The following is a 72,089-nucleotide window of genomic DNA, read 5'->3' as shown; positions in this document are numbered from 1 at the left end:
TCTTTTATCCTTCCTTTGCTCCCTACTCTTCCTCACTTTCTCTCTTATAGTATACCTTCTCGGCTACTCTGACTAAATCTCTCAAAGTCATATCTTGTAATCCATCTAAGCATTGTAACTTTCTTTTAATATCCATGGCAGCTTGCCCATAAAGGCCATCTTGACAGATGACTTTTGATCCTCTGAGTGAGGATCGAAAGAGTATATCTCCTATATGCCTCCATAATTCTCTCTAAAAACATAGAGGGAGATTCATCAGGCCCTTGAATAATCTCTCTTAACATGGCAAAATTTGTAAGTCGCCTAGCGGCCACTAAGATACCCACAATTAGAGCCCAGTGATAAGTGGACAGATGCTCCCTACCTTCAAAGGTGTTGGGGTCCCAGTTTCGTCGATTCAAGGGAAAGCCGGGTTAAATATGTTGGGAAGTTTTATCGGTCACACATCTGGTCAGAGGATATTTTTCTCTAGCATCCAGGAGGATTCTCTTTTGTTTCTCTGTCATGAAGAGACAACCCTAGGTGTTGTTGGCAGTCATCCCAAGTAGGCTGGTGTGAAAACATCAATGACTCAACCACACCTAGGAGCCGGTTGGGGTCCTCGGTAAAAGGGGGATTTTTATTTTTCCAGTTATATTGGTCTGAAGAGGAGAAAGGTAAATACTGGTAGGCTTGCATTTTTCCCCCAAGGCCGTTGTCAATCATTGGCCCCTAGGGATGGAGGGGGAGCATCATTCGAGTTCCAGGTTTTTCAATCATTCACCGCTGGTGAGTACCTTTAGCCGGGCTAGCTTCCTCCAGAAGAGGAGGGGCTGTGTGTGCCGCGGGGAAATTATCTGGAGGGCGCTGGGCTGGCTTAGCTTTCTCCAATGGTGGAGAGGTTGAGTCAGCAGCAGGGGAATCACTTAGAGGGTGTTGGTCTTTGGGGGACGTGTGCAGGAGATAAGGAGGGGGACGAGAGTCCAGTAGAGTCAAATCTTGTGTCTCAGGGAGAACAGAGGTTGGAGGAGGAGGAGGAGCAGAGGGTTTGAGAGATCATGGGGGAAGGAGTAGGAGTGGGGGTAGGGGCAAGAAAATGCTTCACCCATGAAGGAGATTTGCAGAGGTCCTGCCAAGTTAAGATATATGGCTGTTGATCCAGATGGCTATGTGGCCCTGGCTGAAAGACAATATCGTCTGACTTTTTAAATTAGTGGGAAGTAGAAAGATCTTTCTAGGGGCCATCCGAATCCAAAGGTGGGCCATTCTGAGGCACAGAGAGTCTGCCAGGTCCAGAATTTTACTGAAAAAGAAAGATTCTGAGCCCTTAAGGGTACTTTGGTCCAGTGATCAAGGGTCAGGGACAGAGGCATTGAAGTGCTCTGTCCCATAATGAAAGATACACAAACAGTAAAAGCAACGACACACGACACAGACAAGACAAGGAAATAAAGACAGACAATGGAACTTCCAACACTGAGACCAGGACTAAGTATCTGGCCCAACCCGATGGGCTGGCGATACTGAATCTGAAACAAAATATCACTGAATTGAGGAAACTATTGCTCCTTGATTTCCCGAATACTCTGGAGCATCCCCCAGGGATGTGGCCTGTGGCTCTGTGACACGTATGTCAGCCACCGTAGGAGAGAGCTCACACTCTTCATTGACAGCCATTTTGCGAAGCCCTAACCTGAAACCTGAAACCAGAAAGAGGCACCATACATACCCCAAGAGGAGCCTGTTGGGGTCTCTCGTTCGCCGCTGCCGGATCTCAGTGGAACCTCCATATGTAAAGGTCAGGCGAGCATCGGGTGAAGAGCCCACCAAGAGACTGTCTCATGCAAAAGCAAAGGGTTTATTGGGGATTCAGCATGCTGGGGCTCAGAGCTCACTTGAATAGAGCAGAGAGCCCTGAGAACAGCTTAAGCAGAGCTTATATACTTTCCTTGGAGAGGGCAGAGAGGGAACTTTATTGTTTCGTCTGGGCGAGTGAGCAGTTTGCGTGCAACCGGGTGAATGAGTACATTCTGCAGGTTGGCAGTTGGGGACAGCACATTCTGGGAACAAGATTAGCAAACAGTTCTCAAGATTTCAATAGTGTTTTGTTAAGCATACAGAAAAACAGCAAGCGACATTTACCTATTTTACTAAATTTTCATTACCGAATATACTTTGCCAGATTTCCTAATGTCTCTATTGAAATCTGCTTTCCTACATATTTTCCCCAGTACATCATTGTGACTGACTCTTCACAAGTGCTGACATTTACATTCACTCTATACCCGAAACCCCATAGCTAAAGAACTTTTGGTGCAAATCCTATACTTACTCTCCGTTCTAAACTTACCAACTATCGTCCTAATCCTACCGACTATCCTTTTTTTATTTTTTTTCTTAAAGAAAGAGTTAGAGAGAGAGGGAGAGAGAGAGAGAATTTTTTAACATTTAGTTTTTTTAGTACTTGGCAGACACAACATCTTTGTTTGTACGTGGTGCTGAGGATCGAACTCGGGCCGCACGCATGCCAGGCGAGCGCACTACCACTTGAGCCACATCCCCAGCCCCCCGACTATCCATTTTTGACTGGAAGTTCTTTTTGACAATCAATCATTCAAAGTACAAGGTCCTATGCCTTTGTATATTGATTTATCTGAGACATGTGTGCAGAAAATAAATCAAAGCTAAATATTGCAATCAAAGACCCAATGCACTTCTGGGCTTCAAATATTACCTTTATTTCTGTTTTCGTACTTATATTTCACCTATATATTCTTGAAAATATCGAAGGTTCGCCATACCATTATTCATTCAGCAGAATGATTCCTAACCCCAATCGAAACTGTTATTAACCCTAACCATACACTCTTCCCTCAATCTAACTTTACAGAAGAGCAGGGACAGAGTTTATCTTACAATACAGGAATGTACGGTTTCTTCCAACTGCTGAGAAACTCAAAGGTCCACGCAAAAATGATCTCTGGAGAAATTGTAGGCACATATGTAGGAACTGAGAGAGCAAAAGTCATCTTCCATTGAAAACAACCTGGTCAGGATGAAGGGATGTGTCTGAATCAGCCTCTCTCTTCTTAATATGGAGAAGAAGGACCAAACCAGGCCAGTGTGGAGAGCACTTCCCGGGTGCCTATGGTTGATATACCATTCGAACTTTTGAAAGTGTCACAGGATGTAGGGGCAGCCTCCATTTCATGGGACACTTTGAAGCAACTGTTAGAACAAAGTGGTTGCCAAGGCAGTTACCTCATTCAGATCTTGAAGGAAGTGACCTCACCTAACATCCTTTGTGATGGAACACTCTGAACTTGGGATCCAGGAAGCCAGGCACCCAAATCCTGTCTCAGTCCCAGTCCCAGTCCCAGTGGTCTCAATTGTTCAGATTTACCAAGGACAGAGTCAGTCTTTCTTGGTACCTACGGAGGTGAGGATGCCCAATGCCAGGAAAGCTCTGAAGAGTGGCCTTTCCTGAGAAAGCAGTTAGTGGATCACCACTGGCTCCTGAGAACTTCACAGTGTTGACCAAGGAGACCAGAACTGAGACAGGACAGGACATTTCGGGGTAACATAGTATGGCCCACCAATCAGAGGACACTATGGATAGTCACAGACTGACTTGGGGGAAGAAGTTGTCTTTGTGGATGTGGCTGTTGGTTTGTGGTTTGGTCTCATGTTCTGAGAATAGGTAATAAAGGCGGTTTTTTGGTTTGAAGTGAATTGTTTCTAATAAGTCTTATGAAAAGGCGAGTGTTTCTAAGTATGTGTATCCCACTAAGTCCGTGGTTCTAGACATCAGAAAAGAGAATGCATCAATGGATGACTCCTGTCTAGTAGAAATCTTCCCAACATTCATCCTGCCAATTTATGAATGGACTGCGGCTTGCCTTATGAATGGGCAACACCTACTATCTTCCTAAGTTTCTATTTTGTTCCTGAATTCACTCCACTCTCCAAAATAGGCTCATGGTTATGTGTCCAATATATATACCACCTCCAAGCTCTGTGACGTGGCCATGTACTGGATAGCTAAAGGGATTGGCGAGCATCTCATAAAACTCAGATATCAGTGTGACCAGGAAAGTCTCAGTGGAGAAATCCTGCTTTGGGCCATTTGCTTACCTATTGTTCTGTTGCCCTGAATTTCAGAAAGCTTTTTGCCTCAGACTACTCCTTTGTGAAGCCTGAAGAAAAGAGTCTTCAAATGCAAATGAATGGGCATCACCTGTGGCTCTTTGCTTGATTGCTTTGGAAAGGGATGTGTCTGAATCAGCCTCATGACCCTGTGTGAGGCTGTGGCTTAGATTCTTAGCACCTGATGGATCTAAAGAAAGATACCATGTGTGCATCCAAAACCAAAATGGCCAAATGAGGAGTCATTGTGGATTAAGTCTTTTGCTTTCCTCTGTTAGGTTCCTGAAATCCATCAAGTGAGAATAGGGATCTTTTGGGTCAAATGAGTTCTTCAAACCCTGCAGAGACTAGCCCAGAGGTGCTTGGCTTTTCTCATGACTCCAAATCACATAAAGAATCTATACCTGAAAGTAAGTAGGCCCCAAATTGGAGATGCAGAGCAGTATTAAGTGCAGGCCTATTTAATCACTCTTGGTTCTCAGGAAGGGTGTCCAGGCCACCCTGACTTTAGGCAAATGAGGGGCAAGGGAACTTATTTGGATACTGTCTTTGTCTGTGCCCCTCATGGAAATTTCCAGCCAGAGGTTATGATAAGTGTCTATATGGAGAATGTTGAGGGCCATGTGGGAGTGTTTTGGTTTTAATTCTGGTCATTTGTGTGGCGGTTGGAAGAGATGACTTAGTTCACCTGGGCTTGAACTCTGGTGTTATTAGAGACTGAATTCTGGAACTGTCCTCAGAGAAGTATTGCCATGAATTGTGTTGGAATTTTAGGAGGCAACACATGAGAGTCATCCTGAAAACTGAGATCCTGGCCAAGGTGGCTTCCACAGAGCACTGGGAATCTCAGCCAGGATTTCACGTGATTTTATTCTGAAAGTCTTGGCAGCCATAATTGAGAGTCAAAACACACATAGACCTCACATTTTAGACCTCAATGGGCCTGGATTCATGTGAAATATTGGCCACTCTTTGGGAAGCCTTGCCTGTGAGAGTTCTCCAGAGATTTCTTTGAAATGAGCTTCCTCACCATTTAATGTTTCCTAAATAATTTGAAACCCACAGTGCCTCCAACTTCATCTTTGAAAAATAGCTAAATACATACCATGAATTTTTTGAAATTTCAATGACCCGGTGGCAATGGAGAAACTTTGGATGACTTGTTGCTGGTCATGAGTGTACCAGACTGTGCTTGGATTTACTTGGTTTCATGAAAACAGTGTAGAAAAGAGATCCCTGTAAGTTGGAGACTGCTGAGTAGTGGGCCTAGAGCAGTGGTGTGCAGGTATGTGATAAAACATCTGTGGTGGTAAAATGTGGATCTGCCCTTGGATTCCAAATGGCTTGAGACTGACATGGTGAAGTCAGCAGATCCTATTATATAAAAGCATCTTGTTATATGGAGAGGTTTCTGGGCAATGTTCAGAATCAGATTGCTATGGACAAGCGGGCAAACTATGTGGGGTAGAAGCCTGGTTGGTGCATTTTCCTGCAGACCTTGACCCACCACATGTGACAGAACTCCCTTCATCACTGGTACCTGTTGAACTCCTTGTATTTCCTGAAGCAAATACCAAATTCACAGTGCAGCAGCAAGAAACACCTCGAAAAGTGGAAGATGATCAAATGGCTTCACAGTTCACATGGGAAGACACTTAGACCCCAGTGGCCACAGTTTACCTACAAAGAGAGAATTCAGCACTGCTTCCTCATGTTCATTGGAAAATAAAAAAACATATCTTCCAGGTCACAGAGATCAGACCCAGCTTTGTTGGTCTCACTAGAAAGGATGCTAAAATTCCTGACAACAACATATATTTCAAGTGCCCAACCTCAGAGGCAGTTTCTCAAGAGTCTTTAGGCCCAATGAGCTCCATGTTTGTGGAGTGTTTACCCTGTCCCTCACTTTTGGAAACTCCTCTACCACATCCAAGATTGTGAACTCCTGAATATTTTCCATTTCCGATATGTATTCACAGATTTCCTAACTCTTCTTCTCTAATTGTGTTTATTTGGGGCAAAGGTAATGTAAAGGCAATGTTCTGGATGAGAGTGGGAATATTTTTGTGTAGCACATATTTGCATACACATTGGATTCATTTTCCTATTTTCCATTCGAATTACTGAATTCCTGACACTAACCCATACCCTAATAGACTCTGACTACTAATCCTAAAATGATGGACAAAAATAACCAAACAGAATGGAAATGAAAGCAGTTCAGAGAAGGCATGGTGTATAGTTGGACTTTCGTTTTGAATGATAAAGGGTAGGTGTTATAAATCTAGTCAATTTTTAATTGAAATTGATCTCCATGTGTTTTTAAAGTTAACAAATATGTGAATTCCTGTCTCCCTTTCTCTGCAGCCTGTTCAGCACATGTATTTTTATATGCAAATATAGAAACATAACTGGTATCACACGTATACCCTTGTGAGTTTGGCTGTCTTGGGAGATACAAATTGTGGGAAGAGATCACTCCTCCTAAACGCTGTTGGAACTGAAACTTCAACATATGGGTGAACTTCCTAGTTGAACAATATTATACACAAATCCATGTTCAGTAAAATGATTATTTTTGGATCTGTGGATGATATATGATTCATAGTGAATTTCGATTGGCATGCATATTGATACATTTTCGTTTCTGTGTGTGTGTGTGTGTGTGTATATATATATATATATATATACATAAATGCACACACACATATCTATATCTATATCTATATCTATATATATATATATATAAACTCTCAAGATTTTTCAAAATATGAAATATATGTTTCTTATTATACACTCCCTAAATTCATTCGTGTTCATATATGTAAATTAATAGTCAACATTTCACAAGATTATTCTCATAAAAATTCATCCACTTGAAATACGTATTCGTTTCCTAGTACTGAAAACTAACTTCAGTGAATAGTGCATACAAATCATAATATTTCTACAGTAACTGACCCAGTTTAGCATCAATGCAAGTAGATTCCTATGGGATATGATGTGTATTTTGACGTTCATTTTCATTCAAAACTGGTGCATTACTATTTTTTCAGTTTTTGCACATCATTGGATATATATTTCATCCACAAGTTAGGAAATTTATAGGCTTTTTTTATACTTACAATCAAATCCTGCTTCAGAACATATGAATTCCTCTATATTTCTTGACTCATCTTTTCATGAGATTTCTTTCCAAACACATTATTTTCCATTTCCATAATCACTTTTGAAGCTAAACTCACACACCCTTCATGATAAAACATAACCCTAATATTACCATTAGATGTATAACTCGTTGAAATGAATGATTGTATATCAATATAAGATTTTTATATATTTTCAGATATCAATTCAATCCATGATTTAAAGTGGAAACAGTATATTATTTATTCACAGTATTGTCAATTCATTCATTTCTTCTACATTCATAGACACAGGGTACAACTCTGTGTACTAATTTATACCTCTTCAAAATATTGCTCCCAGAAATGTAAGAAGAAATACTCATGTCACCTGATCTACATATACATTTTATCACAGTAATATTCTGATCACAAAATGCAAAGGTCACACTTCTGATTGTAGCAAATCCTAGATGGAAAGTGATCCTGGATTACTAAAAACATCCATGTCCAGTTTTCCTAATGCTCTCAAATGTCAATCATATTGGTGACTACATATTTGTTTCTTCCTAAGATTATATATTGAAACTCAACCTTGTTGATAATGTCTAATCCTATCATTCACTTTATACTTTGCCTGATTTCATAATGTGTGTATTGATATCTGATTTCCTACATAATTTTCCCAGTTCATCATTGTGACTGACTCTCCACATGTGCTGAAATTTACATTCACTCTCTAACCGAAAACCTAGGGCTATTGAACTTTTGGTCCAAATCCTATACTCACTCTTCTTCCGAAACAGACCGACTATCTTCCTAATCCTAACAACTATCCCTTTTTGACTGGATGAACTCTTCTACATTCAATCATCCAGGGTACAAGATGATATGCCATTGTATATTGATTTATCAGAGACATCTGTGCGAACGAAATTCAATGCTAAGTATTCCAATCAAGGGCCCAATGCCCTTCTGGGCTTAAAATCTTACCTAGATTTCTGTTTTCATACTTATATTTCAAATCTATATTCTTATAAATATCCCAGGTTCCCAATACCATTATTCATCCAGCAGAATGATTCCTAACTCAAATAGAACATGTTATTAACCCTAACCATACATTGTTCCCTCAATCTAACTTTATAGAAGAACAGGGACAGAGTTGGTCTTAATATAGAGGAATATAGGGGATCTTCCACCAGCTGAGAACCTCAAAGGTCCATGCAGAAATTATCCCTGGGGAAGATGAAGGCAGCTATAAAGGACCTGAGAGGGCAAAAGTCATCATGTAAGGCAAACAACCTGGTTAGGATGAAGGGATGTTTATGAATCAGCCTCTCTCTTCTTAATGTAGAGAAGATGGACCAAACCAGGTCTGTGTGAGAGCTGTTCCCGGGTGCCTATGGTTGATATATCGTTCTAAGTTGTGAAAGTGTCACAGAAAGTAGGGGCAGCCTCCATCTCATGGGACCCTTTGAAGGAACTGTTAGGACAAAGTGGTTGCCAAACCAGTGACCTCATTCAGTTCCGAACGGAAGTGACCTATCTCACTTCCTTGGTCTTGGAACACTCTGAACTTGGAATCCCAGAAGCCAGGCACACAGAACCAGTCCCAGACCCAGTCCCACTGGGCTCACTTGTTTGGTTTTACCAAGGACAGAATCATTCTTTCTTGGTACCTACTGATTTGAGAATGGCCAAATGCCAGGAGAGCTTTGGAGAGTGGCCTTTCCTGAGAAAGAAGGTAGTGGCTCAAAGCTGGCTCCTGACAACTTCAAAGAGTTTGCCAAGGAGTCCAGATCTGAGACAGTACAGGGCATTTTGGGGGAACATAGTATGGTACAACAATCAGAGGAAATTCCGGAGAGTCAAAGACCTACTTGGGGGAAGAAAGTCCTATGTTGTTGTGGGTGTGAGTTTGTTGTTTTTTCTCATGTTCTGAGAATTGGTAGGAAAGGCAGTTTGTTTGATTTGAAGTGGACTGTTTCTAGTAAGTCGTTTGACAAGGCAAGTGTTTCTATGTCTATGTATCCACTGTGTTTGTAGTTGTAGACATTAGAAAACATAATGCATCAATGAATGTGTCCTGTCTAGTATAATGCTTCCCAGAATTCATACTGCCCAATTTATGATTGGACTGCAGCTTTCCTTATGGATGGGTAGCAATTACTATCTTCCTAATTTCCTGTTTTATTCCTGAATTCTGGCCACTCTCCGGAATAGGCTCATGGTTTTCTGTTCAAGATACTGTGACATGGCCATGTACTGGAGAGCTGAAGGAAATGGGAGCATCTCAGGAAACTCAGATATCAGTGTGACCAGTAAAGTCTATGTGGAGAAACCCTGCTTTGGGAATTTTGCTTACCTATGGTTCTGGTGCTGTGAATATCTAGAAGGTCTTTGCCTTAGGCCACCCCTTTGTGAATCCTGAAGAAAAGAGTTTTCAAATGGAAATGAATAGGCATCACCTGTGGCTCTTTGTTTTATTGCTTTGTAAAGAGATGTGTCTGAATCAGCCCCTTGGCCCAGTGTGATTATTTGGAGAAGTAGATCAGTATTAATGGCAGGCCTATTTGATCATTCCTGGTTAACAGGAAGGGTTTCCAGGCCACCTTGACTTTAGGCAAATTAGAGGCAAGGGAGATTATTTTGGACACTGTCTTGGTATGCACCCCTCATGGAAACCTCAACCCAGAGGTTATGATGAGTGTCTATATAAAAGAAGATGAGGGCCATGTGGGAGTGTTTTGGTATTAATTGTGGTCAGTTGTGTGGCAGTAGGAAGAGATTCCTTGATCAACCTGGGCTTGAACTATGGTGTGATTCCCCTTAGAGACTGAGTTTTGGAACTGAACTCAGAGAAGTATTACCATGAATTCTGTTGGGATTTTAGAAGGCCACGCAGGAGAGTTGCCCTTGGAGACTGAGATTTAGGCCCAGGATGGCTTTCCACAGAGCACTGGGAATCTCAGCTAGGATATCACATGATTTCATTCTGAAAGACTTGGCAGCCATACTTGAGAGTCAAATAACACATGGAACTCACATTGTAGACCTCAATGGGCCAGGCTTCATTTGACCTTTTGGCCACTCTTTGGGAAGACTTGCCTGTGAGAGTTCTCCTGAGCTTTCATTGAAATGAGCTTCCTCACCATTTAATGGTTCCTGAATGAATTGAAATCCACAGTGACACCAACTTCATCCTTGAAAAATGGCTAGATAAATACCATGGAATAATTCCCAAGAGCAGGTGGCACTGGAGAATCATTGGATGTTCTGTTGCTGATCATGAGTGTACCAGACAGTGCCTTGATTTACTGGGTTTCATGAAAATGGTGTAGAACAAAGATGCCAGTACGTTGGAACCTGCTTAGTAGTGGGCCTAGAGCAGTGGTTTGCAGGTGTATGATAAAACATCTGTGATGGGGCCACATGGATCTGCCATTGGCTTCCAAATGCCTTTTGACTGACATGGTGCAGCCAGCAGACCCTTATATGTAAAGGCATCTTGTTACATTGAGAGGTTTTAGGGCAATGTTCAGAATTGGGTTGCTACAGACAAGGGGGCAAGCTTTGTTGAATAGAAGCCTGGTTGGGGCGTTCTCCTGCACACCCTGACCCACCACACGTGAGAGTACTCCCTCCAGCACTGTGTCCCTGTTGAACTCATGGTATTTACTGAAGCCAATACCAAACTCCCAGTGCAGCAGTAAGAATCACCAGGAAAAGTGGAGAATGACCAAATGGCTTCTCAGTCCACACGAGGAGACACTTAGCTCCCAGTGGCCACAGTTTACCTACAATGAGGGAATTTAGAACTGCTGCCTCATGTTCACTAGAAAAGAAGAAACCATGTCCTTCAGGTCACATATATGCAGATCCAGCTTTGATTGTCTCACTACAAAGGAAGCTGAAGCTCTTGACAACAACATATATTACAAGGGCCCAACCTCAAAGGCAGTTTCTCAAAGAGTCATTAGGCCAGCAGAACTCCATATTTGTGGAGTATTTACCCTATCCCATACTTTTGGAAATTTCTCTACCGCCTCCAAGGCTGTGAACTCCTGAGCATTTTCATTTCCACATATGTATTCACAGATTTTCTAACTCTTCTCCACTAATTGTGTCTTAATTGGGGCGAAGGTTATGTCAAGGCATTGTTCTGGATGAGAGTGGGATGATTTTTGTGTAGCACATATTTGCATACACATTAGATTCATTTTCATATTTTCCATTTGAAATACTGAATCCCTGACATTAACCCATAACCTACTAGACTCTGACTACTAATCCTAATATGATGGAGAACAAGAAACCTAACAGAATAGAAATACAGGCCTTTCATAGGAGGCATGGTGTATACTTAGACTTCCGTTCTGCTTTATCAAGGGTATGTGTTATAAATCTAGTCAACTTTTCATTGTAATAGTTCTCAATGAGTTTTTAAAGTTAACACATATGTAAATTTCTGTCTCACATTCTCTGTAGCCTATTCATCACATGTATTTTTTATGCATATTTAGAATCCTACCTGGTATCACAAGTACATTTTTGTAAGCTCACTGATTTTGAAAGATACATATTTTGATAAGATATCAATCCCCCTAAATCATGATGGAACTGAAAATTAAACCTATTGGTGAATTTCCTAGATGAACAACATTATATATAAATCGATGTTCAGTAAAATGAATATTTTTGGATATGTGGATGATATGTATTACACGGTGAATTTCGATTAGCATATAGATTGCTACATTATAATGTCTGTGTGTGTCTGTCTATATATATATATATATATATATATATATATATATATATATATATATATACTGTCCAGATTTTTCAAAATGTGAAATATATGTTTCTTATTATACACTCCCTAAATTCACTCATGTTTCTATATGTGGTTTATAATCAACTTTTCACAAGATAATTCTCAGAAATATTCATCTGCCTGAAATACATAATTATTTCCTAGTACTGAAAACTAACTTCAGTGAATGGAGCTTACAAATCCTAATATTTTTACAGTAACTGAATCGTTAAACATCAATGCAAGTAGAATCCTACGGGATATGATGTGTATTTTGAAGTTCATTTTTATTCAATATTGGTACATTATTATTTTTTCAGTTTATGGACATCATAGGATATATGATTTCATCCACAAGTTCAAAAATTTATAGGCATTTGTTTCACTTTTAATCACGTCCTGCTTCAGAACACATGTATTCCTCTAAGTTTCTTGACTGGTCTTTTCATGAGATTTCATACCAAACACATTAATTTTGATTTCCATAATCACTTTGGAAGCAAAACTCACATACCATTCATATTAATTATCACTCTGATATTACCATTAGATGTATAACTGGTTTGAATGAATGATTGTATGTCAATATAAGATTTCTTATATCTTTTCAGATATCAATTCTATCCATTATTTAAAGTGGAACCAGTTATATTATTTATTCCCACTATGGTCTATTCATGCATTATCTCTATATTCATAGACACAGTGTACACCTCTTTGTACCCCCAATACTAATTTATACGTCTTCAAAATATTGCTCCCTGAAATGGTGGAAGTGGACTCATGTCACCTGATCTTCATATACATTTAATCACAGAAATATTCTAGACACAAAATGCAAAGGTCACACTTATGATTGTATAAAAGCCCAAATGGAAAGAAAACATGGATTACTAAAATCATCCATGTCCAGGTTCCCTAATGCTCTCAAATGTCAATCCTATTGGTGACTACACATGTGTTTCTTCTTAAAATTATATATTCAAACTCAACCCAATGGAAAATGTCTAATCCTATCCCTCACTTTATAATTTGCCTGATTTCATAATGTCTCTATTGCTATCTGCTTTCCTACATATATTCCCCAGTTCATCATTGTGACTGACTCTTCACATGTGCTGACATTTACTTTCACACTCTAATAAATAACCTATTGCTAAAGAACTTTTGTTCCAAATCCTATACTCACTCTTCTTCCTAAACATACTAACTATCTTCTTAATCCTACCGAGTATCCCTTTTTGACTGGATGTTCTCTTCTACATTCAATCATTCAAGTAACAAGGTCTTATGCTATTGTGTATTGATTTATCTGAGACATCGGTGCAGAATGTAATTCAACGCTAAGTATCACAATCAAGGGAACAATGCCCTTCTGGGCTTTAAATCTTACTTAGATTTCTTTTTTCATACATATATTTCATCTCTATATTCTTAAAATAATCACAAGTTTCCAATACCATTATTCATGCAGCAGAATAATTCCTAACCCAAATGGAACATGTTATTAACACTAACCATACACTGTTTGTGTTAATAACATGTTTACAGAAGAGCAGGGACAGTGTTGATCTTACAATACAGGAATGTAGTGGATCTTCCATCTGCTGAGAACCTCAAAGCGCCATGCAGAAATGATCCCTGGAGAAGATGTAGGCAGGTATGAAAGACCTGAGAGAGCAAAAGTCATCTTCCATCGCAAACAACCTGGTCAGGATGAAGGGATGTTTCTGAATCAGCCTCTCTCATCTTAATGTAGAGAATATGGACCAAACCAAGACTGTGTGGAGAGCTGTTCCTGGTTCCCTATGGTTGATATACCATTCTAATTTGTGAAAGTGTCACAGGAAGTTGGGGCAGCCTCCATCTCATGGGACCGTTGAAAGAAACTCTTAGGACAAAGTGGTTGCCGAGGCAGTGATCTCATTCAGTTCCTGAAAAAAGTGACCTCAACTCACTTCCTTATTGATGGAACTCTCTGAACATGGGATCCAGGACGCCAGGCACCCAGATCCAGTCCCAGTCCCAGTCCCAGTGGTCTCACTTGTTTGGATTTACCAAGGACAGAATCAGTCTTTCTTGGTTCCTCCTAAGGTGAGGAGGCCAAATGCCTGGAAAGCTCGGAAGATGGGCTTTTCCTGGAAAAGCAGGTAGCGGCTCAATCCTGGTTCCTGACGACTTCACAGAGTTGGCCAAGGAGACCAGATCTGAGACAGAACAGGACATTTTGGGGGAACATAGTATGGCCCACCAGTCGGAGGATACTCCGGATAGTCTCATACCTATTTGGGGGAAGAAGGTGTCATTGTCAGTGTGGGTGTGGGTTTGTGGTTTTGTCTCATGTTCTGAGAATAGGAAGGAAAGTCAGTTTGTTTGGTTTGGAGTGAACTGTTTTTAGTAAGTCGTTTGACAAGGCAAGTGTTTCTGGGTCTGTGTATCACACTGTGTCTGTGGTTGTAGACATTAGAAAAGAGAATGCATCAATGGATATGTCCTGTCTAGTAGAAAGCTTCCCAGCATTCATCCTGCCCATTTTATGAATGGACTGTGCATTGCCTTATTAATGGGCAATACCTGCTACCTTCCTAATTTGCTGTTTTCTTCCAGAATTCTGGACACTCTCCAGAATAGGCTCATGGTTTTGTGTCTAAGTTATGTACAACCTCCAAGCTCTGTGACAAGGCAATGTTCTGGATAGCTGAAGGAAATGACGAGCATCTGAGAAAACTCAGATATCAGTTGACCAGGAAAGTCTCAGTGGAGAAACCCTGCTTTGGGCCATTTGCTTACCTATTTTTCTGTTGCCCTGAGAGTCAGGAAGTCTTTGTCTCACGCCACCCCTTTGTGAATCCTGAACAAAATAGTTTTCAAATGGAAATAAATAGGCTTCACCTTTGGCTCTTTCGTTAATTGATTTGGAAAGAGTTGTGTCTGAATCAGCCTCTTGGCCCAGTGTGATTCTTTGACTTAGATTCTCAGCACCTGATGGATCTAAAGAAAGATCCCATGTGTGCATCCAAATCAAAAATGTCAAAAAGAGCTGTCATTGTGGATGAAGTCTCTTGCCTTCCTCTGTAAGGTTCCTGAATTCCATCAAGTGAGAATAGGGATCATTTGGGTCAGATGAGTTCATCAAAGCCCTTCAGAGGCTATCCCGTAGGTGCTTAGGTTTTCTCATCACTCCAATTCACATAAAGTATCTTTAACCGACACTCAATAGGCCTCAAATGGGAAAAGTGGTGCAGTATTACGGGCAGGCCTTTTTGATCACTCCTGGTACAAAGGAAGGGTGTCCAGGCCACCCCGAATTTAGGCAAATGAGGAGCAATGGAGCTTATTTTGGACACTGTCTTGGGCTGCGTCCCTCATGGACACCTCCAGCCAGACGTTATGATGAGTATCAATATGGAAGAAGATGAGGGCCATGTGGGAGAATATCGGTTTTATTGTGGTCATTTGTGTGGCAGTTGGAAGAGATGACTGGGTCCACCTGGGCTTGAACTCTGGTGTGATTCCCCTTAGAGACTGAGTTCTGGAACTCACCTCAGAGAAGTATTGCCATGAATTGTGTTTGGATTTGAGGAAGCCACGCATGAGAGTCATCTTTGGAAACTGAGATCAAGGCCCAGGGTAGCTTTTCAGAGGGCACTCTGATCTCAACCAGGATATCACATGATTTTATTCTGAAAGACTTGGAAGCCATTGTTGAGAGTCAAAACAGACAATGACATCACATTTTAGACCTCAATGGCGCTGGCTTCATGTGACCTTTTGGCCACTCTTTGGGAAGCCTTGCCTGTGAGAATTCTCCAGAACTTTCATTGAAATGAGCTTCCTCAACATTTAATGGTTCCTGAATGAATTGAAACCCACAGTGCATCCAACTTCATCCTTGAAAAATGGCTAGATAAATACCATGAAAATTTTCAATTTCCCATGACCAGGTGGCACTGGAGAACCATTGGATATTCTGTTGCTGATCATGAGTGTACCAGACAGTGCCTTGATTGATTGGGTTTCATGAAAATAAGTTGGAGCCTGCTGAGTAGTTGTCCTAGAGTAGTGTTTGGCAGGTGTGTGAAAAACATCTGTGGTGGGGCCATGTGGATCTGCCATTGGCTTCCAAATGGCTTGTGACTGACATGGTGCAGTCAGCAGACCCTCCTATGCAAAGGCATCTTGTTATATGGTGAGGTTTCAGGGCAATGTTTACAATCAGGTTGCTATGTTTAAGGGGGCAAGCTATGTGGGATAGAAGCCTGTTTGGTGCATTCTCCTGCATACCCTGACCCACCACGCCTGACAGAACTCGCTCCAGCACTGTGTCCCAGTTGAACTCCTTGGATTCCATGAAGCAATTACTAAACTCCCAATGCAACAGCAATAAACACATATAGAATCTTACCTGGTACCACACCTACATTCTTGTGAGGTGAACGACTTGGCAGATACAAATTTTGAGAGAAGATCACTCCTCCTAAACACCGTTGGAACTGAAAATATAACCAATGGATGAGCTTCCTAGTTTTACAACATTATACATAAATTCATGTTCAGTAAAATGAATATTTTAGATCTGTGAATGATATATATTTCATGATGAATTTCGAATAGCATATATATTGCGAGTTTTTAATGTGTTTGTGTGTATGTATATATATGTGTATATATATATACATACACACATTCTCCAGATTTTTCAAAATATGAAATATTTGTATCTTAATATACACTCCCGTAATTCATTCATATTCATGTATGTGGATTTATGATGATCTTTTCTAAATATTATTCTCAGAAATATTCATCCACCTGAAATACTTTTTTGTTTTTTGTACTGAAAACTAACTTCAGTGAATGTTGCATACAAATCCTAATATATCTAGAGTAACTGACCCAGTTTAACCTCAATGCAAGAAGATTCATATGGAACATGATGTGTATTTTGATGTTCATTTTAATTCAACACTGGTACATTACTATTTCTTCAGTTTATGCACATCATAGGATATATATTTCATCAAAAAGATCACAAAATTATAGGCATTTTTTCACTTTCAATCACTTCCTACTTTAGAACACATGTATTCTTCCATATTTCTTAACTGGTCTTCTCAAGATTCTTTTTTCCAAACACATTATTTTCGATTTTCATAATCACATTGAAGCAAAACTCACACACCCTTCATGATAAACCATAACCCTAATATTAACATTGATGTATAACTTGTTGGAATGAATTATTGTATATCAATATAAGATTTTTCATATTTTCAGATATCAATTCAATCCACCATTTAAAGTGGAACCAGTTATATTACTTATTCACAGTTGGTCTATTCATGCATTATCTCTATATTCATAGACACAGGGTACACCTGTTTGTACCCCAAATACTAATTTATAAGTCTTCAAAATATTGCTCCCAAAAATGGTGGAAGAAATTCTTATGTCACCCGATCTATGTATACATTTTATCACAGTAATATTCTGGACACAAAATTCAAAGGTCAAACTTATATTTGTACCAAAGCCTAAATGGAAAGTGAACATGGATTACTAAAATCATCATTTTCCAATTTGCCTAATGCTTTCAAATATCAATCCTATTGATGACTACATATTCGTTTCTTCCTAAGATTATATATTCAAACTCAACCCTGTTGAAAATGTCTAATCCTATCACTGACTTTATACTTTGCCTGATTTTGTAATGTCTGTATTGATATCTGCTTTCCAACATATTTTCTCCAATTCATCATTGTATCTGACTCTTCACTTGTGTTGACATTTACATTCACTCTGTAACCGAAACCCTATTGCTAAAGAACTTTTGTTCCAAATTTTATACTAACTCTTCTTCCTAAACCTACTGACTATCTTCCTAATTTTACCGACTATCACTTTTGAATGGATGTTCTCATCTACATTCAATCATCTAAGTAAATGTAGGGCGAGTGTCAGAGGATGAGACCACCAAGAGACTATCTCATGCAACAGAAAGGGTTTATTTGGGGTCCAGCATGCTGGGGCTCAGAGCTCACTTGAATAGAGCAGAGAGCCCTGAGAACATCTTAAGCAGAGCTTATATAATTTTCTTGGGGAGGGCAGGGAGGGAAGTTTATTGATGGGTCAGGGCGAGTAAGCGGTTTGTGTGTAAACGCGTGAGGGAGTACATTCTGCAGTTTGGCAGTTGGGGACAGCACATTCTGGGAACAAGATTAGGAAACATTTCTCAACATTTCAACAGTGTTTTGTTAAGCGTACAGAAAAACAGGAAGTGACAAGTACATATTTTATTAACATTTCATTCCCCACTTCTTCTTCTGGCTACTTTTAATCATAAAAGTGATTGTTGGGGGGTGTCACATTTTATGTATGCTAGTGGGGTATTAACATAAGTTTAACTTGTCCAATTTGAGCTTGGAGAAAAGAAATTACATGGTTGAGAAACAGGGTTTTATAGTAAGCAATAAAATGAGGATTATTATTGGACCGGCCAGGGTTGATTAAAATGTAGTTAACCAGGGGGACTGTGTAAACCAAGACTCAAACCACCAATTTTGGGTCTCTATCTCTCTTTGATGCTCTTCAAGGCATCTTTTTAATTTACTCATAGAGTTTGTTACAACTCCAGTATGTTAGACATAAAAAAAAAAAAAAAAAATTTTTTTCCTCAATGCAGCACAAAGGCTCCCTTCTCTCATGAAATGGAGGTCCAACCCTCGACTTTTCTGTAAAACAACTTCTGCCACAGTCTTTGGCTGGGCACAAATCACGAGTCTCCACACAGCTTGTAGATTCAAACAGCAATTCTTTATTCCCGAACTCACACCGGCCGTCTACAAACACGCTCTGGGGGAATCCACGTTCTCTGCCCAAATCCACTCTCTCCCAAATCCACTCCGCATGGGCTTCTGTCTCCCAAAATATACTGTCTGACCCTAAGCACTCAAGAGGAACTCAGCAGCAGGATACGCCCTATTCTAAAGGGGGAACACCCTAATCTCCTATTATGCTAAACTGCCCTATTCTAAAGGGGGAACACCCTAATCTCCTATTATGCTAAACCGCCCTATTCTAAAGGGGGAACACCCTAAACACGGATCCTGCCCTGGTCCTTGAGCAATGTCACCTTTCAGAAGTCGTTCCACTAGACAGCATGGGAGTAAGCTGGCAAGGAATTTGTCATACCTACTTGGCTGATGGCTCCCAGCAAACTTCAAAGAGAGAGGTAAAAGATTCCTGCAAAGCTGTGATGGAATTTTCTAATATCTTTAAGTTTTGATCTATTGCTGCTTCTAATTGGGTCATTTGTTGTGTCCCATGGACCAGGGCAGTGGTTCCTGTGCGAACCCGGGCAGCAACTCCTATTCATAATAGAATGGCTAAGGTGAGAGATATATGTTCCCACCTGAACCGGGTTGTATGCCCCTCTATTTGATCTTCAAATGAACCTGCATCATAACAGAGCATCTGGGAAACATCTGTACCATTACACAATTAATCACTTCTGTTGATCATTTCATAAAAACATAAACAACGTTTAAGTATATAGAATTATATTGTTGTAGGGACGGAAAAGGAAAGGCACCTAAGATAGCACCAAAGACAAGGAAACAGTCATATTTGGTTGCAACCAGATTCAGAGGGCATTGCTTCTGTTGTAATCAATTAATCCCCTGAAACCCAAGTTTAGGTAGTTTCAGAATTTTGTACCCAACATGTAAGGGAAGGGGCTCTGAAGTTCACAGTCTGTAGAAGTTCACAAAGAGCAGTTTTTGTTTCTGATTTTTCCTCAGTTCTGGGCAAGTTAAATTTTCAAGGACACCTGGGTGGGGGAGAGCTTGTTTTCCCCCTTTTTTCCCTCTGCCAGCTGTTTCCACGGAGCCCAGTTTGCAACTTATCCATCTTACAAATGTAGCCATCTCTATGAAGCCCCAGCTCAAGGCCAGAGGCCTTGATCACATATGTTGTGAAAAACTAGTAAGGGTGTGTCTAGCTCAGGAGTGCTGATTTTTTTCAGCCAGTTGCCAGGTAGACCAGGGCAACACAAAAAGAGGAAGTTTATCTACACTGAACTCTTTTATAGGGACTCTTTTGCTGAAAGTCCTAAAGTTAGCCATGGTGAAAACTTCTGGATAAGGTCAGTTAAGACTTTCCTGTGGGCCTGGTACAGAGGAGGAAGACGGGGAATGCAGGGCTGAGCGCAGCTCTTTGGATCTGAGAATGAGGAAGGAGAGATGTAAAAGAATAATGAAAAAGGGTTTTGAGATCTTCCTAGCACCAAAAACATGAGTAGTAGAACGGTTAGAACAGAGGGGGAGATGGGAGTGAGTATCCCAAAAAGCCTGTAAGGGACTTTAAATTCTTAGTAACCTGTTTTCAGTGATGACAAAGCAACTTTAAAGGCCATTTTCATTACATCTTGGATAGGGGTCTGAGGGCTCTTCTCAGCTGGTTTGAGCTTTGGGTTAGCTGGTAAGAGGACCTGGTGGGACCTAGTGTGGGCACTGACAGGAGAAGAGAGGAGTGAGTGAGTGGAGGGTTACCTCAGTACCTGCTACCTCAGCAAGGGGGCAATGGTCTGAGAAACGGTGGAGGTTTGGGTTTTTAATATAGTAATTGGAGGGGAGAAATCAAGTTGATGATGTGGGAGTGACAACAGAGAGTCTAGAGCAGAAGGCTGAGGGTGAGCATGTATTGGAGAAGCATAGTTCACGATGTGAGCAAAGGAGAGAAAAGGCCTCCACATAGAGGAATCTCCTTTCACCCTTTTGAGCACTTGCAGAAGTTAAAAAGGTCACACAGAATTTGAAGATCTAGAGACCCCTCAGGGGGCCATCAGTTTTGGTTGTCTAATTGGTAATATGGCCAATGCTGTGTACAGAATTTGATGAGGAGTTTGGGTTCCATGTGGCAGTCCCTGTATGCTCACATCCCCATGACTTACAGAAGATGTCGGCGTTTCCAGCACACAGCCTTGACTGTTTGTGGCTTTGATAGTACACTGGGCAAACATAGTAATCTAGGCTAGCCAACCAGCATCTGGCTCGCGTGTCTCTACATCAATAATGTTTGTTTCCATTATCTATGGTATGGAAGGAATTTAATGGAATTTTAGTGGGATCCTCTTCATTAGGGATATCCCGATAGGGAAGACCTATACGCAGCTGACAAATGTCTGGCTGGAGAGATGGCCACCAGGTCCCTAAGCGGGCTGTATGCAAGATAGACCATACTTCCTTTCCAGTAGGATTTGTGATCAGACATCGCTGCTGAACAGGCTTATGAGGGTTAGGACTACTGGTGGTCAAGGGGAGAGTCTATAGCCTTATCCACACAGCGAATCCACAATTTGAAAGGGTTTCCAATCTTTTCCAGTTTCCAGCCAGAGTCTGGACAGGGCACAGGCTTGAGATGAGAGGTAGGGATCCAGGAAGTGATTTTGATTACCTTTACCCTGTAGGTGTTATAAGTAGCACCTGGTATGGTCCTTTTCAGCGGAGTTCCAGGGATGACACCAGATGTCGTCTTACATAGATGAAGTCTCTATTTGATATCGCTGTAGAGTCCCCTCATCCCCAGGTTGGTAGGCAGTGGCCATCTGTTTTCACAGGTATCTCTGAGTTCTTTCAAGAGCTTTAAGTCTGTTAAGCAAGGGGGTGTGGAAGGAATCGTTAGGTCTTAGAGTTGGGGTAGGACCCTTACTGGAGGAGGGACACCATAGAGAATTTCACAGGGTGTGAGGTTACACAAAGAAATAGATTGAGTATTTCTTGCATGAAACAGTACATAAAGCAGGAGCATAGTCCAATCTTTTATGCCGGTCTCTAAGCTTAATTTCGTTATGGTCTCTTTAATGGTTCTATTCATTCTTTCTACCTGTCCTGAACTCGGGGGTCTGTAAACACAATGTAATTTCCAATTAATCCCCAGGGTCCTTGCTAACCTCTGAGTTACCTGGGCCACGAACGCCGGTCCATTATCAGACCCTATTACTTTAGGCAGGCCATACCTTGGAAAAATATCTTCCAGGATCTTCTTGACCACCATTTGCGCTGTTTCATTTTTTTTTCTTTTCTTTTTTTTGGGGGGGAAAGCTTCAATCCATCCTGAAAATGTATCTACAAAGACTAGGAGATATTTAAGTCCATTCCTTGCTGGCTTAATTTCAGTAAAGTCCACTTCCCAGAATTGTCCTTGTCTGGTTCCTCGTAGGTGCTTTCCTGCAGGAAGCTTGGAAGGGTAAGAATTAACCAATTGATGGACCCAACAGGCTTTTGTTATCCATTCAGTTGTTTCCTTTCACTGTGAGTCGGTTAGTGGAAAACTCTGTTTTTGATCCTTCAAAAATGAATGCAGTTTCTTTGAACCAAGGTGAGTGATTTGATGTACATTTTCTACTGACATAGTTAGAGCCGTGATTATAGGAGTTTTTACTGAAGGATTTAGAAATTCCACTTGTGGGCCTTCAGGGTTAAAAGTTATTTTGGCCCAGAGCTTTGTGAGCAGATCTCTGCCAATCAATGGGGCCGTGCATTCTGGGATTACTAGGAAGGAGTGATGGATTTTTCCTTTCCCCTGGTCCATGGTCCTCTTAGTTGTCCAAGCCTGATATTTACTGCCATTAGCCCCTTGAATTAGAGACCTTTTATTTGATAGAGGTTCCAATGGGGCCTTAAAGGCAGAATATATTGCCCCTGTATCCACTTCAATGTATACTGGGGTCCCCTCCACTTCAAAAGTTAACCTGAGCTCGAGGAGAGGATCTGAGCCCCGACTTTCTTAGTAATCCTACAGAGTCAGAATGTCCAGCTGGCCTGGCTGTCTCTTTCTAGGGCACTCTTTAGCCCAGTGTCCTTTTTTTTTAGAGTAGGCACATTGAATTGAGGCCAGGGGTGGCCTCTAGTGTGGTCCCCGGTGTCCCTTCCTGTCTCCATGTTTCTTAATTTCTGGTCTATTTGTTGTTGTGACCAGGACCTTAGTCAATGCCTTAGTCTGTCTTTTGTTTCTTTTATCCTCCCTTTGCTCCATACTCTTCCTCAGTTTCTCTCTTAGTATACCTTCTTGGCTTCTCTGACTAAACCTCTCAAAGTCATATCTTGTAATCCATCTAAGCATTGTAACTGTCTTTTAATATCCAGAACAGCTTGCCCAATAAAGGCCACCATGACAGATGCTTTTTGATTCTCTGCCTGAGGATCGAAAGGAGTAAATCTCTTATATGCCTCCATAATTCCCTGTAGGAACATGGAGGGACATTCATCAGTCCCTTGAATAATCTCTCTTACCTTGGCCAAAATAGTTGATCGCCTAGCGGCCACTAAGATAACCACTATTAGAGCCCGGCAATAAGAGGAAGGATGCTCATTACCTTCACAGGTTTTGGGGTCCCAGTTGGGTCTGTGCAAGGGAAAGGCGGCTTTGCATATGTTGGGAAGTTTTGTCGGTCACCCATCTGGTCCGAGAATATTTTTCTCTAGAATCCAGGAAGATTCTCTTTTGTTCCTCTGTCATGAAGAGAGTCCCTAGGAGTTGTTGGCAGTCATCCCAAGTAGGCTGGTGTGAAAACATCAATGATTCAACCACACCTGAGACCCAGGTGGGGTCCTCGGTAAAAGGGGGATTGTTATTTTTCCAGTTATTTAGGTCTGAAGAGGAGAAAGGTAAAAACTGGTAGGCTTGCATTTTTCCCCCATGGTTGTTATCAAACATTGTTCCTTAGAAATGGAGAGGGAGCATCACGGGAGTTCCAGGGATTTCAATCATTCAACGCCGGCAAATTCCTTTAGCTGGGCCAGCATCCTCCAGGGGAGGAGGGGGTGTGTTTGCTGCAGGGGAGTTATTTGGAGTGCGCTGGGCTCGCTTAGCTTCCTCCAATGGCGGACAGGCTGAGTCAGCAGCAGGGGAATTACTTAGAGGGTGTTGGGGGTTGGGGGACGAGGGCAGGGAATAAGTAGTAGGACGAGAGTCCAGTAGAGTCAAATCTTGTGACTCAGGGAGAACAGAGGTTGAAGGAGGAGGAGGAGCAGAAGGTTTGAGAGAGCATGAGGGAAGGAGTAGGAGTGGGGGCAGGGGCAAGGAAAAGCTTCACACATGGAGGAGGAGAATTGCAGATGTCCTGAAAAGTTAAGATATATGTCTCTTGATCCTGATGTCTATGTGGCACTGGCTGAAAGTCAATATCTCTGACTTTTTAAATTAGTGGGAAGTAGAAAGATCCTTCTAGGGGCTATCTGAATCCAAAGGTGGGCCATTCTGAGGCACAGAGAGTCTGCCAGGTCCAGCGTTTTACTGAAAAAGAAAGATTCTGAGCCCTTAAGCAGACTTTGGTGCAATGATCAAGGGTCAGGGAAAGAGGCATTGAAGTGCTCTATCCCATTATGAAAGACAAACAATCAGTAAAAGCAACGACACATGACACAGACAAGACAATACAATAAAGACAGGCAATGGAACTTCCAACACTGAGACCAGGACTGAGTAGCCGGCAAAACCTGATGGGCTGGATATGCCGAATCTGAAACAAAATATCACTGAGTCGAGGAGACTATTGTTCCTCGATTTCCCGAGTTCTCTGGGGAGTCCCCCAGTGACGTGGCCTGTGGCTCTATGACATGTCTGTCAGCCATCGTCGGAGAGAGCTCACACTCTTCATCAACAGCCATTTTGCCAAGCCCTAACCTGAAACCTGAAACCAGAAAGAGGCGCCTTACATACCCCTAGAGGAGCCCGTTGGGATCTCTCATCTGCCGCTGCTGGATCTCGGTGGAACCTCCATATGTAAAGGTCGGGCGAGCGTCCGTGGAAGAAACCACCAAGAGACTGTCTCATGCAAAAGCAAAGGGTTTATTATGGGTCCAGCATGCTGGGGCTCAGAGTTCACTTGAATAGAGCAGAGAGCCCTGAGAACAGCTTAAGCAGAGCTTATATACTTTCCTTTGAGAGGGCAGGGCAGGATGATTATTGATGGGTCCGGGCGAGTGAGCTGTTTGTGGGCAACTGGGTGAGGAAGTATGTCGCGGCCCCTTGCCCGCAAGGAAGACGCAACTCAGGAATCTTCTCTCAGCAGTTTATTCAGGCCTTGATTAAAGTATCTTTTAGTGACCTTCCTTTCTCTCCCTCCCGAGGGCCCAAGCACAGCCTAATAAAGCCCCCCACGTACCAATCTTAAGCCGCCGCGTGGATCTTTCTTATAGGGTGGCAAGGGATAGCGTGCCAACTCTCCACAAAAGAATTTGTTTATCACAGGCCACAGTGGAAGCCGGCGCCATCTTCTAATGGCGGCCACAATCTACAACAATGGCTTACTACAGTTCCCCCTTCTATTTTATAAAACAATGCAGGCGAAAGTAGAGGTCCTATCCCACTGTGCAGAAGTGGCTGCAATGTATGGTTCAGTCCTAAGGAGGCGCCTTCCCCAGACCTGACCCCATATCAGCCGACGCCTTTTTTTGTAGGTCGGGGGTGTGGACGTCAAACCCGCATGCAATAGGACATGCTTTCCTTGAGGTCCGTTGAGGGATCACTCAAGTGCAGTGCTTTGCCTCGCATCCTGCATCGTGATGAAGGTGGACGAAGGGGGACAGCTGAGGCTGTTCTGTGGCTGTACACAACGACAAATAAGTTGACAGCACCCTGAAAGAAAGGCACGGACTTTAAGGCGATAGAGAAGAATTAGTGTGGAAACCCACCTGCGTGCAATGGCAGCAAGACCGGCAGAGTGCAAGGGCTTTCCAACACCAAGAGAATAATGAGGAAAGACATGCCGATCCCAGTGCAATGTTATAATAACTTGGGGTGCAACGACCATGTCAAAGATTTACTGTTTAAGCTGCGCAAGCCAGACTTGAGGTGAATTGACATTTTCTAAAGCAGCAAGAGCTTGGATGATCATAGCCTTATCGTGAGCATTGCGGGCCTTGAGGCGACAGAGAAACCACAAACAGAGAAACATACCGAAGCAACACATTGCACCAAAAATGCCTACCCCCACCCACTCTTTAAAAAAGGAAAAGGCAGAAGTTATCCAATCGGTGAATTGACCCAAAGTCACGGGATCAACACGAGTGCTATTCAAGACAGCTATCTGGGTTAGTTGAGACTGGATCATGTCTTCCGCTTCCATGGTCCAATTTCCAGCCAAATATACGCCAATGATGCGGGAAGCATTCCTGGAATCATTAAATCTGACAGAGGTTATGCATAAATGTGCACGTTGGTCAACACAACCCAAAAGCACTAAGTCAGCCAATTCTTCTACCTGAGCTTAGAGTAAATCTATTCTTTGGTTGGCAGCTAAAATCCCTGACAAAATATGTTGATTAATTGTATTTTGGGATTCAAATATAGTGGAAGTTTGTTGGACACCTTGATTAATGGTGGCAGCAGTTTGTACTTGATTGGCCATAGCCATTCCGGCCGTAACCGCTGCAGCAGCAGATACCGCCACGGCTGTCACTATAGCCGCTGTGATCCCAAAATCTCTGCGGACTCTAAGTAGCTCAACAATAGGGAATTTATCAGGATCCACAGTGACCGGGATTGGGACAAAAGTTGGAATTTTCATAATCACTGCTACAGTCCAGGAACCATTCCAACACTCAGATAAGAGACAGGTAGTATGAGAACAATCCACCATCCCCGATGAGGTGGCCTCAGCCAAAAGGAATAAGAAGGGGGATTGGTCACAGACCATTACAGGAGGCAATGTGGCATTATACAACAGAGAGTTGAATGAAACAGATGTAAGTCTATTACCTTGTTCACTTTCCCTAACAGTACCAGAAATATTAGCCAGCCAACTTTTGGCTCCTACCAATTGAGCCAGTGCAGAAATATCGGCTGAAGCCCCCTTTTCATTAGAAATCAGCCATTGAAACCAGGACCAACCTACTCCTGTAGAGGAGCTGGCACTATTGTTAAAGTTATAAACATACCTATTAAGAGAGGGGGAAAGGGAGAAACTTTTAGCAACTTGATGTTTCTCCCAAGAATGATCCTGACAAGGCGTAAATGTTGGGGGGAAATCAAGATTAGGGGAACAGTAAGGAGAGGCCTTAAAATGAGTGGCATTATAAATACTACTAGAAGAAGGAGGCACTGGGATTAGTACCTCGGAGATAATAGCCAAGGTAGTTATGTTAAGAGCAGAGCTGCTGTTTGCGGGGGTCTCTGAGCCTGATTGCTTCCCCGAAGCTACCTTGCTCAATACAGCACTGATAATGCTTCCTGAGGCCTGATTGGACCGCAATGGGTCCTCCCAGTTAGTCAAATTTTTGGTCTTAAGGCTAATGCAATTAGCGTTTCTAAGGCTGAAACAAAAAACTCCTGTGAGATTAACTTGAGATTGATTAAAAATTCTCTCCATGTCCCCTCTAGGAGAGGCACAGGGAGCAGACATCTCACATGAGGTTGAAAAAAGAGTGGGGAGGACACTAGAATTACCATGAACCGGCATCGGCATTGGCCATGCCTGTGCCACTGCCCACCACTGCATTGGTGTCGCCTGTGCCATCGGCACCAGCACCAGAGCCAGAGCACTTAGCAGAATGAAGATCCTCATCACAGGATTGTTGTGGTATCTCTTGTTGCTGGTCAGCTGATGTTGAGACTCTTCTTGTCAAGCGTTCAGGGAACCACAATGGTTCCATACGATCCTGGGGAAAAACACATACAGATCCTCGTGCCCATGTCAGCACGGGGTCGGGGCCGTTCCATTGGCCCGTGAGAACATCCTTCCACTTAACATAGCCGGTCACAGAGGGCTGAGGGGACACATGTCTATCGGCCGCAGAGCGACCATGAATATCCAAATTCAAAAAATTAATGGTAAAGAGAGCTAAGGACAGGCGTTCTTTATTAGTGTGTTCAGCTCCTATTCCCCCTTTTTGTTTTTGTAAAGTTTCCTTTAAGGTGCGATGAGCACGCTCAACAATGCCTTGTCCTTGAGGATTATAAGGTAAACCATGAGTAAGTTGCACTCCCATAGTAGAACAAAAAGCTGTAAATTGTCTGCCAGTATAAGCAGGTCCATTATCAGTCTGAAGGGATGCAGGTGCACCCCATGCTGCCCATGCCTCTAAACAGTGAGTAATGACATTACGTGCCTTTTCTCCCGATAAAGCAGAAGCATGGATAATTCCAGAGCATGTATCAACGGAAACATGCACATATTTAAGGTTACCAAAGTCAGGTATATGTGTCACATCCATTTGCCAAACAATCAATGGCTTTAATCCCCGTGGGTTTACTCCATAATTAGGGGGATGAAGAAATGTGACACAATGGGGACATTGCAATACTATATGCCGAGCATCCGCTCTTGAAATGGAAAAACGCCTGCGCAGCATTAATGCATTAACATGGAAGTTTTGGTGAAACAACTTAGCCCCCTCTAAGGAGGAAGCCAAGCATATCAATTGACCTCTAGTGGCTAAGTCCGCACAGGCATTCCCCTGGGATAACGGACCAGGAAGAGAGGTGTGAGCCCTGATGTGCATTGGATAAAAAGAAGCAGTGTGGTTAGAGATAAGCTGTTGAAGCTGAGTAAAGTAAACAGACACATTGTGAGCATCACTAATAGTTCCCACGGCCTCCAGGACTTTTAGTGCTTGTACCACATAGCTGGAGTCCGAAATAAGATTAAAAGGAAAAGAACACTGTTTAAAAACTTCAATAACAATTTGTAGTTCTACCCATTGTGGATTTCCAGGAGCAAATTGATGCTGGATAGGGGGAGAGTCATTAATTACGTAGGCTCCCATTCCAGACTTGGAACCGTCAGTAAAAATGTTAACAGCCCCCTCTATGTTTGGGCATGGAAAGCTCTCCTCGAAACACCCTCACCGTACGGTGGCGGGTCTGGAGGATCATTTTTCTTGAGCTCCTGTTTATTTTTGTTCCCTTCTCCCATAGTTAAACTCCCTAGCTGCCGAGACAGTCTCCCGAGCTCCTCCTGTTCATCCTCCTCCTCTTCTGACCCACTTTTGCATGGGAGTGTGCGCAGTGTACTGAGATCTGGATACAAGCGTTTCCTCCCCCGTTTCTCGCTCTGCACATTCCCTTCCTCCTGAAATATTTCACTCCGTGCCAGAGACAATCACCTCCTCCCCTGTTTCTCGCTCCGCACACTGCCATCCTCCTGAAATACGTCACTGCCTGCCGGAGATAATTGTTTCCTCCCCTGTTTCTCGCTCCGCACACTCCCACCCTCCTGAAATACCTCACTGCTTGCCATTTCTGATCTTTCTTCATGTAATTGCTCTAAAACTTCTTGTCCTTTAGTAAGTGCTTCCTGACATCTGCTATCTGCGAGGCAACTACGGATCATCTTCCAAAGGGGTAGCACCCCACCCTCTAATATGCCCTGCTCAGAAGCAAAGTCAAGGTCTGTGCCTAACTTATCCCAGCTAGGTATAGTAAGGCTGCCAGAAAATGCGAACCACGGTGCAACAATATCTGTCTTCTGTAAAAATCTCTGTAAAGTACTACGTTTCACTTTTAGGCCCTTGGAACGTAACAGGTTATGTAGGGCCAGGAGAAGCGGACTTGAAGATACGGCACCCATGACACAACAAAAGACACACAAAAAACAAGAGTGAAAGTAAGAGCAAAAGTACACAGTGCAGCTGTAATAAGATTTAATGCTCTCTCTGGCTTTACAGAGGAGCTGCCGCCTTGACAGCGGGTCCCAATTACCTAGTACTAATCTCCGCTTTGATAGCGGGTCCCAATTACCTGGGACTAATCTCCGCTTTGATAGCGGGTCCCAATTAATCTGGGACTGATCTCCGCTTTACCTGCGGGTCTCAATTAATCTGGGACTGATCTCCGCTTTACCTGCGGGTCCCACTTACCTGGGACTAACTGGTGCACCACCCCTGACTGCTGAAAGTTCTGGTTCCCGGGTTTTCAGCACCACTTGTCGCGACCCCTTGCCCGCAAGGAAGACGCAACTCAGGAATCTTCTCTCAGCAGTTTATTCAGGCCTTGATTAAAGTATCCTTTAGTGACCTTCCTTTCTCTCCCTCCCGAGGGCCCAAGCACAGGCTAATAAAGCCCCCCACGTACCAATCTTAAGCCGCCGCGTGGATCTTTCTTATAGGGTGGCAAGGGATAGCGTGCCAACTCTCCACAAAAGAATTTGTTTATCACAGGCCACAGTGGAAGCCGGCGCCATCTTCTAATGGCGGCCACAATCTACAACAATGGCTTACTACAGAAGTACTTTCTGCAGTTTGGCAGTTGAGGACAGAACATTCTGGGAACAAGATTAGCAAACAGTTCTCAAGATTTCAACAGTGTTTTATTAAGCATACAGAAAACAGGAAGTGATAAGTACCTATTATATTAACCTTTCACTACCGACTACACTTTGCCAGATTTCCTAATGTCTCTATTGATATCTGCTTTCCTACATATTTTCCCCAGTTCATCATTGTGACTGACTCTTCACATGTGGTGACATTTACATTCACTCTATACCCGAAACCCTATAGCTAAAGAACTTTTGGTCCAAATCCTATGCTCACTCTCCTTTCTAAACCTACCGACTATCTTCCTAATCCTACTGATTCTCCCTTTTTGACTGGAAGTTCTCTTTGACAATCAATCATCCAAAATACACGGAACTTTGCCATTGTATATTGATGTATCTGAGACATCTGTGCAGAAAATAAATCAAAGCTCAGTATCACAATCAAGGTCCCAATGCTCTTCTGGGCTTCAAATCTTAAATAGATTTCTGTTTTCATACTTATGTTTCACCTATATATTCTTGTAAATATCACAGGTTTCCAATACCATTATTCATCCAGCAGAATGATTCCTAATGCAAATTGAACCTGTTATTAAGCCTAACCATACACTGTTCCCTCAATATAACTTTACAGAAGAGCAGGGACAGAGTAGGTCTTACAATACAGGAATGTAGGGGAACTTCCTATTGCTAAGAAACTCAAAGGTACATGCAAAAATGATCCCTGGAGAAGTTGTAGGCAGCTATGAAGGAACTGAGTGAGCAAAAGTCATCTTCTCTTGCAAACAACCTGGTCAGGATGAAGGGATATGTCTGAATCAGCCTCTCTCTTCTTAATGTAGAGAAGAAGAACCAAACCAGGCTGTGTGGAGAGCTGTTCCCAGTTGCCTATGGTTAATATACCATTCAAACTTGTGAAACTGTAACAGGAAGTAGGGGCAGCCTTCATTTCAGGGGACCCTTGGAAGCAACTGTTAGGACAAAGTGGTTGCAAATGGTGTGAGCTCATTCAGTTCCTGAAGGAAGTGACCTCAGACCTCACCTCACATCCTTGGTGATAGAACTCTCTGAATTTGGGATCAAGGAATCCAGGCACCCAAATACCATTCCAGTCTCAGTAGCAGTGGTCTCACTTCTTTGGATTTACCAAGGACAGAATCAGTCTTTGTTGGTACCTACTGATATGAGGATTGCCAAAAGCCAGGAAAGCTCTGAAGAGTGGCCTTTCCTGAGAAAGCAGGTAGTGGATCACCGCTGCCTCCTGACAACTTTACAGAGTTGGCCAAGGAAACCAGATCTGAAACAGGACAGGCAATTTCGGGGGAACATAATTTGGCCCAATAGTCAGAGGACACTCCGGATAGTCAGAGACCTACTTGGGGGAAGAAGGTGCTTTGTGGGTGTGGGTGTGTGTTTGTGCTTTTGTCTCATGTTCTCAGAATAGGTAGGAATGGCGGTTTGTTTGGTTTGGAGTGAACTGTTTCTAATAAGTGATTTGATAAAGCAAGTGTTTCTATGTCTGTGTATCCCATTGTGTCCGTGGTTGTAGACATTAGAAAAGAGAATGCCTGAATGGATGTGTCCTGTCTGGTAGAAAGCTTCCCAGCATTCATCCAGCCGAATATATGAATGCACTGCGGCTTCCCTTATCGATGGGCAACACCTGCTATTTTCCTAAGGTCTGGTTTTATTTTTGAATTCTGGCCACTCTCCAGAATAGGCTCATGGTTTTGTGTCCAAGAGAAGTACCACCTTCAAGCTCTGTGACATGGCCATGTACTGGATAGCTGAAGGGAATGGCGAGCAACTAAGAAAACTCAGATATCAGTGTGACCAGTAAAGTCTCAGTGGAAAAACCGTGCTTTGGGCCTTTTGCTTACCTTTTGTTCTATTCCCCTGTATGTCAGGAATTTCTTTGCCTCAGGCCACACCTTCGTGAAGCCGGAACAAAACACTTTTCAAATGGAAATGAATGGGCTTCACCTGTGGCTCTTTGCCTAATTGCTTTAGAAAGGGGTGTGTCTGAATCAGCCTCTTGGCCCTGTGTGAGGCTGTGGCTTAGATTCTTAGCACCTGATTGATATAAAGAAAGATCCCATGTGTGAATCCAAAACCAAAATGCCCAAAAGAGGAGTCATTGAGGATAAAGTCTCTTGCCTTCCACTGTAAGGTTCCTGAACTCCATCAAGTGAGAATAGGGATCCTTTGGGTCAAATGATTTCTTCAAAGCCCTGCACATGCTAGCCCAGTGGTGTTTGTGTTTTCTTATGACTCCAATTCACATAAAGATTCTAAACCCCACTGTCAGTAGGCCTCAAATTGGAGAAGCAGAGCAGTATTACAGCAGGCCTATTTGATCACTCCTGGGTTACAGGGAGGGTGTCCAGGCCACCCTGACATTAGGAAAATAAGGGGCAAGGAAGCCTATTTTGGACACTGTCTTGGGCTGTGTCCTTCATGGAAACTTCCAGCCAGAGGTTAAGATGAGTGTCTATATGCAATAAAATGAGGGTCATGTGGGAATGTTTTGGTTTAATTTTGGTCATTTTTGTTGGGGTTGGAAGAGATAAGTAGGTCAACCAGGACTTGAAATCTGGTGTGATTCCCCTTAGAGACTGAGTTATGGAACTGAACTCAGAGAAGTATTGGCATGAATTGTGTTGAGTTTTTAGGAGGCCACACATGAGACTCGCTCTTGGAAACTGAGACCTAGGCCCAGGATGGCTTTCCACAGAGCACTGGGAATCTCACCCAGGATATCACAAGATTTTATTCTGAAAGACTTGGCAGCCATAGTCAAAACACACATAGACCTCACACTGTAGATCTCAATGGGCCTGGCTTCATGTGACCTTTTGGCGACTCTTTGGGAAGACTTGCCTTTGAGTGTCCTCCAGAGATTTCATTGAAATGAGCTTCCTCACAATTTAATGGTTCCTAAATGAATTGAAACCCACAGTGCCTCCAACTTCCACCTTAAAAAATGGCTAGATAAATACCATAAAATTTTTGAAATTCCTATGACCAGGTGGTACTGGAGAACCTTTGTATGCCCTATTGCTGATCATGAGTGCCTTTATTGACTGAGTTTCATTAAAATGGTGTAGAACAGAGGTGCCAGTAAGTTGGATACTCCTCAATTGTAGGCGCAAGCTTTGGTGTGCAGGTTTGTGATAAAACATCCGTGGTGGGGCCATGTGGATCTGCCATTGCTTCCAAATGGCATGTGACTGACGTGGTGCAGCCAGGAAACCCTTATATGTAAAGGCATATTGGTATATGGAGAATTTTTAGGGCAATGTTCATAATCAAGTTGCTATGGACAAGGGGACAATCTATGTGGGCTAGAAGCCTGGTTGGTGCATTCTCCTGCAGACCATGACCCACTACACGTGACAGAACTCCCTTCAGCACTGTGTCCCAGTTCAACTCCTTGTATTTCGTGTAGAAAATACCAATCTCCCAGTGTAGCAGCAAGAAACACCACGAAAAGTGGAGACTGACCAAATGCCTTCACAGTCCACACGGGGAGACTCTTAGACCCCAGTGGTCACAGTTTACTTACAAAGAGAGAATTCAGTACTGTAGCCTAGTGTTCATTGGAAAATAAGAAACCACGTCCTCCAGGTCACATAGATGTAGACCCAGCTCTGATGGTCTCACTAGAAAGAAAGCTAAAGCTCCTGACAACAACATATATTTTGAGTTCCCAACCTCAGAGGCAGTTTCTCAAGAAGTCTTTAGGCCAGAAGAGCTACAAGTATGTGGAGTGTTTACCTTGTCCCTTACATTTGGAAACTCCTCTACCACATCCAAGGTTGTGAACTCCTTTGAATTTTCCATTCCAGATATATATTCACAGATTTTCTAACTCTTCTCCTCTAATTGCGTCTTATTTGGGGCGAAGGTAATGTGAAGCCATTGTTCTGGATGAGAGTGGGAAATTTATTGTGTAGCCCATATTTGCATGCACATTGGATTCATTTTCCTTTTTTCCATTCAAAATACTGAATCCCTGACACTAACCCATACCCTACTAGACTCTGACTACGAATCCTACTATGATGGAGAATAATAACACAAACAGAATAGAAATACAAGCCTTTCAGAGGAAGCATGGTGTATAGTTGTAATTGCCTTTTGCATGATAAAGGGTAGGTGTTATATATCTAGTCCATTTTTCATTGAAATAGTTCTCTATGTGTTTTTTCCTTTAATTTTTATTGTTGGTTGTTCAAAACTTTACCTATTGCTTGAAATATCATATTTCACACTTTGATTCAAGTGGGTTATGAACTCCCATTTTTACCCCGTATACAGGTTTCAGCATCACATCTGTTACACATCCACTGTTGTACGTATTGCAATAGTAGTGTCTGTTGTAGTCTGCTGTCTTTCCTATCCTCTACTATCCCCCATCCCCTCCCCTCCCATCTTCTCTCTCTACTCCATCTACTGTAATTCATTTCTCCCCCTTGGTTTTTCCCCCCCTTTCCCCTCACTTCCTCTTGTATGTAATTTTGTATAACCATGAGGGTCTCCTTCCATTTCCATGCAATTTTCCTTCTCTTTCCTTTTCTCTTCCACCTCTCACCCCCGTTTAATGTTAATTTTCTTCTCATGCTCTTCCTCCCAACTCTGTTCTTAGTTACTCTACTTATATCAAATAAAACTATTGGCATTAGTTTTTTTTAGGGATTGGCTAGCTTCACTTAGCATAATCTGTTCTAATGCCATCTATTTCCTGGCAAATTCTATGATTTTGACATTTTTTAATGCAGAGTATTACTCCATTGTGTATAAATGCCACATTTTTTTTTCCTTCGTCTATTGAAGGGCATCTAGGTTGGTTCCACACTCTTGCTATTTTGAATTGTGCTGCTATGAACATCAATGTAGCAGTGTCAATGCAGCATGCACTTTTTAGGTCTTAGGGAATACACTGAGAAGGGGAATAGCTGGGTCAAATGGTGGTTAAATTCCTAGCTTCCAAGAAATCTCCATACTTCTTTCAAATTGGCTGCACCAATTTGCAGTCCCACCAGCAATGTACAGGTGTACCCTTTTCCCCACATCGTCGCCAGCAGTTGTTGTTTGACTTCATAATGGCTGCCAATCATACTGGAGTGAGATGGTATCTTAGGGTGGGTTTGTTTTCCATTTTTCTGACTGCAAGAGATGGTGAGCATTTTTTCATGTACTTATTGATTGATTGTATATCCTCATCTGAGAAGTGTCTGTTCAGGTCCTTGGACCATTTGTTGATTGGGTTATTCGTTTTCTTATTGTTTAATTTTTTGAGTTCTTTGTATACTCTGGATATTAGGGCTCTATCTGAAGTGTGAGGAGTAAAGATTTGTTCCCAGGATGTAGACTACTTATTTACCTCTCTTATTTTTTCTTTTGATGAGAAAAAACTTTTTAGTTTGAGTAAGTCCCATTTGTTAATTCTAGTTATTAACTCGTGTGCTATGGGTGTCCTATTGAGGAATTAGGAGCCCAACCCCACAGTATGTAGATCATAGCCAACTTTTTCTTGTATCAGATGCAGTGTCTCTGATTTGATATCAAGCTCCTTGATCCATTTTGAGTTAACTTTTGTGCATGACGAGAGAAATGGATTCAGTTTCATTTTGTTGCATATGAATTTCCAGTTTTCCCAGAACCATTTTTTGAAGATGCTATCCTTCCTCCATTGCATGCTTTTAGACCCGATTGGCATTGCATTTAACATATAGAGAATTTTGGTTATATTGCCATTTTGATGATGTTAGTTCTGCCTATCCATGAACATAGTATATTTTTCCATCTTCTAAGATCTTCTTCTATTTCTCTCTTTAGGGTTCTGTAGTTTTCATTTTATAAGTCTTTCACCTCTTTTGTTAGGTTGATTCCCAAGTATTTTTTTTTTGTGTGTGTGTGTGGATATTTTGAATGGAATGGTTGTCCTCATTTCTATTTCAGAGGATTTGTTGCTGATATACAGGAATGCCTTTGATTTATGCGTATTGATTTTATATCCTGCCACTTTGGTGAATTCATTTATTAGCTCTAATAGTTTCTTTGTATACCTTTTTGGGTCTGCTAAGTATAGAATCATGTCATCTTCAAATAGTGATAATTTACGTTCTTCTTTTCCTATTTTTATGCCTTTGATTTCTTTAATCTCTCTAATTGCTCTGGCCAGTGTTTCGAGAACTATGTTGAACAGAAGTAGTGAGAGAGGGCATCCCTATCTTCTTCCAGATTTTAGAGGGAATGCCTTCAATTTTTCTCCATTCAGAATGATGCTAGCCTGAGGCTTAGCATAGATTGCTTTTACATCATTGAGGTATGTTCCTGTTATCCCTAGTTTTTCCAGAGTTTTGAACATAAAGGGATGCTGTACATTGTCGAATGCTTTTTCTGCATCTATCGAGATGATCAAATGGTTCTTATTTTTAAGTCTATTGATGTGATGAATAACATTTATTGATTTCTGTATATTGAACCAGCCTTGCATCCCAGGGATGAATTCTACTTGATCATGGTGCACAATTTTTTTAATATGTTTTTGTATCCGATTCGCCACAATTTTATTGAGGATTTTTGCATTTTTCCTGAAATAGCTTGAAAAGTATTGGTATTAGTTCCTCTTTAAAGGTTTTGTAAAACTCTGCTGTATACCCATCTGGTCCTGGGCTTTTCTTAGTTGGTAGTCTTTTGATGGTTTATTCTATTTCCTCAATTGTTATGGGTCTGTTTAGGTTGCCTATATCCTCCTGACTCAATCTGGGCAGATTATATGACTTGAGAAATTTATCGATGCCTTCACTATCTTCTATTTTATTGAAGAATAAGAATTCAAAATAATTTCGGATTATCTTCTGTATTTCTGAACTATCTGTTGTGATACTGAATTCTCCCTCTTCTTTTCTTTGTTAGCTTGGCTAAGGGTCGGTCGATTTTATTTATTTTTTCAAAGAACCATCTTTTAGTTTTGTCAATTTTTTCAATTGTTTCTTTGTTTCGATTTCATTAATTTCAGCTCTGATTTTAATTATTTCTTGGCTTCTACTTCTTTTGCTGTTGTTTTGCTCTTCTTTTTCTTGGATTCTGAGATGAAGTATGAGATCATTTATTTGTCTTTTTTTTTTTCCTTTTTTTAAGGAATGAAATCCAAGCAATGAATTTTGTTCTTAGAACTGCTTTCAATGTGTCCCATAGATTCTGATATGTAATGTCTGTGTTTTCATTTATCTCTAAGAATTTTTTAATTTCCTCCTTGGTGTCTTCTATAACCCATTGATCATTCAGTAACCTATTTTTCATTCTCCATGTGATACATGATTTTTCCTTCTTTCTTTCATTGTTGATTTTCAGTTTCATTTCCTTATGATCAGATAAGATGCCTGGTATTATATCTACTCCTTTATATTGTCTAAGAGTAGCTCTGTGACATAATATATGATTTATTTTTTGAGAAGTATCCATGTGCTGCTGAGAAAAAAGTGTAACTGCTTGATGTTGGGTGGTATATTCTATATATATATCATAAGTCTGCGTTATTAATTGTGTTATTGAGTTCTATAGTTTCATTATTCAACTTTTGTTTGGAAGATCAGTCCATTAGTGAGAGAGGTGTGTTTGAGTCTCCCATGAGTATTGTATATTGGTTTATTAGAATCTTGAACTTGAGAAGAATTTGTTTGATGAACATAGCTGCACCAATGTTTGGGGCATATATATTTATGATTGTTATGTCTTGTTGGTGTATGGTTTCCTTGAGCAGTATGTAGTGTCCCTCTTTATCCCTTTTGATTAACTTTGGCTTGAAATCTATTTTATTTGATATGAGTATGGACACTTCTGCTTGTTTCCGAATCCATATGAGTGATATGATTTTTCCCAACTTTTCACCTTCAGTCTATGTATATCTTTTCCTAACAAATGCGTCTCCAGTAGGCAGCATATTGTTGGGTCTTGTTTTATGATCCATTCTACTAGCCTGTGTCTCTTAATTGGTGAGTTTAAGCCATTAACATTTAGGGTTATTATTGAGATATGGGTTGTTCTTCCAGCCATATTTGTATATTTATGTTACTAAACATGGTTTGTTTTCCTCCTTGATTATTTTTCCCCCTTTACTCCTCTACCTCCCACTGTTGGTTTTCATTGTTATTTTCCATTTCCCCTTCCTGTGATGTTTTGCCAAGGATGTTTTTAAGAAATCGTTTTCTAGCTGCAAATTCTTTTAACTTTTGTTTATCGTGGAAAGTTTTAATTTCATCTTCTATCCTGAAGCTTAATTTCGCTGGATACACAATTCTTGCATGGAACCCATTTTCTTTCAGTGTTTGAAAAATGTTATTGCAGGATCTTCTAGCTTTCAGAATCTGTGTTGAAAGATCAGCTGTTATCCTGATTGGTTTACCACTAAATGTAATCTGCTTCCTTTATCTTGTAGCTTTTAAAATTCTCTCCTTTTTCTGTATGTTGGGCATCTTCATTATAATATGTCTAGGTGTGGATCTCTTATGATTTTGCACATTTGGCATCCTGTAAGCTTCTAGGATTTGCGATTCTGTCTCATTCTACAAGTCTGGGAAGTTTTCTCCTTTATTTCATTGAATATATTGCTCATTCCTTTTGTTTGGACCTCTATACCTTCCTGTATCCCAATGACTCTTAAGTTTGGTCTTTTTATGTTATCCCATATTTCTTGGATGTTCTGCTCATGGTTTCTTAAAAGTCTTGCTGAGCTGTCTGTGTTCTTTTCAAGTTGAAATAATTTGTCTTCATTGTCTGATGTTCTATCTTCTAAGTGTTCTACTCTGCTGGTAGTATTCTCAATTGAGTTTTTAAGTTGGTTTATTGATTCCTGCATTCCTAGGATTTCTGTTTGTTTGATTTTATAATCTTTATCTCCCTGTATAGTTGATCTTATGCTTCTTGGATTTTTGTTATGTAATTCATTATCAAGGTGATCTTTCATTGTCTGATTTTGCTCTCTAATGTCTTCCTTGAGACTCCAGATCATCTGAAGCATGTATATCCTGAGTTCTTTATCTGACATTCCATCTGCTGCAGATATTACCTCTTCTAACGTTGACTTTACCTGCATTGCTTATGGTCCTTTCTTTCCTTGTCTTTTCATACTGTTCATATTTCTTTCTGCTTGGTGAAACTGTTGTGTTATTGAATTTTTCCCCTATATATTTATATTGCTCTTGTATAGTTTCAAAGTCTCCCTCGCAGGCACGGGTGGTGGCTCTGCCCCTGCTACAATTGGGACAATGTGCGTACCACACCAGCAGGCTGCTGGGCCTGTTCTGTAAGTCGGTAGCTGGTCCGCCTACCTTGAAGGTGCGAGCAGCAGCTCTGCCCCTCTGCAGGCACTGGGCCTGTTCTGCCAGTGGGTCGCAAGTCGGGCTACTTTGCAGGCGTGGGCGGCAGCTTTGACCATCCGCGGGCCACTGGGTCTGTTTTGTCTGTCCCTTGCAGGTATGTCTACCTTGCAGGCGCCTGTGGCTGCTCCGCCCCTCCCCCAACCAGGACGATGTGTCTACCATGCTGGCGGGCCATAGGCCTGGTCTGTCGGTGGTTGCAGTTCCACCTACCTTGCAGGCGCAGAGGGCGTCTCTGCCCCTCCGCAGATTGCTGGGCCTGTCCTGCTGTGGGTCACAGGTCTGCCTACCTTGCAGGCCCGGCGGCATTGCCCCTCCCCCAACCAGGGCGATGTGTTTTCCACGGTGGCGGGCCACTGGTCCTGTTCAGCTGGTAGGTCGCATGTCCGCCTACCTTGAAGGAGCGATTGGCAGATCTGCCCCTCCCTCTCTCAATGTGTTTTTAAAGTTGACAAATATGTGAATTCCTGTCTCCCTTTCTCTGTAGCATATTCAGCACATGTATTTTTATATGCACATATAGAATCCTACCTGGTATCACACGTACATTTTTGTGAGGTTGCTGACTTGGCAGATACAAATTATGAGAAGAGATCACTCCTCCTAAACGATGTTGTAACTGAAAATTTAAGCTATGGGTGAGCTTCCTAGTTAAACAATGTTACACATAAATCCACGCTCAGTAAAATGAAGATTTTTGGATCTGTGGATGATATATATTTCATGAAGAATTTCAATTGGCATATATATTGCTACTTTTTAATGTCTGTTTTGTGTGTGTGTGTGTATACACACTCTTGTGTGTATATATATATATATATATATATATATATATATATATATATACACACACACACTCTCCATATATTTCAAAATATGAAATAGATGTGTCTTATGTACAGTCCCAAAATTCATTCATGTTCATGTATGTGGAATTATAATCAAATTTTCACAAGATTATTCTCAGAAATATTCATCCACCTGAAATACATATTTGTTTCTTAGGACTGAAAACTAAATTCAGTGAATGGTGCATTCAAATCCTAATATTTCTACATTAACTGACTCAGTTTAACATCAATGCAAGAAGATTCCTATGGGACATGATGTTTATTTTGACGTTCATTTTTACTCAACACTGGTACATTCCTATTCCTTCAGTTAATGCACATCAGAGGATATGTATTTCATCTACAATTTCACAAATTTATATGCATTTGTTTCACTTTCAGTCACTTCCTGCTTCAGAACACATGTATTTCTCCAGGTTTCTTGACTGGTCTTTTTATGAGACTTTTTTCCAAAAAAAATATTTTCAATTTCCATAATCAATTTTAAGCAAAACTCACACACTCTTCATGATAAACCATAATCCTCATATTACCATTAGATGTAAAACGGGTTGGAATGAATGGTTGTATATCAATATAAGATTTCCTGTATATTTTCACATTTCAATTCAATCCATTATTTGAAGTTGGAACCAGTTATATTATTTATTCACAGTATGGTCTATACATGCATATTCTCCATATTCAAAGACAAAGAGTACACCTGTTTGTACCCCGAATACTAATTTATACATCTTCAAAATATTGCTCCCAGAAATGGTGGAAGAAATACTCAGGTCACCTTATCTACATATACATTGTATCACAGTAATATTCTGGACACAAAAAGCAAAAGTCACACTTATGATTGTACCAAAGCGTAAATGGAAACTGAACATGGATTCCTAAAAACATCCAGGTCCAGTTTGCCTAATAGTCTCAAATATCAATCCTATTGGTGACTACGTATTTGTTTCTTCCTAAAATTATATAGTCAACCTAAATGCAGTTAATAATGTCTAATCCTATCACTCACTCTATACTTTGCCTGATTTCCTAATGTCTCTATTGATGTCTGTTTTCCTAAATATTTTCCCCAGTTCACCATGTGAGTGACTCTTCACATGTGATGATATTTACTTTCACTCTCTAAGCGAAACCCTATTGATAAAGAATTTTTGGTCCAAATCCTGTAATCACTCTTCTTCTGAAAGCTACTGACTATCTTCCTAATCTTACTGAGTTTCCCTGTTTGAGTGGAAGTTCTCTTTTCCATTCAATCTTCCAAGGTACATGGTCCTATGCCATTGATTATCGATTTATCTGAGACATATATGCGGAACATAATTCAAAGCTAAGTATCACAATCAACAGCTCAATGCCCTTCTGAGCTTCAAATCTTACCTAGATTTCTGTTTTCATACTTATATTTTATGTCTATGTTTTAATAAATATCACAGGTTCCCAATACCATTATTCATCCAGCAGAATGATTCCTAACCCAAATCAAACATGTTATTAAACCCTAAACATACACTGTTCCCACAATCTCACTTAACAAAAGACCAGGGACAGTGTTGGTCTTACAATACAGGAATGTAGGGGATATTCCATATGCTGAAAAACTCAAAGGTCCATGCAGATGTGATCCCTGGAGAAGATATAGGCAGCTATGAAGGACCTTAAAGAGCAAAACTCATCATCCATTGCAAACAACCTGGTCAGGATGAAGGGTTGTATCTTAATGAGCCTCTCTGTTCTCAATGTAGAGAAAATGGACCAAACCAGGCCTGTGTGGAGAGCTGTTCCTGGGTGCCTATGGTTGATTCACCATTCTAACTTGTGAAAGTGTCACAGGAAGTAGGGGCAGCCTCTATCTCATGGGACCCTTGGAAGCAACTGTTAGGACAAAGTGATTGCCAAGGCAGTGTCCTCATTCACTACCTGAAGTAAGTGATCTCACCTCTCTTCCTTGGTGATGGAACTCTCTGAACTTGTGTGCAGAAGCCAGTCAACCAGAGCCAGTCCCAGTCCCAGTCCCATTGAGGTCACTTGTTTGGATTTACCAAGGACAGAATCAGTGTTTCCTGGAACCTACTGATGTGAGGATGGCCAAATGCCAGGAGAGCTTTGTAGAGGGGCCTTTCCTGAGAAAAAGGTACTTTCCCATTTCTGGCTCCTGACAACGTCACAGATTTGGCCAAGGAGACCATATCTGAGACAGGACAGGCCATTTGGGGGTACATAGTATGGCCTACCAGTCAGACGACACTCAGGATAGTCACAGAATTACTTGGGGGAAGGAGGTGTCTTTGTGGGTGTGGGAGTGAGTTTGTGGTTTTTTCTCATGTTCTGAGAATAAGTAGGAAAGGCAGTTTGTTGGGTTTGGAGTGGACTGTGTCTAGTAATTCCTTTGACAATGTGAGTGTTTCTATGTCTGTGTAACTCTCTGTGTCCGTGGTTGTATTCATTAGAAAAGAGAATTCATCTATGGATGTGTCCTGTCTAGTAGAAAGAATTCCAGCATTTATCCTGCCTAATTTATGAAAGGACTGTGACTTGCCTTATCAATGGGCAACACGTACTATCTTCCTAAGTTCCTGTTTTCTTTCTGAATCTGGCCACTCTCCAGAGTAGGCTCAAGGTTTTTTGTCCAAGTTATGTACCACCTCCAACCTCTGTGACATGGCCATGTATTCTATAGCTGAAAGGAAAGGGAGCATCTCAGAAAACTCAGATATCAGTGTGACAAGGAAAGTCTCAGTGGAGAAAACCGGCTTTGGGCCTTTTGCTTCCCTATTCCTCTGTTGCCCTGAATGTCAGGAAGGTCTTTGCCTCAGGCCACCCCTTTGTGAATCCTGAAGAAAACAGTTTTCAAATGGAAATGAATGGGCATCACCTGTGGCTGTTTGCTAAAATGCTTTGAGAGATATGTGTGTGAATCAGCCTCTTGGCCGTGTGTGAGGCTGTGTCTTAGATATTCAGCGCCTAATGGATCTTAAGAAAGATCCCATGTGTTCATCCAAAACCAAAATGTCTAAAAAATCAGTCATTGTAGATGAAGTTTATTGCCTTTCTCTGTTAGGTTCCTGAACTCCAACAAGTGAATTTTTGGATCCTTTGAATTAATCGAGTTCTTCAAAGCCCTGCAGAGGCTAGCCCATATGTGCTTGGGTTTTCTAATGAATCCAAATCACATAAAGAATCTATACATGACAGTCAGTAGGCCTCAAATTGGAGAAGCAGAGCAGTATTAGTGGCAGGCCTATTAAATCACTCCTTGTTTACAGGAAGGGTGTCCAGGTCACACTGACTTTAGGCAAATGAGGGCAAGGGAGATTATTTCAGACTCTGTCTTGTGCTTTACCCCTCATGGAAACCTCCAGCCAGAGGTAATGATGAGTGTCTATATGGAAGAAGATGAGGGCAATGTGGGAGTGTTTTGGATTTAATTGTGGTCATTTATTTGGCTGTTGGAAGATAAGACTGGGTCCACCTGGGCTTTAACTCGGGTTTGATTCACCTTAGAGACTGAGTTCTGGAACTGACCTCAGAGAAGTATTGACATGAATTGTGTTGGGATTTTAGGAGGCCACGCATTAGACTTGCCCTTGGAAACTGAGATCTAAGCCCAGGGTGGCTTTCCACAAAGCACTGAGAATGTCAGCCAGGATATACCCGGATTTTATTCTGAAAGACTTGGCAGGCATATTTGAGAGTCAAAACACCCATGGACCTCACATTGTAGACCTCAATGGGCCTGGCCTCATGTGACCTTTAGGCCACTCTTTGGGAATCATTGCCTGTGAGAGTTCTCCAGATCTTTCATTGAAATGAGCTTCCACAACATTTAATCGTTCATGAATGAATTGAAACCCACTGTGGCTCCAAATTCCTCTTTGAAAAATGGCTAGATAAATACCATGAAATTTTTTAAATTCCCATGACCAGGTGGCACTGGAGAACAGTTAGATCTCCTGATGCTCATCATGAGTGTACCAGACTGGGCCTTGATTTACTCGGTTTCATGAAGATGGCATAGAACAGAGATGCCAGTAAGTTTGAACCTTCTGAGTAGTGCGCCTTGAGCAGTTGTGGGCAGGTGTGTGACAAAACATCTGTGGTGGGGCCATGTGCATCTGCCATTGGCTTCCAAATAGCATGTGATTGACTTGCAGAAGCCAGCAGACCCATTTATGTAAAGGCACCTTGTTATATAGAGAGGTTTCAGGGCAATGTTCAGAATTGGGTTGCAATGGAAAAGGGGGCAATGTAGCAAGCAATGAGTGATAGAAGCCTGGATGGTGCATTCTCCTGCAGACTCTAACCCACCACAAGTGACAGAACTCCCTGCAGCACTGTGTCCCAGTTGAACTCCTTGTATTTTGTAAAGCAAATATCAAACTCACTGTGCAGCAGCAAGAAACACCACGAAAAGTGGAGGATGACCAAATGTCTTCACAGCGACACGGGGAGACACTAAGCCCCCAGTGGCCACAGTTTACCTACAAAGAGAGAATTCAGCACTGCTGCCCCATGTTCATTGGAAAATAAGAAAACATGTCGTCCAGGTCACATAGATGCAGACCCATCTTTGATGGTCTCACTAGAAAGAAAGCTAAAACTTCTGACAACAACTTATATTTCAAGTGCCCAATCTCACATGCAGTTTCTCAAACAGTCTTTAGGCCAGAAGAGCTCCATGTTGGTGTTGTGTTTACCATGTCCCTTGCTTTTGGAAACTCCTCTACCATCTCGACGTTTGTGAACTCCTGAGCATTTTCCATTCCAGACATGTATTCACAAATTTTCTAACTCTTCTCCTCTAATTGTGTCTTACTTGGAGCGAAGGTAATGTCAAGGCATTGTTCTGGATCAGAGTAGGAAGTTTTGGGTTGCACATATTTGCACACACATTTGATACAATTTCCAATTTTCCATTCAAAATACAGAATCCCTGACACTATCCCATACCCTACTTGACTCTGGCTACTAATCCTAATATGATGGAGAAAAATAACACAAACAGAATATAAATACAAGCAGTTCAAAGGAGGCATGATGTATATTTGGACTTGCCTTTTGCATGATAAAGTTTATGTGTTATAAATCTAGTCAATTTTTAATTAAATAGTTCTCCATGTGTTTTTAAAGTTCAAAATATGTGTATTACTGTCTCCCTTTCTCTGTAGCCTATTCAACATATGTATTTTTATATGCACATACTGAAAGCTACCTGGTATCACACCTACATTTTTGTGAGGTGGCTTCCTCAGCAAATACAAATTGTGAGAAGAGATCACTCCTCCTAAACGCTTTGGAACTGAATATTCAACCTATGGGTGAGCTTCCTAGTTGAACAAAATTATACATAAATCCATATTCTGTAAAATATATATTTTTGCATTTGTGGATGATATATATTTCATGATGAATTTCGATTGGCATATATTACTACATTTTAAAGTCTGTGTGTGTGTTTTGTGTGTGTGTGTGTGTATATATATATATATATATATATATATATATATATATATATATATTCTCCATATTTTTCAAAATATGAAATATTTGTGTCTTATTTAGAGTCCCAAAATTCATTCATGTTCATGTATGTGGATTTATAATATAATTTTCACAAGATTATTCTCAGAAATATTCATCCACCTGAAGTTCATATTTGTTTCCTAGTACTGAAAACTAACTACAGTGATTGGTGCCTTCAAATCCTAATATTTCTACAGTAACTGAACCAGTTTAACATCAATGCATGTAGAATTCTATTGGACGTGATGTGTATTTTGACGTTCGTTTTTATTCCACACTGGTACATTACTCTTTCTTAAGTTTATGGACATCATAGGACATATATTTCATCAACAATTTTGCAAATTTATAGGCATTTGTTTCACTTTAAATCGCTTCCTGCTTCAGAACACATGTATTCCTCCAGGTTTCTTGACTGGTCTTTTCTTGAGACTTCTTTCCAAACAAATTATTTTCGATTTTTATAATCAATTTGAAGCAAAGTCACACACTTTTCATGATAAACCAAAATCCTCATATTTCCATTAGATGTATAATGGGTTGGAATGAATGATTGTATATTAATATAAGATTTCTTATTTGTTTTCAAATTTATTTCAATCTATTATTTCAAGTTGAAACCAGTTTTATTATTTATTCACAGTATGGTCTATTCATGCATTTCCTCTGTATTCATAGACACAGGGTGCACCTTTTTGTAGCCCCAATACAAATTTATACATCTTCAAAATATTGCTTCCAGAAATGGTGGAAGAAATACTCATGTCACCTGATCTACATATACATTTCATCACAGTAATATTCTAGACACAAAATTCAAAGGTCACACTTATGATTCTACCAAATCCTAAATAGAAAGTGAACATGGATCACTAAAAACATCCATGTCCAGGGTGCCTTATGCTCTCAAATGTCAATCCGATTGGTGACTACATATTTGTTTCTTCCTAAGATTATATGTTCAACCTCAACCCTGTTGAAAATATCTAATCCTATCACTCACTTTATACTTTGCCTGATTTCCTAATGTCTCTATTGATATCTGCATTCCTACATATTTTCCCCACTTCATCGTTGTTAGAGACCCTTCACATGTGCTGTTACTGAAATTCACTCTCTAACCGAAACCCTATTGCTAAATAACTTTTGGTCCAAATCCTATACTCATTGTTCTTCCGATACTTACCGACTATCTTCCTGATCCTACTGACTATCTCTGTTTGAGGGGATGTTCTCTTCTACATTCAATCATCCAAGGTACAAGTTCCTATGCCATTGTATATCAATTTATCTGAGACACCTGTGCAGAACGTAATTCAAGCTAAGTAATCCAATCAAGGACCCAATGACTTTCTGGACTTCAAATCTTACCTGGATTTCTGTTTTCATACTTATATTTCACCTATATATTCTTGTAAGTATTGCAGTTACCCAATACCATTATACATCCCGTAGAATGATTCCTAACCCAAATCGAACTGGTTATTAAGCATAACCATACACTGTTCCCTCAATATAACATTACAGAAGAGCTGGAACAGAGTTGGTCTTACAATGCAGGGATGGAGGGGATCTTCCACCTACTTAGAACCTCAATGGTCCATGCAGAAATTATCCCTGGAAAACATGTAGGCAGGTATGAAGGACCTGAGAGAGCAAAGGTCATCTTCCATGGCAAACAGCCTGGTCAGGATGAAGGGTTGTGTCTGAATCAGCCTCTCTCTTCTTAATGTAGAGAAGATGGACCAAACCAAGCCTGTGTGGAGAGCTGTTCCTGGGTGACTATGGTTGATATACCATTCTAACTTGTAAAAATGTTACAGGAATTGGGGCAGCATCCATCTCATGGGACCCTTGGAAGCAACTGTTAGGGCAAAGTAGTTGCCAAGGCAGTGACCTCATTCAGTTCCTGAAAAAAGTGACCTCACCTCACTTCCTTTGTAGTGGAACTCTCTTAACTTGGGAACCAGGAAGCTAGGCCCCCAGAGCCAGTGCCAGTCCCAGTTGGCACACTTGATTGGATTTACCAAGGACAGAGTCAGTCTTTATTGGTACCAACTGATGTGAGGATGGCCAAATGCCAGGAAAGCTATGAAGACAGGTGTTTCCTGAGAAAGCATCTAGTTGTTCTGGCAAAGACACCAAATCTGAGAAAGTACAGGCCATTTCGGGGAACATGGTATGGCCCACCAGTCAGAGGAAACTCCGGATAATCAAAGACCTACTTCTGGGAAGGAGGTGCTTTGTGGGTGTGGGTGTGAGTTTGTGGTTTTGTCTCATGTTCTGGGAATAGGTAGGGATGGTGGATTGTTTGTTTTTGAGTGGATTGTTTCTAGAAAGTCGTTTGACATGGCGAGGGTTTCTAAAAGTGTATCCCACTGTGTCCGTGGTTGTTGACATTTGAAAAGAGAATGCATCAATGGAAGTGCCCTGTCTAGTAGAAAGCTACCCAGCATTCATCCTGCGCAATTGATGAATGGACTGCAGCTTGCCTTATGAATGGACAACACCTACTATCTTCCTAAGCTCCAGTTTTCTTCCTGAATTCTGGCCACTCTCCGGAATAGTCTCATGGTTTGGTGTCCAAGATATGCACCGCCTCCAAGCTTTGTTACATGGCCATGTACTGGATAGCTGAAGGCAATGGGAGCATCTCAGAAAACTCAGATATCAGTGTGACCAGTAAAGTCTCAGTGGAGAAACCCTGCTTTGGGCCTTTTGCTAACCTATTTTTCTGTTGCCCTGAATGTCAGGAATTTCTTTGCCTCAGGCAACCCCTTTGTAAAGCCTGAAGAAAACAGTTTTCAAATGAAAATGAATGGGCATCACCTGTGGCTGTTTGCTTAATTGCTTCAAAAGGGATGTGTCTGAATCAGCCCCTTGGCCCTATGTGAGGCTGGGGCTTAGATTCTCGGCACCTGACGGATCTACAGAAAGATCCCATCTCTGAATCCAAAACCAAAATGGCCATAAGAGCAGTCAATGTGGATGAAGTCTCTTGCCTTCCTCTGTAAGTCCTGACCTCTATCAAGTGAGAATAGATATCATTTGGGTCAAATGAGTTTTTCAAAGCCCTGAAGAGGCTAATGCATAGGTGGTTGGATTTTCTCATGACTCCAATTCACACAAAGAATTTATACTCAACAATCAGTAAGAGTCAAAATGGAGAAGCAGAGCAGTATTAAGGGCAGGCCTATTTGATCACTCCTGGTTCACAGGAAGGGTGTCCAGGCCACCCTGACTTTAGGCAATTGAGGGGTAAGTGAGCTTATTTTGGACACTGTCTTGGGCTGCATCCCTCATGAAAACCTGCAGCAAGAGGTTATGATGAGTGTCTCTATGGCAGAAGATGAGGGTCATGTGGGAGTGTTTTGGTTTCAATTGCAGTCATTTGTGTGGCAGTGGAATAGGCCACTAATGAGATTCGCCCTTCTAAACTGAGATCTAGCTCACTCCTTGGGAAAAATTGCCTGTGAGAGTTCTCCAGATCTTTTATTGAAATGATCTTCCTCACCATTTAATGGTTCCTGAATGAATTGAAACCCACAGTGCTTCCAACTTCATCCTTGAAAAGTGGCTACATAAATACCATGAAATTTTTGCCATTCCAATGACCAGGTGGCACTGGAGAACCTTTGATGTCCTTTTGCTCATCATGAGTGTACCAGATAGTGCCTTGATTGTCTGGGTTTCATGAAAATGGTGTAGAACAGAAATGCCAGTAACTTGTAGCCTACTGAATAGTGGTGTGTGTGCAGGTGGTGTGCAGGTGTGTGATAAAACATATCTTGTGGGGCCATGTGGATCTGCCATTACTTCCAAAGGGCTTGAGACTGACATGGTGCATCCAGCAGAACCTTATATGTCTGAAACCTCTCCATGTAAAGGCATCTTTTTATATGGAGATTTTCAGGGCAATGTTCAGAATCAGGTTGCTATGATCAAGGGGGCAATCTATGTGGGATAGAATCCTGGTTGGTGAATTCTCCTGCAGACCCTGACCACCATACATGACAGAACTCCCTCCAGCACTGGGTCTCAGTTGAACTCATTTTATTTAGTGAAACAAATACCAAACTCCCAGTGCAGCGGCAAGAAACACCATGAAAAGTGGAGGATGACCAAATGGCTTCACAGTCCACACGGGGAGACACTTAGCCTTCAGTGGCCAGAGTTTACCTACAAAGAGTGAATTCAGCACTGCCGCCTCATGTCTTTTGGAAAATAAGAAACCATGTTCTCCAGGTTACATAGATGCAGACACAGCTTTGATGCTTTCACTAGAAATGAAGCTAAAGCTCCTGACAAAAACATATATTTCAAGGATCTTCTAGCTTTCAGAGTCTGTGTTGAAATATCAGCTGTTATCCTGATTGCTTTACCCCTAAATGTAATCTGATTCCTTTCAATTGTAGCTTTTAAAATTCTCTCTTTATTCTGTACGTTGGGTATCTTCATTATAATGCGTCTAGGTGTGGATCTCTTATGATTTTGCACATTCGGCGTCCTGTTGGCTTCTAGGACTTGGGAGTCTGTCTCATTCTTCAAGTCTGGGAAGTTTTCTCGTATTATTTCATTAAATACATTGCTCATTCTTTTGGTTTGGACCTCTATACCTTCCTGTATCCCAATGACTCTTAAGTTTGGTCTCTTTATGTTATCCCATATTTCTCGGATGTTCTGTTCATGGTTTCTTAACAGTCTTGCTGAGCTGTCTATGTTCTTTTCAAGTTGAAATACTTTGTCTTCATTGTCTGATGTTCTATCTTCTAAGTGTTCTACTCTGATGGTAGTGTTCTCAATTGAGTTTTTAAGTTGTTTTATTGCTTCCTGCATTTCTAGGATTTCTGTTTGTCATTTTTTACAACTTCTATCTCCCTGTATAATTGATCTTTTGCTTCTTGGATTTGTTTGTGTAATTCATTGTCGAAGTGATCTTTCATTGTCTGATTTTGCTGTCTAATGTCTTCCTTGAGACTCCAGATTATCTGAAGCATGTATATCCTGAGTTTTTTATCTGACATTCCATCTGCTGCAGCTATTACCTCTTCTAAAGTTGTGCTGACCTGCATTGCTTGTGGTCCTTTTTTCTTTGTCTTTTCATACGGCTCGCGTTTCTTTCTGCTTGGTGAAACTGTTGTGATTTTGAAATTTTCCCCCTATATATTTATATTGCTCTTGTATATTTGAAAAGTCTTCCTTGCAGGGGCGGGGGGTGGCTGTTGTGTTCTTCCAATTGGGGTGATCTATCTACCATGCTGATGGGCCGCTGGGCCTGTTCTCCTGATCGGTCGCAGGTCTGCCTACCCTGCAGGCGTGGGAAGCGGCTCTGCTAAGCCCCTCCTCTAATTGGTGTGACGTGTGTACCACACCCATGGACCCCTGGGATGTTCTGCCAGTCGGTCTCAGGTCTGCCTACCTTAGAGGCGCAGGCGGCGGCTCTGCTCTGCCCCTACTCCAATTGGGGTGACGTGACTACCACGCCGGCGGGTGGGTGGGCCTGTTCTACCATCGGTCGCAGGTCTGCCTACCTTACGGGCATGGGCGATGGATCTGCTCTGCCCCTACTCCAAATGGGGTGAAGTGTCTGCCGCGCTGGCAGGCCGCTGGGCCTCTTCTGCTGGTCGGGTGCAGATTTGTCTACCTTGAGGGCGCGGGTGGTGGCTCTGCTCTGCCGCTACTCCAATTGGGGTGTCGTGACTACGAAGCCGGCAGGTTGCTGGGCCTGTTCCGGGCACCATGGGCAAAGACTCTGCTCTGCCCCTACTCCTATTGGGGTTATGTGACTACCATGCCGGTGGGCCACTTGGATTGTACTAGGTGCTGGAGAAGGCTCTGCTCTGCAATTACTCCAATTGAGGTGACGTGACTACCATGCCTGCTGGTCGCTAGGCCTGTTGTGGGCACCTGTGGCGGCTCTGCTCTGCCTCTATTCCAATTGGGGTGAAGTGAGTATCATGCAGGTGTGTCGCTGGGCCTGTTCCAGGCATGGGCAGCGGCTCTGCTCTGCCCCTCTGGCTTGATGAAAAAGTGAGAGAGACTCGGGTGTTTCTGACTCACTTTCTTTACCAGGAGACCAACTGTTTCTGTCACCGCTGGTATTAATGAAGTTATCTCCTCCGCTGCTTTCTGATGACATCAGATCTCTGCCATGTTGGTATCCCATGCAAAAGGCAGCATTTCGTTCCCTTTGCTGGGTGACCAAAGCAATGGGTGAGTCCTGACTTGCCCTCACAAGCCTCGTCTCAATCCTGTTGCCACTGCCTATGAAGGCTCGGTTGATATTTACCTCCACATTATTCAGCAAGACCCGGACCGGGAAGCAGTTTCCACGGGTTCTTGAGCCCTGGGCCAGATCAGTTCAGGGAGGCCAAATTTGGCTGCTCTGGGCTCAGTGTATGTTCTAATAGGAGCAGGCTCCAAGACGCAGTTTCTGCGGGTTCTTTAGCACTGAGCCTGAGTAATTTGTCTGCGAAGCAAAGGTGAATGGAATCCTGAAATTACCTGTTCTATAGCTGAATGAGCTGCGATCAGTCGAAAACAGGGATGGTGACGTCAGCTCTTCAAGATGGTGGACGCTGGCTTCCTCTGTGGTCTGACCGGTATGGAGAACGGAATTGGACCACATCCATCCCCGTCTCAATCCCAGAATTCAGCACTGAGCACAGTAATTGCATAGCGGGCAGGAGCCCATAGAATCCTCACCACTGTATATTTGCGATGCTATCTCATCTTTTCCCAGTGCGCGCCACACACTCTAGCTGCAGGGCAATTTGCTGAATAAGCAGCATGACCCTCCGTGCAGAAAAATCACTCGCGTTTGAGCCCCCGTAGCTGATCCTCGTGAGATGGATATATGTCCACTAGGTTTTGGAGCACCCCAAATTTGCTGGAAATTCCTAACAAGATAGGTTTTAGCCGTTCTAACTCGTCATTTTCCCGCACAGTGACGCGGTACATGGGGGTAATGCACTCCATTCGCCGCCATCATGTGATCCCCCAAAGTTAGTTTTCAGTACAAGGAAAAAAATATGTATTTCAGGTGGAGGAATATTTCTGAGAATAATCTTGTGAAAAGTTGATTATGAATCCACATACATGAATATGAATTAATTTAGGGAGGGTATAAAAAGAAAAATATACTAAATATTTTGCAAAATCTGGAGAGTGAATATATATATATATATATATATATATATATATATATATATATATATATATATACACACACAGACACACACACACACACAGACATTAAAAAGTAGCATTATGTATGTGAATTGAAATTCACCATGAAATATATATCATCCACACATCCAAAAATATTCATTTTAATGTACATGGATTCATGTTGTTTAACTAAAAAGCTCACCCATATGTTGAATTTTCAGTTCCAACAGCGTTAAGTAGGAGTGATCTCTTCTCACAATTTGTATCTGCCAAGCCAGCCACCTCACCAAATGTACGACTGATACCAGGTAGAATTCTGTATGTGCTTATAAAAATACATGTGATGAATAGGCTACAGAGAAAGGGAGACAGTTATTCACATATTTGTTAAGTTTGGAAACACATGGAGAACTATTTCAATTAAAATTCGCTAGATTTATAACACCTACAATTTATCATACGAAAGGCAAGTCCAATTATACACCATGCCTCCTGTGAACCTCTTGTATTTGTATTCTGTTTGGGTTATTATTCTCCATCAAATTAGGATAAGAAGTCAAAGTCTAGTAGGGTATGTGTTAGTGTCAGGGATTCAGTATTTCGAATGGAAAATTGGAAAATGTATCCAATGTGTATGCAAATATGTGCTACACAAAAATCTTCCCACTCTCATTCAGAATAATGCCTTGACATTACCTTCGCCCTACATAAGACACAATTAGAGGAGAACATTTAGAAAATCTGTGAATACATATGTGGAATGGAAAATGCTCAGAAGTTCACAAATTTGGAGTTGGTAGAGGAGTTTCCAAAAGTAAGGGACAGGGTAATCACTCCAAAAACATGAAGTTCTGCCAGCCTAACATCTGAAGAAACTGCCTGTGAGGTTGGGCAATGAAATATATGCTGTTGTCAGAAGCATTAGCTTCATATGTAGTGAGACCATCAAATCTGTTTCTGCATCTATGTGACCTGGATGACATGGTTTCTTATTTTCCAATAAACATGAGGCAGCAGTGCTGAATTATCTATTTGTAGGTATACTGTGGCCACTGGATTCTAGGTGTCTCCCCGTGTGGACTCTAAATTCATTTGGTCATCCTCCACTTTCGTGGTGTTTCTTGCTGCTGCACTGGGAGTTTGGTATTTGCTTCATTAAATACAAGGGTTCACCTGGGACACAGTGCTGAAGTGAGTTCTGTCAAGTGTGGTGTGTCGAGTTCTGCAGGAGAATGCACCAACCAGGCTTCTATCCCACATAACTTGCCCTATTGACCATAGCATGCTGATTCTGAACATTGACCTGAAACCTCTCCATATAACAATATGCTTTTACATATAAGGTTCTACTGACTGCAAAATGTCAGTCACAATCTATTTGGAAGCCAATGGCAGATCCACATGCCCCCACCACAGATGTTTTATCACACACCTGCCAACCACTGCTCTAGAACAACTACTCAGCAAGATCCAACTTACTGGAATCTCTGTTCTACACCATTTTCGTAAAACCCAGTCAATCAAGGCACTGTCCTGTATACTCATGATCAGCAAGAGGACATCCAAATGTTCTCCAGTGCTACCCGGTCATGGGAAATTCAAAAATTTCATGATATTGATATAGCCAATTTTCAAGGATGAAGTTGGAGGCACTGTGGATTTCAATTCACTCAGAAACCATTAAATGAAAACTCTGGAGAATTCTTACAGGCAAGGCTTCCAAAAGTGGCCAAAAGTCAGATTAAGCCAGGCCCATTGAGGTCTACAATGTATGGTCCATGTGTGTTTTGACTCTCAAATATGGCTGCCAAGTCTTTAAGAATAATATCATGTGTTATCCTGGCTGAGATTCCCTGTGCTCTGTGGAAAGTCAACTTGGGCCTAGATGTCACTTTCCAAGGGCAACTCTCATGCATGGCCATCTAAAATTCCAACACAATTCCTGGCAATAATTCTCTGAGATCAGTAAAAGAACTCAGTCTTTAAGGGGAATCACACCAGAGTGCAAGCCTAGGTGGACCCAGTGATCTCTTCCAACCGCCAGACAAATGTCCACAATTAAAACCAAAACACTCTCACATGGCCCTCATCTTCTTCCATATAGACACTCATTATATCCTCTGGCTGGAGGTTTCCATAAGGGACGCAGCCCACGACAGTGTCCAAAATAAGCTCCTTGCACCGCATTTGCCTAAAGTAAGGGTGGCCTGGACTCTCTTCCTGTGAACCAGGAGTGATCAAATAGGCCTACCTTTAATATTGCTTGGCTTCTCCAACTTGAGGCCTTCTAGCTTTGGGGTTTAGATTCTTTAAGTGAATTGGAGTCATGATAATCAAGCACCTATGGCCTAGCCTCTGCAGGGCTTTGAAGAACTCATTTGACCCAAAGAATACCTATTCTCACTTGATGGATATCTGGAACCTACCAGAGGAAGGCAAGAGAGTTCATCAACAATATCTGATCTTTTTGCCATTTTGGTTTTGGATGCACGCATGGGATCTATCTTTAGATCCATCAGGTGATGAGAATCTAAGTCACAGCCTCACACAGGGCCAACAGGCTGATTCAGACATATCCCAATCCTAAGCAATTAAGCAAAGAGCCACAGGTGATGCCCATTCATTTCCATTTGAAAACTGTTTTCTTCAGGGTTCACAAAGTGGTGGCTTGAGGCAAAAAACTTCCTGATATTCAACAGAACAATAGTTAAGCAAAAGGACCAAAGCAGGGTTTCTCCACTGAGACTTTCCTGGTGAACAGATATCTGAGATTTCTGAGATGCTAGCCATTTCCTTCAGCTATCCAGTACAGAGCCATGTCACAGAACTTGGAGGTGGTACAAATCTTGGACACAAAACCATGATACTATTCTGGAGAGTGGGCTGAATTGAGAGAGAAAACAGGAAATTAGGAAGCTTGTAGGTGTTGCCCATCCATAAGGCAAGCCAGAGTCCACTCATGAATTGGGCAGGATGAATGCTGGGAAGCTTTCTACTAGACAGGACACATCCATTGATGCATTGTCTTTTCTAATGTCTACAACAATGGACTCAGTGGGATACACACACATAGAAACACTCACCTTGTCAAAGGACTTAATAGAAATATCCCACACCATACCAAACAAACCGCCTTTCCTACCTATTCTCAGAAAATGATCCACTACCTGCTTTCTCAGGGAAAGCCCTCTTCAGAGGTTTCCTGGCATTTGGCCATCCTCACATCTGAAGGTACCAAGAAAGACTGACACTGTCCTTGGTAATTCCAAACATGTGAGACCACTGGGACTAGAACAGGGACTGTCTCTGGGTGCCTGGCTTCCTGGATCCCAAGTTCAGAGAGTTCCCTCACCAAGGAAGTGAGGTGAGATCACTTTCTTCAGGATCTGAATGATGTCACTGCCTTGGCTAACCACTTTGTTGCTTCCAAAAGTACCATGAGGTGGAGGCTGCCCCGATTTTCATGTGGCACTTTCTCTAGTTAGAATGTTATATCAACCATAAGCACCCGGGAACAGCTTCCACACAGGACTGGTTTGGTCCATGTTCTATACATTAAGAAGAGAGAGAATGATTCAGACACAACCCTTCAACCTGACCAGGACGATTGCCATGGAAGTTGACTTTCGCTTTCTGAGGTACTTCATAGCTGCCTTCATCTTCACCAGGGATTATTTCTGCATGAACATTTGAGTTTCTCAGCAGGTGAAGATCCCCTAGATTCCTGTAGTTTAATACCCACACTGTTCCTGCTCTCCTGCAAAGTTAGTGTATGGTTAGGGTTAATAATATTTTCGATTTGGGTTAGGAATCATTCTGCAGGATGAATAATGGGATTGGGAACCTGTGATATTTATAAGAATATATAGGTGAAATATATGTATAAAAACGGGAATCTAAGAAAGATTTGAAGCCCAGAAGGGCATTGGGCCCTTGGTTTGGATACTTAGTGTTGAATAATGTTCTGTACAATTGTCTCAGTTAAATCGAAATAGAATGGCATAGGACCTTGTACCTTGGATGATTGAATGTAGAAGAGAACATCCAGTCAAAAAGGGATAGTCGGTAGGATTAGGAAGATAGTCAGTAGGTTTAGGAAGAAGAGTGAGTATATGATTTGGAAAAAAAAAAGCTTCTTTAGCAATAGGGTTTCGTTTAGAGAGTGAATGTAAATGTCAGCACATGTGAAGAGTAAGCCAAAATGATGAACTGGGGAAAATATGTAGGAAAGCAGGTGTCAATAGAGACATTACTAAATCAGGCAAAGTATAAAGTGAGGGATAGGATTAGACATTTTCAACAGGCTTGAGTTTGAATATATAATCATAGGAAAAAACAAATATGTCGTCATGAATGGGAATGACATTTGAGAGCATTAGGCAACCTGGACATGGATGTTATTAGTTCTCAACATTCACTTTCCTTTTAGGCTTTGGTACAATCATAAGTGTGATATTTTATTTTTTTGTTGTTCAGAATATTACTGTGATAAAATGTATATGTAGATCAGGTGACATGAGTATTTCTTTCACCATTTCTTGGAGCAATAATTTGAAGACGCATACATTAGTATTAGGGGCACAAAGAGGTGTAACCTCTGTCTATGAATATAGAGATAATGCATGAATAGACCATACTATGAATAAATAACATAACTGATTCCACTTTAAATAATGGATTGAATTGACATGTGAAAATATATAAGAAATCTTATATTGATATACAATCATTCATTCCAAACAGTTATATATCTAATGGTAATATTAGGATTATGATTTATGATGAATGGTGTTTGAGTTTTGCTTTATAAGTGATGATGTTAAACGAAAGTAATGTGTTTGGAAAGAAGTCTCATGAAAAGACCAGTCAAGAAACATGGAGGAATGCATGTGTTCTGAATCAGGAAGTGATTGATCGTGAAACAAATGCCTATAAATTTTCTAATTTGTGACTGAAATATATATCCTATGATGTGGATAAACTGAAGACATAGTAACGTACAAGTGTTGAATAAAAATGAAAGTCAAAATACACATCATGTCCCCTAGGAATCTACTTGCATTGATTTTAAATTGGCTAAGTAAATGTAGAAATAATAGGGTTTGTATGCACCATTCACTGAATTTAGTTTTCAGTACTAGGAAACAATATGTTTTGCAGGTGGATGATTATTATGAGAATAATCTTGTGGAAAGTTGATTATAAAATCCACAGATATGAATATGAATGAATTTAGGGAGTGTATAATAAGACACATATATTTCATATTTTGAAAAATCTGAAGAGTGTGTACATATATAAATATAAATATATATATATACATATATATATATATATACAAACACGCACATGCACAGATATTAAAAAGTAGCAATACAGGAGATCCATTATTAAGGCAGGCATGGAGAAATCAAGTCTCTGATCTCTTCAGGTGCACGGGCATAGGAAGTCGTAAACTGTCTAAATGCTGTTTGCTCAGAATCACTAGGCAATGTTGACCTGTTGTGAATCTGGGGAGAACAGTCTGGGCCCCTCAGAACACACACAGAGCCCGGATTGGCTGCATTCAAGCTTAGATTCGTCTGGTTTTTGTGACTCAGCACTAACATTCCCGCTGAAATAACTGGTTGGGCTTTCTGAATTGACAGAGTTAAAAGACAACTGAGCCTTCATAGGCAGTGGCCACAGGATTGAAATGGGGCTTGGGAGAGATAGTCAGGACCCACCCATTGCATTGGTCACCCAGCAAAGGGAACGAACGGTCACCATTTTAATGGGATACCACCATGGCATAGAACTGACATTACAGGCGGAGGAGATAACTTCATTGAAACCAACGCGACAAGTGTGTAATCCCATTGCCATCTCTCTCAACACCACGGGGAAACCTCAAGGGCCCCTCCCAGCTCTCCCAGGAGCACGATAGCCAGACCTAGGGAAACAGGATTGGATCGGGACTTGCGGCATGGAATTCCCGGCTACCACTCCCACCAGTGCTGACAATTGAGGTCTCTTACACCACCTACCAGGGGCATGGCTCCCGGAAGACAAGAAAATTCGCTGGCCGTTCTCAGGACAAAGCTCTACAAACTTACGGTCTGAGGGAGGCAAACAAGGAGAGTGTGCCCAGGCGTTCATTAAAACAGGGCTACCAGGAGCAGAGGCCTGGCGTGTAACCAGTATTGTGGTGAGCGTCAAAGGTGAGCGGGGCCTGGCTTGAGGAAGCACAAGAGAAGGCCCTAGGCACTCAGGATTGGAGACCCGCCGAGTCTGGGAGGAAGAGCTGCTGCACAGTGATTTGTTCCCACTTATTTAGAGGAGAAGCTTGGCCCAGTGCACACAGCTCCACCTACTGGAAGAGAAGTTAATTGAACTCTAGTACTGCATGTATTATTATTATTATATTATTTGTATGTTTTTCTTTTTCTTTCATTTTCATTTTTGTTGTTGTTCTTTAACTTTTTTAATGTTTTTATTTTTTTAATTTTTTATTTCATTATTATTATTATTATTTTAAATTTTAATTTTCATTTTTTAATTATCATTATTACTTAAAATTTTCTTTCTTTATTTTCTATTTTTTTCTTTTGTCTTTTCATTTCTTTTCAATTTTATTATACCCCCTTCCTTGAATTCTACCTGGCTACTCTCATTCTCTTTAGTGACTTCTTCCCTTCCCTTCTAATATCTTTCCTTCCAAGCATCAAATAAATTTATAAGAGTAAGCAGTAACTCAGTAGTCAAACAGAACAAGAAGTAACATGAGCAGCATAAAAAAGCAAGGAAGAAAAAAAGTACAAACAATGAAGGACAGCCTAAATATTCAAGAGCATCTGGAGTCATCAGAAAAATGGTCATATAAAGAACTCAAGGAATACCTTAGACAGATGGAATGGAACATTAAAGAGGATACGAGACAACAAAAACAAACAGTGAAAGAACGCATTGAAAATGAATTACATAAACAGATAAAATAAGAAATTAAGCATCTTTATCAGGAGATAGAGATTATTAGAAAAATCAAACAATAATTCTAGAAATCAAGGAAATGATAAACCAAATTAAAAACTCAATTGAGAGTATCACTAACAGAGTGGAGCAAGTAGAAGACAGAATGTCAGATAATGAAGACAAAATATATCATCTTGAAAAAACTCTATCCAAGAAAGAAATGCTGTAAAAAATTATGAGAAAACATCCAAGAGATATGGGATAACATAAAAAAAAACAAACTTATGAGTCATCCCGAAAGAGGAAGGTACAGAGATTCAAACCAAGGGAATGAGTAACCTGCTGAATGAAATAATTAGAGAAAACTTTCCAAAAATAAAAATGAAAACAGATAAACAAATTGTAGATGCTTACAGGACACTGGGCACACAAAATCACAGTAGACCAATGCCAAGACACATTGTTATGAAGATATCCAATATACAAAACAAAGAGAAAATATTAAAACCTACCAGAGAAAGGAGGCAGATTACAATCAGGGGTAAAACAAAAAGGTTAACAATGTTTTTTTTTTTTTTTATCTCAGATGCTGGAAGTGAGAAGATCCTGGAACAACATACTTCAAACACTGAAAGACAATGGATGCCAACCAAGAATTATGTATCCAGCAAAATTAAGCTTAATGTAAGACAACAAAATAAAAATATTTCATGATAAACAAAAGCTAAAAGAATTTGCAGCCAGAAAACCAGCATTGGAAAGCATCTTGAGCAAAAAACTACACTAGGAAGAAATGAAAATCAACAATGTAAACCATCAGTGGGAAGTGCCTCAGTAATGACAGAGGGAAAAGCTAATCATGGAGAAACAAACTAATTTAAAAAAAAGATATAAGCAAACATGGGTGGCAGTACAAACCATATATTAATAGTAACTCTAAACGTTAATGGCTTAAACTCTCCAATAAAGTGACATAGGCTTGTAACTTGAATTAAAAAAAAACAAATCCAACAATATGTTGCCTCCAGGGGACACATCTGAATGGAAAAGACATACACAAGCTGAAGGTGAAAGATTGGGAAAATTTATACCATGCACACAGTCCTCGTAACCAAGCAGGGGTGGCCATCCTCCTGTAGAATAAAATCGACCTCAAGACTAATTTAATCAAAAGGGATAAGGAAGGACATTATATACTGTTAAAAGATACCATTCACTGACAAGACATAAAAATTATCAATATTCACGCAGCAAATAATGGTGCTGCGATGTTCATTAAACAAATTCTCCTCAAGTTCAAGAATCAAATAGACCACAGTACAATAATTATGGGTGACTTCAACTCACGTCTCTCACCATTGGACAGATCCTCCAAACAAAAGTTGAATAAAGAAACTATAGAACTCAATATCACAATCAATACCCTAGACTTAATTGACATATATAGAATATATCAACCATCATCAAGTGGATATACTTTTTTTTTCAGCAGCACATGGATCCTTCTCAAAAATAGACCATATGTTTTGCCATAGGGCAACCCTCAGTAAATATAAAGGGTAGGAGATAATACCATGAATTTTTTGTGATCATAATGGAATGAAACTGGAAACCAATGATAAAAGAAAAAAGAAAAAATCATACATTACATGCAAAATGAACAATATGTTACTGAATGATCAATGGGTTACAGAAGACATAAAGGAGGAAATCAAAAAATTCTTAGAGATAAATGAAAATACAGACACAACATATCAGATTCTATGGGACAAAATGAAAGAAGTTTTAAGAGGTAAATTCATCTCCTGGAGGTCATTCCTCAAAAAAAGAAAGAAAAAAAAACAACAAATAAATGAGCTCACACTTTATCTCAAAGCCCTAGAAAAGGAAGAGCAAAACAACAGCAAATGTAGCAGAAGGCAAGAAATAATTAAAATCAGAGCGAAATTGAAACAAAAGAAACTATTGAAAAAATTAACAAAACTAAAAGTTGGTTCTTCAAAAAGATAAATAAGATCGACAGACCCTTAGCCATGCTAATGAAGAGAAGAAGAGAGAGAACTCAAATTACTAACATACGGGATGAAAAAGGCAATATCACAACAGATGCAACATAAATACAGAAGAAAATTAGAAATTATTTGGAAACCTGTATTGCAATAAAATAAAAAATAGTGAAGACATCGATAAATTTCTTAAGTCATATGATTTGCCCACACTGAGTCATAAGGGAACACACAATTTAAACAGACCAATATCAATGGATGAAGTAGAAGAAGCAATCAAAAGACTACCAACCAAGAAAAGCCCAGGACCGGATGGGTATACAGCAGAGTTTTACAAAACCTTTAAAGAAGAATTAATACCATTACTTTTCAAGTTATTCAGGAAATAGAAAAACTGGGAGCTCTGCCAAATTCGTTCTATGAGGACAACATCACCCTGATTCTGAAACCAGACAAAGACACCTCAAAGAAAGAAAACTACAGACAAATATCTCTGATGAACCTAGATGCAAAAATCCTCATTAAAATTCTGGCGAATTGGATACAAAGGCACATCAAAAAAATTGTGCACCATGATCAAATAGGATTCATCCCTGGGATGCAAGGCTGGTTCAATATATGGAAATTAATAAATGTTATTCACAACATCATTGGACTTAAAGATAAGAACCATATGATCATCTCGATAGACGCAGAAAAAACATTCAACAAAGTAGAGCATTCCTTTATGTTCAAAACATTTTAAAAACTAGGGATAACAGGAACTTACCTCGACATTGTAAAAGCTATCTATGTTAAGCCTCAGGTTAGCATCATTCTGAATGGAGAAAAATTGAAGGCATTCCCTTTAAAATCTGGAACAAGACAGGGATGTCCTCGATCACCACTTCTATTCAATATAGTTCTCGAAAAACTGGCCAGAGCAATTAGAGAGATGAAAGACATTAAAGGCATAAAAATAGGAAAAGAAGAACTTAACTTATCACTATTTGCAGATGACATGATTCTATACATAGAAGACCCAAAAGGGTCTACAGAAAAATCTACTAGAACTAATAAATGAATGCAGCAATGTGGCAGGATAGAAAATCAACATGCATAAATCAAAGGCATTTCTGTATATTAGCGACAAAACTTCTGAAACAAAAATGAGTCAAAACACTGCATTCCCAATTTCCTCAAAATAATTAAATACTTGGGAATCAACCTAACAAAAGAGGTGAAAGATTTATATAATGCAAACTACAGAACCCTAAAAAGAGAAATAGAATAAAATCTTAGAAGATGGAAAAATATACCCCGTTCATGGATAGGAAGAACTAACATCATCAATATGGCTATATTACCAAAAGTTCTCTACAGGTTTAATGCAATGCCAATCAAAATCCCAAAGGAATTTTTTGTAGAAATAGATAAAGCAATTATGAAATTCAAATGGAAAAATAAAAGACCCAGAATAGCAAAAGCAATTCTAAGCAGGAAGTGTGAATCAGGCAGTATAGCAATACCAGATTTCAAACTATATTACAGAGCAATTATAATAAAAACAGCATGGTACTGGTACCAAAACAGGCGGGTGGACCAATGGTACAGAATGGAGGACACAGAGACTAATCCAAAAAGCTACAACTATCTTATATTTGATAAAAGAGCTAATGGCCTGCAATGGAGGAAGGATGGCATCTTCATCAAATGGTGTTGGGTAAACTGGAAATCCATATGCAACAAAATGAAACTGAATCCCCTCCTCTCGTCCTGCACAAAAGTTAACTCAAAGTGGATCAAGGAGCTAGATTCAAATCAGAGTCTCTGCGTCTGATAGAAGAAAAAGTTGGCTAAGATCTACATATTGTGTGGTCAGGCTCCAAATTCCTTAATAGGACACCCATAGAACAAGAGTTAATAACAAGAATCAAGAAATGGGACTTACTTAAACTGATTTTTTTTTCTCAGAAAGAGAAACAATAAGAGAGGTAAATATGGAGCCTACATCATGGGAACAAATTTTTAGTCCTCACCCTTCACATGGAGCCCTAATATCTAGAGTATACAAAGTATACAAAGAACTCAGAAAATTAGACAATAATATAACCAATAACCCAATGGGCCAAGGACCTGAACAGAAACTTCTCAGAGGAGGACATAGAATCAATTAACAAGTACATGAAAAAATGCTCTCCATTTCTAGCAGTAAGAGAAATGCAAATAAAAACCACCCTAAAATACCATCTCAATCCCGTGAGATTAGCAGCCATAATGAAGTCAAACAACAACAAGTGCTGGCGAGGATGTGAGGAAAAGGGTACTCTTGTACATTGCTGGTGGGACTGAAACTGGTGCAGCCAATTTGGAAAGGAGTATGGAGACTCCTGTGAAAGCTTGGAATGGAAGCACCATTTGACCCAGCTATTGCCCTTCTTGGACTATTCCCTGAAGACCTTAAAAGAGCGTACTACAGTGATACTGCCACATCGATTTTCATAGCAGCACAATTCACAATTGCTACACTGTGGAACCAACCCAGATGCCCTTCAATAGATGAATGGATAAAAAAAAAGTGTGACCTTTGTATACTATGGAGGATTACGCAGCACTAAAATATGACAAAATCATGGAATTTGCAGGGAAATGCATGGCAATAGACAAGATTATGCTTAGTGAAGCTAGCCAATCCCTAAAAAACAAATACCAAATATCTTCTTTGATATAATGAGAGCAACTAAGAACAGAGCAGGGAGGAAGAGCATGAAGAAAAGATTAACATTAAGCAGAAACATGAGGTGGGAGGAAAAGGGAGAGAAGAGGGAAATTGCATGGTAATGGAGAGAGACCCTTATTGTTACACAAAATTACATATAAGAGGTTGTGGGAAAATAAACAACGAGAGAAATGAATTAGAGTAGGTATGGTAGAGAGAAAACATGGGAAGAGAATGGAGGGGGTATAGTAGAGTATAGGAAAGGTAGCAGAATACAACATTAACTAATAGGGCATTATGTAAAAATATGGATGTGTAACTGATGTGATTCTGCAATCTGTATTTGGAGTAAAAATGGGAGTTCATAACCCACTTGAATCTAATGTATGAAATATGATATGTCAAGAGCTTTGTAATGTTTTGAGCAACCAATAAAAAAAGTAGTGATATATATGCCAATAGAAATTTATCATGAAATATATATAATCAACAGATTGAAAAATATTAATTTTACTGAACATGAAATTATGAATAATGTTATTCAACTAGGAAGCTCACCCATAGGTTGAATTTTCAGTTCCAACAGCGTTTAGGAGGAGTGATCTCTTCTCTCAATTTGCATCTGCAAATTCAGCCACCTCACAAGTGTATACGAGTGATATCAGGTAGGATTCTATATGTGCATATAAAAATACATGTGCTGAATAGGCTACAGAGAAAGGGATACAGGGATTCATATATTTGTTAATTTTAAAAACACATGTAGAACTATTTCAACAAAAAATTGACTAGATTTATAACTCCTACAAAATATAATGCAAAAGGCAATTCCAACTATACACCATGCCTCCTCTGAACTGCTTGTATTTCTATTCTTTTTGGGTTATTTTTCACCATCATATTAGGATCATAATTCAGAGTCTAGTAGGGTATGGATTAGTGTCAGGGATTCAGTATTTCAAAATAAAAATTGAAAAATGAATCCAGTGTGTGTGTAAATATGTGCTACACAAAAACCTTCCCACTCACATCCAGAACAATGCCTTGAAATTACCTTCACCCAAGTAAGACACAATTATAGTAGAAAAGTGTGAAAATCTATGAATACATACATGGAATGGAATATGCTCGGGAGTTCACAACCTTGGAGGTGGTAGAGGCGTTTCCAAAAGTAAAGGACAGGGTAAACACTCCACAAACAAAGAGCTCTGCTGGCCTAAGACTTCTTGGAATACGGCTTCTGAGGTTGGGCACTTGAAATATATGTTGTTGTCATGAGCTTTGGCTTCCTTTGTCGTGAGACCATAAAAGCTGGGTCTGCATCTATGTGACCTGGAAGACATGATTTCTTATATTTCAATGAACATGAGGCAGCAGTGCTCAATTTTCTCTTTGTAGGTAAACTGTTTCCACTGGAGGCTAAGTGTCTCCCGGTGGGGACAGTGAAGACATTTGATCATCCTCCAATTTTCGTGGTGTTTCTTGCTCCTACACTGGGAATTTGGTACTTGCTTCACACAATATAAGAAGTTCATCTGGGATACAGTGCTGGAGGGTGTTCTGTCACGTGGGGTGGGTTAGCGTCTGCAGGAGAATGTACCAACCAGGCTTCTATCCCACATAGCTTGTCCCAATAACCATAGCAACCTGATTATGAACATTGCCCTGAAACCTCTCCATGTAACAAGATGCCTTTACATACAAGGGAATGGGGGCTGCGCCATATCAGTCACAAGCCATTTGTAAGCCGATAGCCAATCCACATGGCCCCACCATGATGTTTCATCACACACCTGCCCACCAATGCTCTAGGCCCACTACTCAGCAGGCTCCAAATTCCTGGCACCTCGTATTCTACAACATTTTCATGAAACCCAGTCAAACAAGGCACTTTCTGGTATACACATGATCAGCAACAGGACATCCAACGTTTCTGCAGTGCCACCTGGTCATGGGAATTTCCAAAATTTTATGGTATTTATCTAGCAAGTTTTCAAGGATGAAGTTAGAGGCACTGTGGGTTTCAATTCATTCAGGAACCATTAAGTGTTGAGAAAGCTCATTTCAATGAATGCTCTGGAGAACTCTAAAGTCAAGGCTTCTCAAAGAGTTGCCAACAGGTCACATGAAGCCAGGCCAATTGACGTCTACAATGTGAGGTCCATGTGTGTTTTGACTCTCAACTATGGCTACCAAGTCTTTCAGAATAAAATCATGTGATATTCTGGCTGAGATTCCCAGGCCTCTGTGGAAAGCCACCCTGGGCCTAGATCTCAGTTTCCAAGAGTGAGTCTCATGCGTGGCCTCCTAAAATCCCAACACAATTCATGGCAATACTTCTCTGAGGTCAGTTCCAGAACTCAGTCTCTAAGGGTAAATCATACCAGAGTTCAAGCCCAGGTGGACACAGTCATCCCTTTCAACTGCCACAAAAATGACCAAAATTAAAATGAAATCACTCCCACAGGGCCATAATCTTCTTCCTTGTAGACACTCATCATAACCTCTAGCTGGAGGTTTCAATGAGCACAAGGTAGTGTCCAAAATAAGCTCACTTGCCCCTCATTTGCCTGAAAACATGGTGGCCTGAACACTATTCCTGTGAGCCAGGAGTGATTAAATATTGCTGCTGTTAAAGTGTTCCGCTTCTCCAATTTGAGGCCTACTGGCTGAAGCCTATAAATTCTTGATGCGATTTGGAGTCATGAGAAAACCCAAGCACATATGGGCTAGCCTCTGCAGGGATTTCAAAGACTCATTTGACCCAAAGGATCCCTATTCTCACTTGATGGAGGTCAGGAACATAAAACAAGAAGGCAAAAATATTCATCCACAATGACTTCTCTTTTTGTCATTTTGGTTTTGAAATCACATGGGATCTTTCTTTAGATCCATCAGGTGCTGAGAATCTAAGCCACAACCTCATTCAAGGACAAGAGGCTGAATCAGACACATTCCATTCCAAAGCAATTAAGCAAAGAGCCACAGGTGATGTCCATTCATTTCCATATGAAAACAGTCTTCTTAAGGCTACACAACAGGGTGGCCTGAGGCAAAGACTTTCCTGACATTCAGGGTAATAGAAACAGAAGTAAGCAAATGGCCCAAAGAAGGGTTTCTCCACTGAGACTTTACTGGTCACACTGATATCTGATTTTTCTGAGATGCTCCCATTCCCTTAAGCTATCCAGTACATGGCCATGTCACAGAGCCTTGTGGTGTTACATATCTGGGACTCAAAACCATGAGCCTATTCTGGAGAGTGGCTGGAAAACACGAAGAAAACAGGAACTTAAGAAGATAGTAGATGTTGCCCATCCATAAGGCAAGCTGCAGTCCATTCATCAATTGGGCAGTAAGAATGCGGGGAAGCTTTCAACTAGAGACAACACATCCATTGATGCATTGTCTTTTCTAATGTCTACAACAACGGATACAGTGGAATACACAGACATAGAAACACTCACCATGTCAAACGACTTACTAGAAATAGTCCACTCCAAACCAAACAAACCACCTTTCCTAGCTATTCTCAGAACATCAGAAAAAAACACAAACTCACACCTACAATGGCAAAGGCAATTATTTCCCCCAAGTAGGTCTGTGATTATCTGGAGTGTCTTCTGACTGGTGGGCCATATTATGTTCCCCAAAAATGTCCTGTCCTGTTTCAGTTCTGGTCTCCTTGGCCAATTCTGTGAAGTTGTCAGGAGCCAGTGGTTCGCCACTACCTACTTTCTCAGGAAAGGCCCCTCTTCAGAGCTCTGCTGGAATTTGGCCATCCTCACATCAGTAGGTACCAAGAAAGACTGACTATGTCTTTGGGAAAAGCAAACAAGTTAGCCCACTGGGACTCGGAGTGAGACTGACTCTGGGTGCCTGGCTTCCTGGATCCCAAGTTCAGAGAATTACATCACCAAGGAAGTGAAGTGAGGTCACTTCTTTCAGGAACTGAATATGGTCACTGCCTAGGTAACCACTTTGTCCTAACAGTTGCTTCCAAGGTTCCCATGAGATGGAGGCTGCCCCAACATCCTCTGACACATTCAGAAGTTAGAATGGTATATCAACCATAGGCACCCGGGAACAGCTCTCCACACAGGCCTGGATTGGTCCATCTTCTCTACTTTAAGAAGACAGAGGCTGATTCAGACACATCAATTCACCCTGACCAGGTTGTTTGCCATGGAAGATGACTATTGCTCTCTCAGGTCCTACATAGCTGCCTACATATTCTCCAAGGATCATTTCTCCATGGATCTTTTAGGTTCTCAGCAGGTGGAAGATCATCTACATTCCTATATTGTAAGACCCACTCTGTCCCTGCTCTTCTGTACGTTATATTGAAGGAACAGTGTATAGTTAAGGTTAATAATAGGTTTGATTTGGGTTACGAATCATTCTGCGGGATGAATAATGGCATTGGCAACCTGTGATATTTATAAGAGTATATATGTGAAATATAACTATGAAAGCAGAAATCTAGGTAAGATTTGAAGTCCAGAAGGGCACTGGGGACTTGAGTGGGATACTTAGCTTTGAGTTATGTGCTGCTCTGATGTCTCAAATAAATCAATATACACTGGCATCGGACCTTGTACTTTGGATGATTGAATGTTGAAGAGAACATCCAGTCAAAAAGCGATAGTCGGTAGGATTAGGAAGGTAGTCTGTAGGTTTAGAAAGAAGAGTGAGTATAGGATTTGGACCAAAAGTTCTTTAGCAATAGGGTTTCGGGTAGAGAGTGTATGTAAATGTCAGTACATGTGAAGAGTCAGTCACAATGATGAACTGGGGAAATCATGTAGGAAAGCAGATATCAATAGAGACATTAGGAAATCAAGCAAAGTATAAATTGTGTGATAGGGTTAGACATTTTCAACAGGTTTGAGGTTGAATAGATAATCTTAGGAAGAAACAAATATGTAGTCACCAATAGGATTGATATTTGAGAGCATTAGGCAACCTGGACATGGATGTTTTTAGTAATCCATGCTCACTTTCTATTTAGGCTTTGGTACAATTGTAAGTGTGACCTTTGCTTTTGGTGTCCAGAATATTTCTGTGATAAAATGTGTATGTAGATCAGGTGACATGAGTATTTCTTCCACCATTTCTTGGAGCAATATTTTGAAGACTTATAAATTAGTATGGTCGTACAAAGATGTGTACCCTGTTTCTATGAATATACACATAATGCATGAATAGACCATACTGTGAATAAATAATATAACTGGATCCACTTTAAATAATGGATTGAATAGATATCTGAAAATATATAAGAAATGTTATATTGATATACAATCATTCATTCCAACCAGTTATATATCTAATGATCATCTTAGGGTTATGGTTTATCATGAAGGGTTTGTGAGTTTTGTTTCAAAATTGATTATGGAAATCAAAAAAAAATGTATTTGGAAAAAAAGTCTCTTGAATAGACCACTGAAGAAACGTAGAGAAATTCATGTGTTCTGGAGCAGGAAGTGATTGAAAGTGAAACAAATGCATATAAATTTGCTAACTAGTGAATAAAATATATATTCTATGATGTACATAAACTGAAGGAATAGTAATGTACCAGTGTGGAATAAAAATTAACGTCAAAATACACATCATGTTCCATAGTAACCTACATGCATTGATGTTAAACTGGGTCAGTTAATGTAGACATATTAGGATTTGTATGCACCTTTCACTGAAGTTAGTTTTCAGTACTAGGAAACAAATATGTATTTCGGGTGGATGAATATTTCTAAGAATAATCTTGTGAAAAGTTGATTATTAATCCACATACATGAACATGAATGAATTTAGGGATTGTATATAAGACACATATATTTCATATTTTTAAAAATCTGGAGAATATATATATATATATATATATATATATATATATATATATATATATATATATATATATATACACACACACACACACACACACACACACACACACACGAACAGAGACATTAATAAGTAGCAATATATATGCCAATCGAAATTCATCATGAAATATATATCATAAAGATGCAAAAACATTCATTTTACTGAACATGGGTTTATGTATAATGTTGTTCTACTGGGAAGCTCACCCATAGGTTGAATTTTCAGTTCCAACAGGGTTTAGGAGGAGTGGTCACTTCTCACACTTTGTATCTGCTAAGTCATGTAACTCACAAGAATGTACGTGTGATATCACGCAGGATTCTATTTGTGCATATAAAAATACATGTGCTGAATAGGCTCCAGAGAATGGGAGACAGTAGTTCACATATTTGTTAACTTTGAAAACACATGGAGAACTATTTCAATTAAAAATTGACTAAATTTATAACACCTACCCTTTATCATGCAAATGGCAAGTCGAACTCTGAACTGCATGTACTTATGTACTGTTTGGGTTATTTTTCTCCATCATATTAGGATTAGTAGTCAGAGTCTAGTAGAATATGGGTTAGTGTCAGGGATTCAGAATTTCGAATGGAAAATAGGAAAATTAATCCAATGTGTATGCAAATATGTGCTACAACAAATCTTCCCAGTCTCATCCAGAACCGTGCCTTGACATTACCTTCGCCCCAAGTAAGACACAATTAGAGGAGAAGAGTTACAAAATCTGTGATTACATTTTTGGAATGGAAAATGCTCAAGAGTGCACAAACTTGGAGGTGGAATAGGAGTTTCCAAAAATAAGGACAGGGTACACACTCCACAAACATGGAGCTCTGCTTCCCTAAAACTTTTTGAGAAAATGCCACTGAGGTTGGGCACTGAAATATAGGTTGTTGTCACGAGTTAAGCTTCCTTTGTAGTGAGACCCTCAAAGCTGGGTCTGCATCTATGTTATCAGGAGGACAAAGTTTCTTATTTTACAATGAACACGAGGCAGCAGTGCTGAATTCTCTCTTTGTAGGTAAACTGTGGCCACTGGGGCTTAGTGTCTCCAAGTGTGGACTGTGAAGCCATATGGTCATCCTCCATTTCGTGGTGTTTCTTCCTGCTGCACTGGGAGTTTGGTATTTGCTTCACGAAATACAAGGAGTTCAACTGCGACAAAGTGCAAGAGGGAGTTCTGTCACGTGTGGTAGGTCAGGGTCTGCAGGATGATACAAGAACCAGGCTTCTATCCCACATAGCTTGACCCCTTGACCATAGCAACCTGATTCT

This window comes from Callospermophilus lateralis, unplaced genomic scaffold, assembly GCF_048772815.1.
Source record: "Callospermophilus lateralis isolate mCalLat2 unplaced genomic scaffold, mCalLat2.hap1 Scaffold_305, whole genome shotgun sequence".
Classification (NCBI taxonomy): Eukaryota; Metazoa; Chordata; class Mammalia; order Rodentia; family Sciuridae; genus Callospermophilus; species Callospermophilus lateralis.
This window is presented reverse-complemented; position numbering follows the sequence as displayed.